This window comes from Larimichthys crocea, chromosome XVI (genome assembly GCF_000972845.2).
Source record: "Larimichthys crocea isolate SSNF chromosome XVI, L_crocea_2.0, whole genome shotgun sequence".
NCBI classification, from domain to species: domain Eukaryota; kingdom Metazoa; phylum Chordata; class Actinopteri; family Sciaenidae; genus Larimichthys; species Larimichthys crocea.
The window spans coordinates 9,344,238-9,416,326 of NC_040026.1; the positions used below are offsets into that span (position 1 = coordinate 9,344,238).

At 39.3% G+C, this 72,089-nt stretch overlaps 3 protein-coding genes across 3 annotated transcripts in view; all 3 read left to right on the forward strand.

Annotated features, from left to right (window-relative positions):
- Positions 1-19,954: 19,954 nt before the first annotated feature.
- On the forward strand, positions 19,955-38,793 carry si:ch211-183d21.1 (uncharacterized). Its single transcript, XM_010731771.3, has 12 exons — positions 19,955-20,200; positions 20,905-21,741; positions 21,899-22,079; positions 23,192-23,331; positions 27,211-27,776; positions 28,580-28,853; positions 28,990-29,185; positions 30,209-30,393; positions 30,733-30,828; positions 31,381-31,545; positions 33,324-33,417; positions 36,584-38,793. The coding sequence occupies exons 2-12, from the start codon at positions 20,919-20,921 to the stop codon at positions 36,645-36,647; spliced, it is 2,784 nt and encodes a 927-aa protein (XP_010730073.2). The 5' UTR covers positions 19,955-20,200; positions 20,905-20,918; the 3' UTR covers positions 36,648-38,793.
- Positions 38,794-40,706: 1,913 nt separating this feature from the next.
- nlrc3 (NLR family, CARD domain containing 3) lies at positions 40,707-56,600 on the forward strand. Its single transcript, XM_010731757.3, has 19 exons — positions 40,707-40,964; positions 44,443-44,610; positions 47,334-47,597; positions 47,828-49,574; positions 49,663-49,749; positions 50,321-50,404; positions 50,967-51,050; positions 51,137-51,220; positions 51,339-51,422; positions 51,728-51,811; positions 52,005-52,088; positions 52,900-52,983; positions 53,430-53,513; positions 54,193-54,276; positions 54,556-54,639; positions 54,804-54,887; positions 55,452-55,535; positions 55,968-56,051; positions 56,144-56,600. Exons 2-19 carry the CDS (start codon positions 44,487-44,489, stop codon positions 56,232-56,234), a joined length of 3,405 nt encoding a protein of 1,134 aa, XP_010730059.1. The 5' UTR covers positions 40,707-40,964; positions 44,443-44,486; the 3' UTR covers positions 56,235-56,600.
- A 13,302-nt stretch (positions 56,601-69,902) lies between these two features.
- LOC104919702 (glucagon receptor-like) overlaps positions 69,903-72,089 on the forward strand; it is a 5,715-nt gene continuing 3,528 nt past the window's right edge. The window contains exons 1-4 of the mRNA XM_010731772.3: positions 69,903-69,975; positions 70,119-70,210; positions 70,377-70,495; positions 71,370-71,491. Coding sequence (XP_010730074.2) covers positions 69,916-69,975; positions 70,119-70,210; positions 70,377-70,495; positions 71,370-71,491 — 393 coding nt within the window. The 5' untranslated portion in view covers positions 69,903-69,915. The remainder of the gene's footprint in view (positions 69,976-70,118; positions 70,211-70,376; positions 70,496-71,369; positions 71,492-72,089) is intronic.

Genomic DNA, 72,089 nt, shown 5'->3' on the forward strand with positions numbered 1-72,089 from the left:
GAAACTAGCTGGTGAGGATAGTGGAGCATTTAGCAGGTGAAGAGTCCCTCACCGTGTCGTTACAGGTGGCTTGTTTGAGCACCCAGGCGTCATTCAGCCTGCCTTAGATCCACATCCATGTCCCCTGTGGATAAGTTATCACAGGTTACAGTAATCGTACGGAATAATAGAGCAGTAATGAGAGCAGGAACAGGTCTAACATACATAGGGTTTGTGAGGTCAGTCATTTCTGCAGACCTGAAAAGTTTGCAATATGCAGGAGATTGCTATTCAACTCATGTAGCCCGGTTGCAGTCAAGTGTAACTGTGCTGATATAGGCTTGTAGCCATTGTTTTGATACACTGCAATGCACAGTGTTTGGGCAATGTGCACACAATCACTCTAAGGCAATGGTTAAATAATTTGTTGAGTTTATTTTGGTCTTTTTCAAACTCCACTCAGGACGGATTTGAAGATGAAAACAAGCTTTGAATCCGAGTGGTTTTCCCCTCCAGCCTCTGTCTAAACATCAGTTCAATTTGAAACAGTGCTTGGTGTAGTAAATTGGCATTTGCCTCACCGCCGCATGCACAAACATTCATTCATCAATCCAACACCCCCTCACATTCCCCCTGTTCATCTGTCTCCCTCAGCCACCTCCCTTTCTACTCCCATTTCCTTTTTCTCCTCTTTTCCTCTTCTCCCTGCCTTCTTTCTCAGTTCCCTGTTTCCATTTTGCCACTTCCCCCCTCTCTGTTTCTCTCCATGGGACTACACCACCTACTCTCATGAATACATCTGCGTCATTCTACCCATGCAACTACGTCAGACCTACTTAAGGGTCCTGGGGGGGAAGTGAGGTTTTTGTAATGCACCCTCATCCATAAAGTCGAGTATGTGAAGTATGGAGGGTAGAAAGGGGAATTGATTGGGGTAAAATAATAGGGGAAATAGAGAGAGGAGGTTATAGAAGGGAAGGATGGATGGCTTTGGGGAAGTAGGCATGAAGGAAATGTAAATGAGAGAAGAAGAAAAAAAGTCAGAGAGGAGAAAAACGGGGTGCAGAGATGAGTGTTATGAGTATGGCTCTGCTTGAATGTGTTGCATAATATGAATGTGCGAACTTCTGAGATATGATGTGTGACATACATTCATCTGTTTCCTCACTGTGACATCTGTGCATCTGGGCAGTAGTACAACATTTAAAAGCAAGGTTGTCCCAATCACAATTTTTTGCTTGCGATCCCAATTCCAGTCTATTAACACAGAATATCTGCCAGCATCAACACAGAGGCCCATCTGATATTTATCATCCAACACCGCGTGGTTCCAAATTTTAAAACTGTTAAAGTCACAATAAAGTTTCTGGACTGGATAAAGGTTTTTGTGTCCTGATGAACTAGTGGTTAAGTCATAACATATAACTGCAACATGACTCCAGATGAGGATCTCAACATGTCACGCTCCTCTCTCCCTCCCCATGTTTCCTGTTTGCCTGTCAACTGTCAAATATATGTATGTGGATCGGTCCCAATCCCAGTTTAGAGGATCGATGTAGGATATGCCTCTAAAAAGAGATTTTTAGTAAGACCAACCATCTTTTTTGGCTCTACTTTAATTCATATTTGCATATTGAAAGTATAAACTTTGGAACTGCTCACAAGATAGATAGCCGACTCAAACTCTAAGATAAGACAAGATAAATGTTTATTGATCCCCAATGGGGGAATTCAGGCGTTAAAGCAACACAGAAATAAGCACAGACAAATAGAGAACCTCTGCTTTTATTAGTATATAAAGTAATAAATAAAAAAATAAACAAGTACAGTTTTCTGAAAACAGGTGAACATTACAGTATATCCATATGTTTTTATTATTGTATAATTGCCTCAAATAAGAATCGTTCAGTTTTTGTTACCTTAAAATGAGCCTTTTATATCTACAGAGGGAGTGGCTCCACCATAGTGCACTACTGCTTTAATTTTATGCTATTTTACAGTATGTTTGTTTTATTTTATGTTATTTGCATGTTCAGATCATAACCATGCTGAATTAAAATGTGTTATGTGTATGATGTTTATGACAAACGTTCATGTGTCAGCTTGTATCAATCCATCCATATCCAAAATATGCTCTGTATTGCACTCTCTATAACTTAATATTGTCTTATTCAAATTGTCCTCATAGCTCTAGATTGTATTTTGATTTAATAGGCTGCCATAACATTACTTCAACTCCTGGACGTTGATGACATTAGAAGAACATCAAATAAGCAACATTTCAGGCAATGGGAGTGGAGAAACTCAACCCTGACGCTGAAGGCTGGTCTCTTCTTACTGCTCTGAGACTTATCTCTCATTAATCGCCTCTCTCTTATCTTCAAAAGAAAAATGGAAGTGGTGGAGAAAGCATCGAGGCCTTTTCCTCTGTGATAAAATGGCTATTAACAAAATCATTTTAATGAGTCTTTTGTGAACACATGTCATATATATATGTCATATATATATATATCATGAACTCAAATGCCGTGTTGTGCTTGCATTCCTGTTTCTGCTGAAATTGAAAGGTCCCTCGCAGTCGTATCCCACTGATGCTCTTACATCATCATCAGCGTCAGAGATGCCCCAGTCTGGATCGCTAAAGATGGATCATATCTAAACTGGCAGTTATTAAAAGAAGACCAAAAATACTCTACCGTGCACACTTGCCAGGAAATCTAAACAGGGAATCGGAAATTCAGTTAACCGTGGTTAAAAAAGGAATCAGTGAGATGAATTTGTTGGTTCAATATGCTCCTCTGAGCTTAAGATCTGTGACTCAAACCTCCACGGAATTTATTTTTTTCCTCCTGTGCTTTACAGTGTTCTGATTTGGTTGGTTGCATGCGCAGAATATATTCTCTTTATTTTGCGTTTTTTTTTTTTTCATTTTTTATTTCTTCCTCAGTCGGTATAGCCTTTATGATATGTTTCTTTTTTTAAAAGCTGTGGCTTACAGGGGAAGTGCCATCTGTTCTTGGCAGACTTGATCTTGGCACTGATTCTGACAGGCTACTATAAATACAATCAGGACATATGTGATGGAAACACATACGTCTGTAGGGACTAAATAGGCTGACGCGATTGTGATACGTATCATTCCAAATGTGGTAATGTCAATATTGACTGCATATTTTAGGGCCCATGTATGAATGCAGATTTTTGAAAAATCGAATGAAAGAATTAAATTGATTTCGCCAGCTTAAGTGACAAAAGATGATAATGTGAGAGATAATCCAGAAGGTGAGCAAGCAACAGACACTGCTTCTCTGCAAAACAGAGCCATGTATCTATTAAACACTAAGCCCCCTCCCAACTCACACACAGAGAGTCCTTGTCACACCGCTCCTCCCTCAGGATTGGCAGATCTTCATCTGCAGCTCAGTGTTATTCTTCTGGAAGATTGATTTCCCTGATGTACTGAGCAGCCTCCTCCCTCAGCGCAGGAGTGTGTGGGTCTGTATCTGAATGCTGGACTAGCAAGCTGAGGCCAGCTGTGTGTCCCTGGATCTAAGTCCCTCTTCACTATCACTGACTGACCCATTTCACTTAGCACACTGGGGCCGTGGGGACAACAGACAGACCACATGGGAAGAGGAAAGTGATGATCCATAGTGAGAATGTAAATGATTCAAGGCAAACAGCTGACCACATACATATCATACACATTTATTTATCAGAGGGATTGAAGGTAACTAGAAATACAACCAAACCAACAACTTTGTCCTTGAAACCTTCACTCCTGTAAAGCCAAAGCATACTGTTAGAAAACACTGAAAAAGCTCAGATCTGCAGTGATATACTCAGAAGACGCTGCACTCCAATAACTTGCTTGGACAAGTGACAAAAAGAGAGGAGGATTTATACTTTAGCAGAAGTGTTTTCAAACTGTAATTTTTAGGATGAGGACTAACTGGCCGGTTTGGCAAACGCTTGTCTGGTAAAGAGCGGTGCACAGCCGCTTCACTAAGCTCCTCAAGGAGAAGCAAATAGGACTTGGCTGAAATATGGTTCTCTGGGCTGAGGAAGAAGAATAAAGGTGAACTTGCACAGGCTGTTCACACAGGCTTGTTTCCCCCTTTTGTGCAGATTTTTTAATATAATTTTGAGCATTTATCTGTTTTGTCTTTTATGTTACAAAGTCCAGATCTGGGGATGGATCAACCAATATGCTCGTTTAATGCTCATATCCATAAAACCTGTTGTATCTGTTAAGTGTGTATATTTATTCCTCTGCAAGCCTTTGCGATCAGGGTAATGTCGGGCACAGTGTGAAGGTCAGAGTAGACTTTATACGTCTTCTTGATTAGTAGCAGTCAAGCTGCTGTGGACAGCTAGCTTTGTTAGACTCCTCACCATTTACAGCACTAGACTCTGACAAATGGGTTCATCTCTCCAGTGTTAGCAGGATAGATATATTAAGGTGCAGCCTAGGTCTGGAGAGTGTCTTGTTCTTGGGGTTGGATCTCTTTTGTTTGCTGATGGCTTTGGGACCATGGCGGTGAAGAGGAAACTGAACCACGAAGCAAAGCTCTTCATTTTCTAATCAGTCTTCATACTGAAGGGGCACACACTGGTCAGGGTGGACCAGAGTGTCTTCCATTGGGATACCTTAGACACGCTGCTTGACTACATGTTCGGGTGTCCTGGGAGCATTTGGGATCTCCCAGAAGGAGCTGAAAATTGTTGCTGGGGAAAAGGACATCTGGGTGGCTCTGATCACATAGTTGCTACGGCAACCCAGTACCAGATAAGAAATGGATGAATGGATTAGTAGAAGTGAAAAGTTTTATTGTCCAGGAATTCCCTGACGGGGCTAAAATTAGTGAGCAAAAATAGTTAAAAAATGTTGCGAGACAATGCCACAAAATTTAGAATTCTGATGAATGCAGTGTAAAAATATCCACGTCAGGCATTACACTTCTTTTCTCAGGACACCACCAGTCATGCACATAAGGACTTATGCAAACAAGCAGAGATACATGCGGCAAGCAGCATGTGTTCCCTGAGGAATTTTTGCCTTTTTAGCAAACCCTTGAATAAATAAACAGCAAAGCCATGCAGCAAGATGTGTTAGGGTAGCCTTGGAGACGACGGATTTGTTTAACAAAACATGAACTGCACAAAAGCAACTCAGCAAACTAATGTCAACCACTCGGCTGAATATATTTCAAGAAATGTACGTTGACAAAAATGAACTTTTACTGCAGGCGATGATATAAACACGTGCAGCGTCATTTCTATGTGTTGGGATAGATGTCTGCATAGAAACAGCAACATAGAAACTGTCGACAGGGCTTTAAAAGGGCTGAATGCAATTAACAACAAATATGGTTAAAAGATCAGTGTGACTAATACACAATTATCCGAAGCTTGTGTGTGCCCATGAGATTAACAACAACACACACACACCACAGAAAGCATGGAGAATACACACAATAATCACTTTTTGAAGTGGGGTTATAGTTTCATGCCTTCATGAATAAGACTCGTAGCTGACGGTGAAGAAATGAGACCCCATCCTTCTCGCACTCTAATGAGGACCTGGTGGCAAACTAAGCAGCCTTCTACATGATTAAATTTGTACAACTCATTAGGCAGCAGTGATTGAATAGACGCAGACGTGTAAACCGGGAGGCTCATGTGCCTGTGACCTTGCAGACTGGGAACACACCTGAGCTCTGTGCATGGAAAAACACCTTTAACATTCTTAAATCTGCCGTGTTCACTCTCAGCACAGCCGGCGGTGGCAGCCAATCGTAGCTTGCAGCTGTGATTCCCAAGGTGGTGACCAATCAGGACTCCTGTCATTGGAGTGGTAGAGTTAGACTTAACAATCGATTCATTTCTGCTGGCAGCCTGAAGCCTGGGGCGAGAGTCGCGCTGAAGGAATAATGGTCTAACCTTCAGGTTTCCATGTAAAGAAAAAAAAAGATACTTTGGTGGTCATGGGTGATTTAAGATGCTGGAATAGAAGTGCACCTTTGCAGTCTGTATTTATTATGTCACACTTTCATCATATGGAGCTTTCCAGAGAATATTGATATAGTGTTGTACTCGTTTCCAACAGTAAATCAATGAATAATTACTTTATAACACTTAGTATTCTCCTCAGCACTGAAGATGCTCAGATTCATGCTTGCTATAACCTACACAGGAAAAAAAAAATACTACATGGATGCCTTATTTTTATTTATGTTCTCACAAATATTTCAAAAGGAGGAACTGCATTGCATGTGTTGTTGCTGTTGCTGAGAAACAAAAGATGTAATTATGGCAGAAGGCGAGAAGAGTCCAGCCGGATTTTTCCATAACAAGTGGTACTAGCCTATACGTCTGCAAGTGTTTCTATTGTGACCATTATTTCTCATAAATAAAAACTATTTATGCATGCAGAATTCACTGCGAGCCATTGATATCTACTGATCACACTGTACTTTCAAGTGCGCTGGCATGTCTCGACTGTCAAAATGTCTCTGAGAGTGAAAACAGTGACAACTGAGGGGAAAGCAATGTGACTAGGCATGGAGGAGAAGCTGCTAAATGAAAGAAGACATTCGATGTGATTAATCCCAATGCCAAGTCAACCAGCTCGCCTTCAGCTTGGGGTAAGAACACAAAGGGCTCTCAACGAGGAAGTTTGTCTTCATTTGTTTTGTTTTGGGTTTTTTCTTTTTCTTTTTTTTTTTAAGGTATTCATCACCAGTGAGGCAGTCAAAAATAGCTTGCTCATGCCGCAAATGGAGAGATGAAAGAGTGAAAAAAAGAGCACTTCGGGGAGAGAGAAAGCTTTCCAGGCGTGTGTAAGCCTCTGATACACAGCGTATCAGGACGGTGCTGCGTCTGTAGACTTTGTGCCAGCATAAACAGTCTCCTGTGGGCAGCTGTGAGGAAATGAACCGTGTCTAAAATGAAAACATGGGAGGATTTAAACCCAGTATTTAGAAACCTTTTGAATGCACTTCTGTATTAAGGTGTTTTTGTGTCTTTTGTGGCTCCAAATTACACTGCATGGAAAGAAAATGCACCTGTTAACAGTATTTAGAAAAAGATCCAAAAGTGGGCTCATTGATAAAGAAACGCCTAATATTGTTTATGACTTCCAAAGTATGATGTATTGTCTTACATAATTTTCTCCATTCCCATTCAGGAAAACCATTAAAAATTAATGAACCCTTAAAAATGGTTGCTCTCCGGACTATAAATTCCATTTTTAATTATTATGACGCAGTCAGGCAGGAAGATTCCCAGGGCCACATGCAGCTGAACTGCAAAAGATATGAAACTAGTTCTTGGAAGAAAGGATAACCAAGGTGAAGATGTGCAATTATAGCCAAAAGTCACAGCGATACTCATTAATTTCATGCAAATCTGTTGTCTATGTTTTGGTTTATAGCAGTTGCCAAAGCACTATATTCTCAATAGAAATTTGATTTAGGGACTAAACTGACAAGATAAATTAAAGGGCGCCAGTAATTTAGTCTGTAGGGATTTGGCTTGAGGGTGGCCGGCTCAAGTCCATTATGGACCAAAAGTATGGGAGGTGGACTCGTAGCTGGAGAGGTGCCAGTTCATCTCCTGGGCACTGCCTTGAGCAAGGTACCAAGCCCCCTAACTGCTCTGCTCTGTGTCACTCCACTATCTGTCCACATTTTCATGTCTGTGAGTCCTTTGTGTGTGTCTGTGTGTGTGGTTGTATTTCGGGTAAAAATACGTGTAAAAACCCTCGAGGGATCAATAAAATATCTATCCTATTTTAAATGGCACACAAAGGAGAGAGCTATATTATTATGTTTTTTTTGTTTTTTCAGTATGCATGTCTCGTCTTGTCGTGTCTTATCCTTGATTAAGTTGCGTTAGCCCTCTGTAAACAGAAGGCAGCTGCTGTTCTCTCCAAGTGGTGGAAAGTAACTAATTTCTGCAGATGCTTAAGAACAATTTTAAGGTACTTGGCTTGAGTATTTTAATTTCATGCTGTTTCCTATTGTCTCTAATATGGGGGCCAGCTGTGGCTCAGGAGGTAGAGCGGTTCTTCTACTAATCAAAATGATCGGTGTCTCCTCCAGGCTGCGTGTCGAAGTGCCCTTGGCCAAGATACTGAACCCCAAATTGCTCCTGAAGTCTGTGCCATCGGTGTGTATATGTAGGTTAAGTAGATGAGCTCCTTTCTGATGAGCAGTTGGCACATTGCATGGCAGCCAATGCAATCTGTGTATAAATGAGTGAATGTGATATATAGTGGTTGGAAGCCAAACTAAACGACTAGACTACTCCAGTAAATTTCATAGGAAATATTGTACTCTATGTCATTTATTTCACAGCTTTAGTTACTATCCACTTTAGTTACTATTTTGCAGTTTCAGTATTATTTATATAAAATAATAATGATGATATTTAGATCCAATTGCCCAGCAGTACTTAAAGTTGTAACATTAACCTTTACCAGCTACAACATTAAAGTTACATAAACACATATCAATTTTATTTATATAGCCCATAGTGACAATTAACCACTTTACAATCTGTACAGCATACAACACTTTCTGCCCCCCCTAGCCCCCCAAAAAGCCTTTAATGGTAAAAAAAGGAAGAAACCTCAGGTAAAGTAACAGAAAAGTGATCCCTCTTCCAGGGCGGACACATACGATCACCAAAAGATGACATATTGTCAGGATTAGCTTCATTCATTCTGCCTTGCACTGAGTCTATGTTCAAACTCTCCTGTCATTGCAGACCCGGTCACTCCCTCCAGCCAGCCTTGATTGATCTCACCTGCTCACCCTCATCACTCACCTCTGTGCCATTCCCTTCATTACTCCCCAGTATATATACCAGTCCTCAGCCACTAGATCTCTGCTAGATTGTCTATGTGCCACGAGGCTTAGTGTTCCAGTGCCCATTTATATCCAGGCCTGTTTTTTGTCCTGTCCTTAAGTATTCTGCCTCAGTCTAGACCTTTAACTTTGTTTGATTGCCTGTAAAGACTCTGAATTTTGCCTCCTGATTTGTGCATTTGGGTTCTGTGTTTTTTTTTTTTTTAACTGTGACACATATGTATACAAAAAAGAATAATACATGGCTATTGATAGTTATAAATAGGACCAGATAACCACAGCCTTATGTTTGCCTTGGAATAAAGAGGATGAGTAAGAGGAGTAAGTAATTATAATCCAGTAATATAATAAATATGATTCTGAATTACATTTTTGTGCCAGTACTATTGTTCTTGTACTTAAGTCAGATTTTGAATACAGAACTTTTAACAGAGTATTTTTACACAGTAAAGCGATCTCAGTGTTTCTTCCAGCACTGTGCTTTGCAGATAATTGTGAACTTGCTGTGGAAACAGATTGTATGTCTCTCCTGTTTTGGAGACAGTGCCTCACTTTTACATAACTGAATCTGACAAGGCCATCTCACTTTACTGTCCCAAAGTGCACTTTCATCTCCACTCTAACTTTTCAATCAGTGCAACACAGTTTGTACAGACCCAGAGAGCCTTTTTCTATAAGTGATCATGTAAGTGCTGCACAAATAGTCTTGTTTTCTCACAAATCTATGACAGGACACGACCATTTTCTTTTCTTTATCCCCATTCCTAATTAACAGCTGCTAACAGATGTTGATCTCAGTCCTGTATTATCATGTACTTTGTCCCAGGAGATGTGCACAGGGCTTGCTCTTTCTCTCTTCTTAATAATGAACAGAAATGAAAGGGTAAAGAGGTCTAAGAAAACGCAGAAGATCATTATGAAAGCCAGACCAGTGAAGTGTATTTTAAAGGAAGTGAGTCATGCATTGCATATTCTGGTCCTGATATGGCCTTTAGCCTTATGACCAGGCTTTCTTATTAACACCAGGCATTATTCAAGGGAGTTATACAGTACAGTACCTTATGAGATATTAATCATTTAGGCTAGAAACTTAATGTATACATGTTGCATAAAGATATAAAAAGAACAATAAAACAACCACCACCATATATTAATATATATCTTAATATAACAGCAGCATGTATGAAAGTCATAGATTAAGCTGAGGCAGGTTGCTCAAGCGTAGTTGCTCAAACAAGTCCTCTGTCTATCAAAGCGGTCATGCTGTTACTTATGGATAACTTTAAGCCTTCATATAATTTGAATAGGTGAAATTCACACTCAACAGAGTTGTCATGGACAGGGCAGTTATCTATAGAGACCAAAACTGTTTTTGTACCAGGCTGTAAACATGTTTATTCCTGCTGTAAAGTTATGCATTTCAACATGGGGGCTTATGGAGACTGACTTGTTCTGTAGCCAGCCTCAAGTGGTCGTTCAAGGAACTGAGATTTTGGCACTGCACAGCTACAGAGGTTGCCACTTAGGTGAAACATAGCTGCCAACCTAAACACAAAAAGTTTTGAATGAAAACAATACATCAATACACCTTTTTTTTCCTTTATATTTTTACATGTTAAATATCATCCAGTTTAAATTAAACAAACACATCTGGAACATAACAGGTGGCGATGATAATGGAGAAACTTCATCTAACAGGGGGATGTCTGAGCAGGTTGGAAACCAGTGTTCTACACTATCTGTGGCGCTTATTTTACATTACAGTTTGACTTTAAAAGTTTGTAGGATTTAGTGCATCTGGTGATGCAGATTTCACTGAACACTACTCACCTCAACTTTCTACCAATACATCATCCTAAATGTTGGACGTTTGACTAATTCATTCATGCGCAGCAATAAAGACTTTTAAAGAATTAAGAAACAAGTCTGTGCTCTTACATTGAGAAGCAATATATTAAACGTTGCTATAATTAGGATAAAAGAATGAACTGGCTTTTAGCAATTATACTTATTCATGCACACCTCTATGCTCCTTTTTTTGGCCCACTTTCCTCCATTTTGTGGATATATTTGTCCGGGTGAAAAGTGGGCCAGAACCTTCCCATGAGCCTCCACATGTAGACAGGAATAAGATTTATTACCCAGAATGCCCCACAGGGGAACACTGTCCCCTGCCCTGTCTAGGCAGAATCGATGAAACATGGAGGGGAGAGGAGAGGAGTGGAAAAGAGCAAGGCGAAGAGGAGAAGTAACAGCTATTTTGGATTACAGAGCACCCAGGAGATAGAGAGAACATTTTGAAAAAGCAAAGAAAATGCAGCAAAAAAGAGAAAGGGGACAAGCAAGAGGGCAGAAGGTCCTCAAATACTTACCAACATATGGCTGCATGGTGTACAGCTCTCCATTTATACAGGAGGTGCCATACCAATTGTTTTAAGCCCTTTTGACCTTTTAGCCCTGAACGGGAAGTCTACTCATCTCCCAACTCACAAGTCGCACATATGTAACAGTCAGTGTCTACATGTGGATTTATGTGTCCTCTTGTAGCACACAGTATCATGCAACTGTAAACATTCAGATCAGTGTCTAACAAAGAGTAGTACAATTACTGCATAATACTTAATATTACATAATAATTACTAGAAGTTTAAAGTATTAAACATTGAAATATTGCAACATTACTCATGTGCACCCACCTCTAGCTTATAAGTATGTTGGGTTACAGTGCGCTATTGACCCAATGGATGGCTCTAAAACTCTTCATATATAAGAGGAGCACATCAGTCATGTATAAATTCATATTGAGGTTATTAGGTTATTTCTAACTCTGTACATGCAGAGTGATTCAGCCAAAGAAATGTTTGTTTTAATCAGCTTTAATAATTATTTTACAACACCATCACCATGTGTACGAGTGGTGTTGCTTGCTGTGATCAATCCAGAAAATTATAGCCTGACTCTGCAGTTCCCCTCAGCTCTATGGAGCTTTGGCTTCTTTATGCTCATTGTTTTGGTTTTCTGGCCTTTAACTGATATTGTTTTGGTTCACTCTCACAGTGTTGGTATTAATCTTCCCTTTTTAAAGTCATATGTTAACCTGTGGATCCTCAATCATTCTCAGTCTTCATGCCAGCTATATCACACATTGCTATTTAGCCATGAAGCCTGACACAGTTTTTTTTGTTTGTTTTTTCTCAGATGTCCATTCTCTCATCCATCAGTTATTGATAATCCATCAGCAGACTTCACTGTGTGATTTACTGAACTAGGCTTGGTGTAAGTGGTGCATGGTGTCTCAAAAGCAATTTACAGACTGCTGTGAGACATACTCTATATGCATCTAAAAACACATCAAAATAGATATAAGTGGAAGGTGTTTTAACATCAAGGACTTTTTGGGTAGTAGTAGTAGTATAGTAATGTAAAGTTGCACTGACAAAAAATAGAATATATGAAAGGTTAAATGTTTTATTTTCTAACTAGTATATTCTTCTGCTTCTATTACAGTTAAGTATAGCAGTGTGTAAGTAGTCAGTCAGTAGTCAGATCATTTAAATAGTAGCAATGAGTGTGGAAATAGTTTGTTACAAGTAAACGTCATGCAATTAAATTCAGGTTTCTGGCCCTGATGGCATCTCTTGACACGTGCTCAGGGCTGACTGAAGTCCTGATTGACATCTTCAACCTGTCTCTGAGCCAAGCAGTTGTCCTCAAGTGCTTCAAAACCACATCCATCATGCTGGTGTCTAAACACTCAACTGCAGCTAGCCTAGTTGCCCTGACCCCCACCATCATGAAGTGCTTTGAGGGGCTGGCATCTCAAACCCTGCCTACCACACTAGACCCCATCCAATTCAACTCTCCCACATGGACAATGCTGTTCATCAACTTAAGTTCAGCATTTAATTCCATCATCCTCTCCAATCTGATCACCGAACTCAGCGACCTGGACATTAACACCTCCCTTTGCACCTGGATACTGGACTCTTTAACCAACAGACCTCTATCTGTTAGGTTAGACAACCACACCTCTACCAAACACGAACCCTCACCCTGAAAACTGGCATCCCACAGGGTTGTGTGTTGAGCCCTCTACTCTACACCGTTTTCACCTACGACTGTTCGTGGTTCCGGTACTATCAAATTTGCAGATGACACAATGGTGATTGTATATATATATATATATATATATATATATATATATATATATATATAAACTTGAGTAAAGTATTGTGTAAGTGTATACTTAGTTTCTCACCACCACTGCAATAGAGCAGTCTAGCCGTATTAGCTATCAACTCTTTGCAGCACTTAAGAAATGTGAGTACTGACATATTTTCACAAATGATATGTCAACATGCTTCTAATGATACCCTCACTGATTTACAGTGTCTATTGTAAACAGAGAAAAGCATCTTGTCTCAACGCGACTTCCAGCCATTGTTGACAAAACTCATTGACAGCTTCTCAGAAATGCTGAAAGCAGCTCCTGGCTCCTCTGTTTGTTCTTGTCATGTTTGATAGACTTATTCAGCAGCCACTCAAAGTCCTCAAAAGCTGCTGTACAAAAAGACAGTAACAGATGGTTTGCGCGTGTTTGTGTACATACAAGCACATATGTAGGTCAGGTACACCACGGTCGCTGGTTGCCATGGGAACTGGGTATCAAACATGACTGCAATCTCTCGGAGAAATCGATTTGTGGCCAATCTCCCCACTCTCGCACCTCTTATCCCCTCTCGGCAGTTAACCATTTCGGATTATCCCGCAGATTATGTAGGGATATTCACCGGTGAGTAAGTTAATGTCGTCAGAGCATGCCTCTGTCTCAGCCTGTGAGAGGTTTTCTCTTCTAGAGATAAGAAGGGGAGATGAAGCATCACTTTAGATCAATAATCTAACAGACATCTGGTCAGCCAGATGCACATTGGTGTCGACTTTACTCCCATTAACCTTAAAGTACAAAATCCTAATTCCACACCAGGACCTGGAATATCATCCACGTTTCACGTCAAACTTGGCGCCTGTATCAGATCTGTTTACCAGTGCCAGTACATGACCTTGGGGATTCACAGTGAACACAAAGGGATTTTCCCTGCCTGTCTCTGCCTGTCTCCCTCCATCACACACACACACACACACTGTCCACACACACGCACTCTGTATGGTAAGCACACGTGATTGGATGCAGTGAGCTGGTGATGCATGTTGAATGCTGATGAGGTTCTTTGGGTGCTTTCTTGAAAAAAAAAAAAAAAAAAAGGAGAAGCGGTAGAAAGCTTCCTCTGTGCCTGCAAGACTGAGAGGAAGGAAAGGAGAGAGAGGACAGGGGGAGTGTGGGGGTATGAGAGGGGGATAGAGCTTACCACATTATTCATCAAAGTCAAACCCTGCCATCACCTCCTGGTTAGTCTGTGCACGTGCGCACAATCACATAATCAACACACAAACCCCATAGCACAGTCACATGTACCTCTCTGTGATGCATTGCTGCCCTTTCTTATGACATGATTCATTGTCATTACACCTCTGAGTACTGTAGTGTACAAACACTGCAGCTAACATGGCCTCTCTCTCTCTCCACTGCATTGTCCCATGCCTTCCTGCAGTGTATATACACAAACCTGCTTTGTCCTCACAGCGTCCCAGTTTTTATGTCTGTCCAGGCTAATGAGGTGAAAAATTAGCTTGAGGCACACCAGGGAAGCTTTTAGGGTCAGCAGCATGCAAAGCAATTTTTGGTGTGACATAGCTGCAGATAGGGCATTGCATATTTATACACAGGATGAACAAAAGATCACACAAAAGGCCATTGATGACGTCAGGTATTTCAGGCCAAGTTGCCAGAGGTCCCAGCTTGTCAGAAGCAGCATAAATATTCTATATATTTCTTAAATCCCATTTAAAAAAACAAAACATTATAATCCTACAAGTATTTTCTGTATTTCCAAAGCCTGATATAAAGCGTTTTCATCTGTGCCATAGACCTCCATTGTACACAACATTAAATATCAGTGAGCCACATTGCACTGGGTGACCACTTCCTTCATTACATTGAACATGAGCACTGCAGTTTGTTTTGAGTCAGTCCCACAAGTCTGGACTGTAAGCACTACTGTTGCTGTAAATACTCACTGGTGTGTATTAATCTGCTGCTGAAACTGGTCCCCAGAAAATGTTTCCTCCTGTTTGAGCTGTGTTTCCTAAAACCCGCAGTTGTTTCAAGAAGCTGTATGAAACTGTGTTTGTTAAGTCTTGGATGTTAAAGCAACATTATGTAGAAATAGGTATTTTTGCCTTTTGCCCTTTTATTTCACAAAGTTCAACTAAAATCAGTCCCTGATTTACTCTTGTCTGGTGACCTCTGGTTCAGACACTAATCCCCTTTTCTCTTCTCAGCTTCATCTGACAATGTGCCCTTTGGTTTCTTCACCTCTTGCCCAGCTCCGGTTCTGGCACAACACTGGCTCCACTCCTAGCACCCTGAAAACCTCCTCTTTCCAAAACTTGTCCCAAGACCCCTGTGCTACAAACACTAACACTTACCCGGTGCTCTGAGGAGTCAGGGGAGCTTGGCTGCATGAAGTTCCACAGAGCAAGAACATGGGATGCAGAGAGGGACACAACATTTTGTTGGTTTTGTTCTTTTCATGGGATTTATTGACAATAGAAAAAAAGTATAATAAACGCTAGCATTGTTTATTAATTCTTACCATTTGCAAGCTGAAATGTGTGGAACTGTGATAAATCTAGGCTTTTTGAGATTTTTGCTGTCAGTTAGGAAAATGTCCTCTCCTAAATGTTAAATATTTACTAACTGGCTCGACATCTTAAAGGACAAAGGTTTAGGAAAAAAAGTCAAAATTTCCCTGAGGTTGCATGCATGCAGAACTTCCTGCTAAAGTAATACTGCAATACTGCTGTGTAATATGCCTAGATTCTAGACTGTAGGTGGTCTTCCATCTGGAGTCTGGTGCAGGATATTCTGTGGTTTTATTTGACCGTGCTTGTTCAAGTATTTGATCTGAGAAGTCTGTCCCATATTCCCCATGGGTGAAAATATCCTCCCAAGCCTGCTACTGCCACTCGTATAATTCTTTTGATGACTGAGTCAGGGATGATGCTGTCTGTCTTCACATCCAACAAAATGACTCAACACTCACATCCAATCACTGTCACACTCTATACTGCAATCAAACAAGTGACATAACAGCACATTTGTCTGATATAAAATGTCCACCCTACTGTATTTTGCAACACTGGCCTACATATTTTGGATGACTTGGAGTAGTTTTGTATTTTTCTGATAAATTATAGGCTATACCTAAAAAAAACAACAGTGGGTTTCTGCAGGTAGTCAGAAACAGCTTTTCAAATGTCATGAACTGCATTAACTGCTAACTTTATTTGATGTATTACACTGAATTGGCATATTAAAGCCATGCTGCTGCTGATTAATAGTCTGTCAGCTGAGATTCAATTCACCTTGTCCTCAGTTAGCTATAAGTATCAAATGACTTAATGATGATTCTGGTGGACAGACAAGCGTATACTAAGGTCTTCAAATTAATTAAGTTGATCTCCTATGTCATACTTAGCATACCATCTTTCCACATTATCTGCGTGGAAGTGTATTTTCCACCACAGCAGAGACCAGTGATGAATCAGATGCACCAACATCTGAGTAGTGAGTCATCAATACAAAGCAGCCAAAAGAATTAGATGTACCTTGTCAATGGGTTGTTGAGCAGCAATTTGACAGAAATTCAATTGAAATGTTCAAATCCCTGCCTGCACTGCAGTGCCAGCCTCGTGCACCTACCACACACAAAATATGTACATCATTAACATTTCAACCTGACCTTTTTTCTGTGTCAAAATGTAACCACTCATGTCAAATAGCAACACACAAACACAAGTGAACACCTTGTATTCACCAGAATATCAGAGAAAGACCTTCCCATGCAGGCAAACAGCTTCACCTCAGGGTTTTTCACTCATTAGAGACATTTTTCCCCTGCTGACAGTTTAATTTTGTCCATAACCCTCAGATAAAAACATACCCTCATGCTTATGGGGCCATCTTGTGGTGCTAAAAGGGATCAAGTGATTCGTGCAAAGGTTTCAATTGAGGTTTTGTTGCTTTAAAAAGAAAAAGAAAAAAAGAAAAGTAGCTTATATCAGAGTTTGGCTGTTAATGATTATGATAAAATAACACATATGTGTTTAAAATGCACTAATTCCATGATGAATGGCGAGCATACAGAATTTGACACATTTCTAATGTGTGATACACAACTACTTACATCATCTACACTTCCTTTTAGTAGTTCCATATTTTACGTTCATGTTGTGCCTTTTTCTGACAAGAACACCAAGTTCTCTCTCACCTATCGTCTTACTTCCTAAATGTCCTAAATTATAGAGTGGCTAATCACATGTGAAGATCAATGTTGGGGCCATAGTGTGAAAACATGTGCTATATTTTATGCTTCTAAGACAGGAACATTAAAAGCATGATAAAAACACTTAAAGATTATTCATTAAGATACGTCTATATTTTCACTTCCTTTTATGTGGCCACTAACATCACGTCTTCTGTGACTGAGGAACTTCATCTGGTATACTGTTTGAGTATTGATTCTAATTCAGATATCTGAATGAACAATGGATGATAACCTCACCTCGGCCACTTAATGCGTCAGCACAGACTTACCTTTTACCCTGAGCTCACGCTAAACATAATCTCTAACATGAGACCACAATCTAGTGCTGATGTTGACAAAATCAACTACTTTTTGATCAAATACCAAGCTATCAATAATTCGAAGATATTTGGGAGATATCGCTTTCAGAAGACAACAAAAATTGACAAACAAAACAGCCACTTGTGCTTTAAACCAAACAGAAAATTGCAGAACATAATTGTAACAAGGAAAAAAAGAACCTTCAAGATATAACAAAATTTTACATAACCCAAATCTAAGAATAATGAGTTATGTAAAAGCTGGGTAACACTTTATATGGATAGCCTACATATAGTTTATTGAGTATTTGTAAATTTCAACAGATTATTAGTTGCGCTTGAACAAGCATATATTACACAACTATGGTTTGGTTAGGTTTAGGCACAGATCATATTTGTTGGGGTACATTAATTGTCACATATACTCTATAGATTATCTGCTAAACTTTAACAAACAAACAAAACAGTTTAAATGTTACAAATACTCCAAACTCAGTCTATTTGTGGGCAGAATAAATACGTAAATAAATTAAATTATGAGGAAGGAATGATGCAAGGAAATCTGATTTTTCACTCTTTCAACATATTGTTAACTCCCTGCCTATATATAGACTACTCGTGCACTTCCATAGCAAGCAGAAAGGAAACTTTGCTCCCAGGCAACACATTACAGCAGTGTCTCTGAAACCACATTTGTTGTGTTCAGCTTTTCTGACCAATTTCACATGAAGTAATTCCAGCAGAAGCTCAAGGGCAAATACGTCAAATGAATCTGACCAGCAGTACACAAGAGGAATGAGGCAGAAAAGGTTTTACAGCAGCCTTGTTTTATTCAAGTGTGGCAACATATTGAAACACTTACACATTCTTCTAATTCTCAGAAGAGACATAAATCAACATGCTCAAGATTTTAACTCTCTGCCAGGAAATTTGTTAGTAGCCCTGAAAAGTCAGTGAACTCTGATTAGCCAGTTGATATTTACAATATATTTAGATAGCTGCTAAGCTGAACTATTAAGCTGTTTCACTGTCCTTATCTGTCATCATGACTGACTTCCTGCTACTGTGTTTTTGTCTGCTTGTTTTAACCTTACTCCAGTATCCCGTTTTTGCTTTAGCTTTTTTTAACTCTGTTTTTATTGGTGCTACATGAAGTAAAGTTATAAAGTTATTAATAATTGTGAAATGCACTAATGAAATATCACTAGAATATCTTCAAGCGGCACTCCTGCACCATCTACAGTGAGTTTATGCTGACATTAATGAACTTGATTTTTATTTTGGTATCGTTATATATACTGCAATATCCTTACAGAAACTTACAGTGCTGTGCAATGTTAATACACACACACAGACTCTAGATTCTGATGCATTTACAGACACAAATAGAGTTATTGTTACAAGACGCTAAATCCTGATGATCCTGATGATTGTAAATTGTTGATCTCAGTACAGCTGAAAGCTTACTTAATATAAATAATTAAATTAAAAAATCCCCTGGAGTCACACTGCTAGGATGGTTAGAGACTATTAAAATGAGTTTCTTCCTAAAGACTGTTTCATTGGAGAGTGTGATGGTGTAATTCTGTTTGCCCACTACAAAAAATACACGTATCACATCAACACATTAACCATTTGTAATATTATAACCTTTCAAAATAAAGGTTAATTCTTTAAGATGTTAACTATTTCATTATTTTGTCAGTTTGAGGCGCTGTGGTGTGGCCACCTGGGCCAGAGATCCTGGTGTCTTCTGGGAGGCCCGGCAAACTCCAGGACAGCCCAACCAGTGGCCCCTGGCCAAAGATCTACCCTCACAGTATTGGTGAGTGTTTTAATAAATGTGCTTCATGACTCTGTATTGAACTTGTATGTATGTAACTCAACTCAAAAGGTTACAATACAATTTAACAAAATAGTTACTAATACATTTTTTACAGCAAAGGATAAGATAAGATGTACTTTATTCATGAAATGATGAAATTACAAAAAAATAAAATAAATTACAATAAACTTAAATAAATTGTGTGGTCCCAGCTAACCTGATGGTGGGCGGAGCTTCTGCTGTCATTGAACCCGCTCTCCTCTTTTCTACAAAGTGGGGTCAGGGGCCCCCTTCAGGTCTTTTATAAGGCTTCTTGAGATGAACTCAGGGCAGGCCTTGGTATTGTTTAAGTCTAAAAAAAAAAAAAATACCACAGTTTTACAACATAAAAATGAATGTTGCATGGTGGCAACATGCACACTTTTTTACCAGCCTTTCTTATTCTGCAAGCATTACGTTGATTGTACTGGTGTTTTATCTTCAGCTGTGGGTGTCTGAATGGTGTACTGAGAAAAAAAAAAAGAGAGAGAGAGAGAGAGAGAGAGAGAGAGAGAGAGAGAGAGCCTCCCTGGCAGGCATCATCCCCCTCAGTCAGTCTGACCGCCCACAGTCCGGGGGGAGAAAGTGCTGCTTTGTGAATGAAGGGAGCGGCGGAGGGCAGAAAACAAACTTTACCAAAATCAGATCCGACTGGTGGACGATTTTGCATCCGACAGAAAGAGGTTTGCACGGGCGAAACAAGCAACACCTGATCCGACAAGGAGCAAAGAAAACACAGTAAGTCACGAAGGGATTTTTAGGACCTTGTGTGGCACTGATAGAAAGCAGATTGACAGCGTTTTTTTTTTTTTTTTTTCTTTCTCGACGGAAAGATGCATGCAAGCAGCCTAACCGTGACCGGAATAGCTGTCGTGAGATGGGAGATAATTTCAGGGCAGAATTTAACTCTTTCTTCATCTTAAAAAAAAAAAAAACACAAAACGTCTTTTTCTGTGTTTAACAAGAGAATGACTGTCGTGCAAACTAATGTACCCACTTTAAGACTTTTTTTTTTAAACATCTAGTGATTTTAGTTGTGAAGTGGTAAATCATATGTTTAACTTGTGTAAAAAAAACGCACGGCTGCAATTTGTTGTGGATTATTTGTGCATTCACTTAATCCGATTTATTCACAGCTAAAGCATTTCACCGTTTCATGCAAAGTTTCCATCTGCTTGCCAGTGTGTGTTTCGCAACATTTAAATGACTCATGCAGAAGACGTGCATTCCCAGTGTCACCATGAACAAAAAATAGACTCATAGAAGACTCATTCATGATATTATGGGGTTTCTCCTCTAGGGAGTCTGGTCTGCAAAGTAGTAAACATAAGATTTGATCACAGTTACTGTGAGTCACATCTTTTCTGTGGCTTAGATTCTGTGTCCAGTGTTGACATTCACTTAATTCTTCTGAATGCAACTGGTGCTCTTCTTTCTTGCAGAGAAGCTGTAAATCATGGTCACTTTGGCCTGTCTCTGCCTGGTGGTGGTGGTGGTTGTGGTGGTCAGCGGTGACCCCTGCCTCATCATTAGTGAAGTCAACGCTGACAACCCGAGGCTGGACACCACTGAGTTTGTGGAGCTGTATCACACCAGTGGACAACGCGCTTCCCTCGATGGCTATACCCTTGTGTTCTATAATGGGAATGGAAATATAGCCTACAAGGTCTTGGACCTTAAAGGCCAGAACACAGATGACAGAGGGTTCTTTCTCGTGGGCTCTGTGGACATGCTGCCCAAACCGGCCATTCTCCTGCCTCCCAACACTGTCCAGAACGGCCCAGACGCTATCGTCCTCTACCACACATCTGCTGCACGCTACAGCGAGAAGATGAACGTCACAGCCCATGGGCTGGTGGATGCCGTAGTGTACATGACTCGCCGTACTGGGGGCGCAGAGTTCCTCGCTGAAACTCTGACACCAGGAGAACCAGCCTTCGTCGAGGATGAAACGGCCCTCGAGGGGGATGAGTCAATCGAGAGGTGCCTGCTTTCTGAAGATCGCTGGGGCTTTCAGGTGGCCTCGCCCTCCCCGGGTCAGAGGAATAACTGCACCCCACCTGCCGGACCAACAATCATCCCTGTCATCACTGAGCTGAAGCTAGGGGGAGGCCAGGTGGACGGATTTGTGGAGCTAACAGAGGCTCCAGCTGCAGGTCCTCTGGTGCTGGTCGTGTTGGATGGGAAAACAGACAGGGTCAGTGTGAGTGTGGACGTGGGTGTTACCACCACCAGGAATGGTTTGATCTCCACGATCATAGACAAGAACTACATGAAAGGTCAGTGTGTGCAGCCATGATCTTGCTCTGAATAATGCAGTTCACCCAAACGTTCACACGTGGAAGCTTTGAAAAGCTTCAGTACATCGCATTTTTTTTCATTCCCTTACTTTCGTTTACTTATAAATTCGTTGTTCCTGTTATGTTTTCTTCACAGGAGATGAGTCAGGGGCAGTGGCTATTTACAGTGGCAGAGCCACAGACTTCCCTGTGGGCAGTCCACTGAGCCAGATACAGCCTCTAGATGCATTTGTGTTTGCTGGACCCGGAAACAAGCCCAGTGCCAACCTCACAGAGACTCTCATCCCAGGCAGACAGTCTTACCAACTCAGCAACAGGCAAGACACTCACTCATTTAACTTAAAAAGTAAAAAAAAACAACCCAGGACAGATTTAGAAAGAATCAAAACCAGTTTGTTTAACCTCATGATGTGTTTTAGATGTGTCCCTTAAATGTGTTAGTAATGTTCAAGAGCCACTGTTAAAGTGTTGTGAAACCCACTCTGTTAAATGTGTTTCACTCAGTGAGGGAAAGGGTCAACTTGTGACCACTGTTCCTCTTTGCTGATACTGTTGTCGTGCGTCATCGCTGTGTAGGCTCTCACTCACACTGACTCAAAGTCACTTGAATAGATATTTGCAGAACAACGTTTACTTTTGACCAGCAACTTTAATTAACACCTCTCTGCTTAAAAAAAAAAGAGAGCCTTATGGAACAAGACTAACAGTTTTCAGCCGCTCCAGCTGCTCTGTGCTTGTTGGTGCTTTGAGAAAACTACTAATGTTAACATGCTACATGCTCATGATGGCTGGGTGATAATATGCTGAAGATTAGCAGCTTTAATGCTTGTTCACCACCTTTTAGTTTAAGATTTTAGTGTGCTAAGATTTGCAAGTTAGCAGTACACACAAAGTACAAGACAAATTCTAACCTGATGATGGTGCTGGAGAAAAAGAAAGGGCGTCACCAGAACTCATTAAAAATTCTTCTTTTTGCCACCATGGATATGTGTACTGAATTCCATGGCAATCCATGTTATAGTTGTGACTTATAGACATTTCCTCAAAGCCAAAAATGTCAACCTGTTGGTGATGGTAGAAAAGTCAGGAGTCATTAAAGTCAGTACAGTTCATCTTCAAGGAACCGGAACTGTCTGTACTAAATGTCATTATGGCATTTCATCCAGTAGTTGTTGAGTTATCTCAGTGTGCACCAACTGACCCTGGATCCCTGAAGTCACACTGCTAGGATGGTTAGAGACTATTAAAATAAGTTTCTTCTTAAAGGCTATTTCATTGTACAGCATGATGGTGTAATGCTTTGTTTGCCCACTGCAAAATATGCATGCATCACCCAACATTAACATTTAATGTGATGTAATGTAATGTTATAACCTTTCAAAATAAGAGTAACTTCTGTAAGATGTCAACTGTTTCATTATATTGTCAGTTTGAGAGAGGGGGGCTTCTATCTGAGTCGCTGTGGTGTGGCCACCTGGGCCAGAGATCCTGGTGTCTTCTGGGAGGCCCCACAAACTCCAGGACAGCCCAACCAGTGCCCCTGGCCAAAGAGCTGCCCTCACAGTATTGGTGAGTGCTTGAATGAATGTGCTTCATGACTTTGTATTGAACTTATGTGTGTATGTATGTAACTTAACTCAAGGGATTGACAGCAACAGATAAGACAAGATAGACTTTATTGATACCACACCACAGAAAGTCACTTACTACAGCAGGTAAACAAAAAATACTCCCAAAGTAGAAAAAAATCCAGAATAAAATATACTAGAAAATAGAAAAATAAAATAAGATCTGTGCTGGAAGTAGCAATCCATTGCTGGAGGAGTTATTTAAGGCCCTCACAGTCTCATGCAGGGGGTGAGAGGTGTTGTTCATGATTGACGTCAGCTTGGCTAACATCCTCTTCTCCCCCACTTCCTCTATGGAGTCCAGAGGACAGAGCTGGCCCTCTTGACCAGTTTATAAAGTCATTTTCTGCCCCTCCCGATGCTTCAACCTCCCCCCGTGTGTAGAGTATTGCAGATGCCACCACAGTGTTATGACATTTTTTTTAGTCCTGCACACTCCAATGATCCTCAGCAAGTCTCCAAGCAACTAAAAACAACTTTGGGTCTTTTTGTACAGGGTGTCTGTGTTGTCCGATCAGTCCAGTTTATTATTGAGGGGAGCAACTCACCGATGTTCACCGGTGTGGTCTTCGGTCTATCATCATCTCTTTTGTCTTGCTGCCATTTATGTGGATGTGGTTGAGCTCACGCCAGTCGACAAAGTCTGTGATGAACACCAATTATTCCTGTTCTTTACCTTCGGTTTATAAAAAGAGAGAACTTCTGGAGGTGACAGTTGCTTGTGTTATGTCTGAAGTCTGTACAGGGTCAAAAGAAAAGGAGAGAGAGCTGTACCCTGTGCTGCAAACTACCACACCAGACACACAGTCAGCTGACGAAGCCTGACATACTGTGGTCTGTTGGTGAGGGAGTTGATGGTCCATGCAGCTGGATGGCAGTCTGCTCCAGCTACTTATAGCTTCCTCACAGTGCTTCCAATGTTCTCAAGGCATGATAGGGATCTATGCTGTAGGTAGATGACTCGTTCTTAATGCCTGGTTGGTAGATGAATTTCAGGGGGTCCAATTTTGAGCTCACCAACTCTCCATACTTATGGTGGGAAGTTACAGCAACTGGTCTGAAGTGGTTGGGCTCCCTGGGGTGCACAGTTTTTGCTACTGGAACCACAAATTAGGTTTTCCACCAGACTGAACTCTCGCCAGACTTGAAATTGAAAATGTACAGAACAACCTCAGACAGCTGATCTGCACAGTCCTTGGGCAGTCTGGAAGTGAGGCTAAACAGGCCTGTGGCCTTTCCTTGCTCTGCTGCTGCTTTCTCACTGCCATTTAGAGGTAGTAAGGAAAGGAATAGGTCACACATATTTGATTGACAGGCATTTGTAAGTCCCTCCTGATCCAGACATTATGCGATTGATTGGATGCTTAAGACCCTCATATTTTATCAGCAAATATTAATATCAGTGACACTTTTATATGTGTAAAATTCTGACATGTTATGCCACTCACTTATAATCCAGCCAAATATTAAAACATATAAGTTTGTCAAAAGAAGTTATGATCCTGCTATTAGTTTCACAGATTGTGTTTTGAAATCTGTATTATATTAGAAATAAATAAGTCTGTTTTATTTTTATGCATGTTGCTATGCATCATATTATTTTAAAGACAGACAATGTGAAAAACGTAAAAAGATGTGACAGCATGCATGGAAAACTGATGCTGGATGAGATTTAGACAGTCAAGAGACTGACTGTCTGTCTGTAATCACATTTGTAAAGCAGAATATTATGTGTGCCCATGACTTAATGATGTGTGGGAACAAGATCATTAAGTCATGGCAGTGAGTTAACAACGTGTGAGAGCAAGACAATGTTTGGCTGTGAGAAAGTTAGGATGAGTGAGAGAGAGATTCATAATTCAGCTGCTGGAAATGAACTTGCTGAATGCTGAGTTTTATCATTAACCAGCGGAGGAACTTGAGTATAAAGCAACATCACTTTAACAGTTATTATAGATTAAAGAATACAAGGTTGGTGGGGGATGTCGTTTCAAGAAGGAAACACTATTAAAAGAAATAAAAGATATCGTCAGTGTGCGTTAAAGATTTGTGCTTTGACAAAAATTGAAGTTGAGGGAAGTCTGCGGTTTACCATGCAGATTATTTTCCTGTTCCTGGAACAGATGATAAGCAAAATGTTAAATAATGTAGCCTGCAGCCAGATATGTCAAAAAGTGACAGTGAAAAATAAGCAACATGAATAAGGTTACAAACTGTAGTTTTTCTTAGCAGCAAAATATGATTATTAAGATAAAGTAACATCATCCTGAAAATTAACCTGCAGATTAGCTGAACCAAGACTCTTAAGTGAGCGACACGTCAGAAAGGCAGATTTCGTAGGAATCAACAACACCAACCCTTCTGTCACATAAGTAGGAGGTTGGCGAGGTGGAGGGAGCTGCAGCAGGAAGCAGTGCTGGAATGAGAGAACTGACTAAATAAAGCCCCCCTATTACACTGGCATGAATGTGATTGGATGCTATTGGTCAGATGCATCAATAAGCCAATAATACTGAGCTCCACCTGACACCTGAACTAACACAAAGATCCATTTAACCCAAATGTTCACGAACACAGTTTTCCCACGCAGTGAGAGACTATTGACAACTCTTTGGACATGCTCACTTTAGATTTTACCTCCAAATAAATTGGTTTAGATAATCTAGCTACACTGTTTATATGTCATGTGACTGCTCATTTCTTGCTCCTTTGGACTAAGGAATGTTGTAGTAATGCCGCCACGTTTGCAGTCTTGTCATATCATTATAGAATATACACGAATAAGACCCAGCTTAAATTATCCTTTGAGTTTCAGCATCTCTGTTAGGGGGCAGCAACAAAAAGGGTCTCCACATATATAGCAGTAAAAAAGCCCATGCTATTTCTCTTGTATTTATATTTTATTGTTTTCATTTTTTTTTCGTGCGTTGTGGAGCCCCCGTAGTTTCTCCTTTACACATGCAACAGGAGGATGAGTGGAAGAGGTTGCAATGAGCAACGACACCTCTAGGTGCCACTAAATCTTACACACCGGTTCTTTTAAACATCCATTCAGGTTTAAATGTCACCATCCAGTTTATCTGTTCAGAAGTTGTCGACTTCAGAATTTACAAGGTAACCTTTGCTCTTACAAACATTACAAAGAATATGACAAAAGAATAAAAAGTCAGGTCTTGTCTAATGTGTCTCTTTTCCATTTTATTATTTTGTGTAATTCATTTCTCTCATTTGAGGAAAAACTTGAGGTGATCAAGGCCGTCTGCAACACTCGCCTCACCCAGGCAGCAAGTAGTTACAGTGTGCTCAGTGTACTGCTGATGTGATGTATAGTGTGTCATACTGTACCTATGGGCTTCTGAGGACTTCATTGTTCTGCACAATGACCTTGATGCCTTGAAAATGGCACACCAGTTTCTTACAGCCGTCTTAGTTGCACTAGACTCAGTAAATATAAAGTTTAGAGAAAAAAAACATTGCAAAATATTTTTTAAAAGTACCATGTGGAGGTAAAAACCTTAAAGCATACTCCACATATATTATGTGTGCTTAAATTAGCTATAATCACTGTTTATATGTTAAGAATGGGTTCCTTTTGGGAAGAATGTTAAATGCCCACTTGCTTATATCAAATATTAAGCTGCAGCTAGTTATCTTAGCTCAGCACAGACTGTAAGATGGCAAAATCTGCCTACCAGCATCTGTAAAGCTCTTTATTTAACATGTTATATGTTGTTTGCTAATTTCAGACAAGAACCGAAGTGAAGTCAAGTAAAACTATTCCTCTAACAGCAGCTTATTAATATGTTCTTTTATGCTTTAGTGATCCCAGGAGGTACAGATTCCCCGCCTCACCTCCCACCCTGGGGAAACAGCGACTTCCTGATCAATGAGCTGAACACCGATACACCTGGGGCAGCTGAGGATGGCGAGTACATCGAGCTTTGGCACCCGTCGGGACGTCGTGTTTCCCTGCAGGGCATCTGGATCCTGCTGTTCAGCGCACGCAACAGCAAACCCTACAGGGAGATCAGTCTAAGTGGACACTTCACCACCTCTAAGGGCTACTTTCTGCTGGGCAGTGACAGATTGGTGCCAGCTCCATCACTCCGCCTGCCCCCCAATACCATCCAGAATGGACCAGATGCTGTGGCACTCTATCGCAGTCCTTTTGGCCCGCCATCAGCCACGCAAAGGGGGATCCCCACCAAAGGCCTGCTGGATGCAGTTGTGTACCGGCAGAGAGGATCAGATAAAGAAGCGCAAGAGCTGAGTAAAGCTCTGACCCCGGGACAACTGCCTCTGCTGGAGGATCCTGAGGTTCTGCCTGGTGATGAGGCCCTCAGCCGCTGTGGAGGGCTTTACCCCTTTGACCTGTCTGCTTTTTCAGTGAGTACAATCAGCAAAGAATTTACAGGCCAGACTGAAACATCTTGGCTAGTTTCAAATGTTTGAACTCATTTGAAATAATTCATTCAAATAAATTAGAATTATTTTTCTCAGTTATTTTGCCATCAACCCAAAATACTTCCACACACTGCCTCTCAAATGCCTTAGTGTTGTGACTGTCTGCTCAGGACACCTTTGTTTGCCAGTGCCCTCCATTTTCGTAGCAAACAACATAACATTACTAACTCAGTTTGCTGATCGACAGGGCATGAAATAGGTCTGATGCATGATGAAGCTGATAGTGGAGCACCCTCTGGTGGATTTCAAGGCAGACTACTTCAGTCTGTTGCGCTTGTAGACTGTTAATATTGAATGAAAACAAATCATTTCAATTGGAATATTAAATATCAATGTTCAAATTAAATTAAATTAAAAATGAGTCACCTCAGAGGCTAATACACACTCTGCTTTACAAACAGAGACAAAAAATGCTCATTAAAACTGTCATTTATCTAAATATGAAGCTACATAAAGCAACTGATTAGCTTAGCATAAAGATTGGATGATCAGAGATGACCATGTGCAAAGATCTCATATTCCACCTACTAGCACCTCTAAAACACTTTGTACACAAACTAACTGTTGTCACCACAAGACTGCAAGGCAACCAGTGGAGATACCATGTTGAATTATTCATAAATATTTGGCTAGCTTTTGTATTTTTTTTTTTCATCTAAACAAAATGTGACATTTCTAAAGCTGTTGAAATCATGATTGTATGAAATCTGCTTCAATCCCTACAGGTGGCTACACCCACCCCTCTGAGGGAAAACATCTGTCCTCGCCCACATCCACCCCCTGAGGGTGTGGTCATCAGTGAGGTAGCCAGTGGCCATTGGACCAATCACAGCCAGCAGAGGGCATTTGTGGAGCTGCACGGCCCCCCCATGACAAACCTGCGGGGCCTGGTGCTTACTGTGTTTGACCAGGAGCGCAGCAGGACCGTAATTGCGGTCCCTCTAACCGGATCTATTGACCATGATGGCTTTTACATTGTTGGAAATGTATCTGGGGCAGGTGAGGGCAGCAGGGGACCTTGTTGTTTAGGGAGGAAACACTGTTGGAAATGAAACAAACTGAAAGTTGTTCCTGTTTAGTACTTATTCCCACCACCTCTCACTATACTCCTTCACCTCCTGTCTGTCCTGCATAGATCAGACTTTCCCTGAAGGCTCCACAGTGCCAGTGCGAGGAGCGGTAGTCCTGTGCTATGACCTGTTCAGCTTCTGTAGAGCTGGCACCGCTCTGACCAACTCCAGTCTAAGAGATGTGCTTGTATTCAGTGAAAACCAGCAGCTGCTCTCCTCTCTGTCCACCACCAGAGGGAGACAAGTGATCCCAGCTCTCAGGTAAACACAGAAAAAGTCCAACAGCATAAATATCAAGAAAAAGTCTTAAAAATCTAAAGTCATTTAAGGTCTTGTGGACTTAATTTAACTGGGTTACCAACAAAGGCGTTGTCTCCTGCTCCGTTTTTTATCGCCAAGGATGGTTATCTTTTAACATGGAAAGATTACCATGGTGATGTTACCATGGCTGCACTGCTAACTAGAGCCGGTGAGGCTTAAGAAGAACGGATCACAGCAAGTCAAAGCAGTCCGCCTACTGTCGAGTTAATGAGGAAAATGTCTGACAGGATTCTGACATTAATGAAATTCAATAAAACTCTTGACAATCCATCATTATTAGCCATTTAAGAAAGTGTTTAGCAAGGATTAGTGACCTGGTTCCTTTTTATAGAAGCCGATATGACCTCAGTGTGCGTCCATTAATATCATAAGAAGTGAACAGACTTAACTATAATGAAAACATACAGTAGAAAGCAGTACGAAGCTGAGTCAGTGAGTGTTTGTTTTTTTTTTTCTTCTCCAGGTGGAAATTGTTGGATGTTAACAGTTCAATCAGTCATAATCGACTCTGCCAGGCAATTTCCTGGGGGGAAACCCTGAATTTCTGACAGATTGGCTCAGTGTAGCCCATTAACAGCAACACTGATATTCCATCACTGCAGCTCAGGAGAACACAAGGCAGTTTTGTCATTATGGTCTTTTTACAGAGATGATGATGATTGCAAAAATATAAAAAAAAGAAAGTCTAAGTAAAATCAAACATTAATCAAGCCCTTAATTCTAGTAGTTTGCTCATTGTTGATTCTGCACGGCGTTTATCTCTTTCTTTTTCGAACTGAGGCACTTTAAAACCAGACACATGACACTCATCATCCAGGGTCATCAAAATTAGCTTTAATGAGTCAGACTTTGTGATACAGACTCCGATGTATTCATACAAGGTGGTAGTTGAGTGGGAAGCATTTTTGTTGTTCTAGGAAGACTTACTGTGTGTGTGACTGTTAATGTTGCGTGTATGTGCAGGTCAGTGGAAGATGGTCCTGTTTCGCTGAGCCGGTGTTCATGCTGTGAGGTAAGGAGCCCCTCCTCCTGGACGAGTTCCTCTCCGACGCCTCACAGCACCAACCTCTGTCCGAGCTCTGCCTTCTCAAGTCACATTGACCTTTGCCTCGGACCCCTGTCCAGAGACTGGCAGGAGCAGTCAGGAAGTAAGTCATCATAACTTAATGCAACTAAAATGTATAAAATCTGAATGAAATCTGGTCTAATGGTGGAGGGCGTTGCAGGTATTGTAAAGGTCACAACTTTTGATTTGTGAATTTGGGCAATACGAGTAAAATTGACCTGATTTGACTTAAATACATTCATGTACAAAAACCCATGTGTCCTGTCTGTATCTTATGTGTCAACTGCCCAGTTAAGGTGAACAATTTTTTCTTAATGTGGGAATTCATGAAACTGGACCTTGGAACTTTTATGTCTGAATTTTTTTTGAAAGGTCACCACAGAGTAAATACGCCTTACATCGTTTTCTCTGTTTGTCTCAGACTGCAGTGGTCTAATCCAGGGGAAGAGGGTCGCAGAGGTGGCCGACTATCTGGAGCAGAGATGTCACTGTGGCATTTCTGCTTTGTATCTGCAAGGTGAGGCACTTTCACTCTGTATAAATTGAAAACGTTACAGCTGGCTGATTTTTTTCCAATGCAAGTTTTATCTCTGAACTTTGAAGAATTGTGTCTTCGTTCAAAGGATTTGCATGAAACAGAAAGAAAAGATTATAGACCACTAACTTTATCAGCTCTGGGGGTAAAACTTAATTCTTAACAATCAACACGATGGTGGCTACAAAGTGCAGCAGGGGACACACCATTTTCATCTGAGTGCAGGTTTATTTTTACTGAGAGTGAAGTGGTGTGAAGAAGGTGCAATTCACTTGAACACAGCTCACACTACAGCACAGATTTCTGAAAATGCATTGCCTTACCAGAGTCATGAAAAGAAAAGCAACTCTCTGGAGATGTGCAGCACTGATGATTTAGATATAGACAGGCTCAGGTGTGCCTTTGTCATTATCACATCCTGAGGGATGCAGTACACTAAATAATATAATCTAAAATCATAATTTATGCTCTAAGCATCCTGAACACTTTAATCTTTAGTATAATTAAACGTACGTCTGCCTGCACATGTTCAAGGAGCCAACTTTTCCTGTGGGTCTGGGTGGCTGCGAGTGTGGGGTAACATCCATGCGCTGTCGGACCATCAGAAGGCCCTCATCATCCAGACATCACACATGAATCCTTCATCTGCTCAGGGAGACGTCTGCTCCACTCCAACCACGGACCGTTATACAAGCGCAGGTAAGCACCTTCTTCGCTACTTTTAACACCAGCTTCTCAAGAAACGCCTATTTTATAAAATGCTATAGGCGTCACAGCCATCATCGCTTCAAGAAGATACTCAAATATGTGAAAATCCAAAGCACAATTAAGAAAATTAAGCATGGCAAGCTTATATTCTAGATTTCATATAGACATGTTGTCTTGGTAACAAAATAAGGGGTGAGTAAAATAACAATATCTATCCAGCCAGTCTGTCAGGAAACATTTCCGTGTTACAGTTTTCTTACTTATTGGCTGCTTGTAGATATTTGTCTTGCACCAGAGCGATCCATCACCAAAGATGTTCTGTATCTCTCGTATTAGCTCCTGCTAGTATGACTGGATGACCGGAAAGCTCCAGAATATGTGGAAATGCCCGCTGTTCTCTACATTTCCTTCAACATAGACCATAGATATGTAGGTAAACAGCCAAAATAACAAAAGTGTCTGAGTGTCCAATATGCTTCAAAAGACCGTCATACACAAACAAAGCATTTGGAGGACATTAAAGCCATCTAAAGGTGAACTATGTGACTAATACCAGAAAGCGAACATGTAATGGGGCAAAACTTTTTCAGGCACCCATAATTCAAGCCTTAGCTGTAGAAGAGAAAATCAGAATTTCTACCATACTTATCGCCCTGTGAGTCTGCTACATGAAGTAATAATAGTGTGTGCTTACAGCCGAAAGGATCCTGAAGCATTGACTTCATCCCATAAGGTATATTTTGCAGAGACCTCCTGACATGAGAAAGAAGAAAGGAAACTACACTCCCTGACAAAAGTCTTGTCGCTTGGGTACAAGTTGACCTTAAGTGCCCCTCAAATATATTTCTAATCTTTTTTTTTTTTTCTTTTTTTTTACAAGAAATGGCTAATTTCAATCCCAACAGCTTTTGAAATAATGTTTTGGTGGCTGACAGAACAGTTTGTAGAATTCTGTCTCGAAATGGCCTTCATGGTCGATTCAGTGCCCAGAAACCAGCACTAAACAAAAAGCAATTAAAAAAACATGTGGCATTTGCCAAGGCCCACAGCCTGCTAAAAGGATGGATGCTGGAAAAGTGGAAGAAGGTGGATTTCTCAGATGAATCTTTAGTTGAATTACATCACAGCCGCCGCAAATATTGCAGGAGACCTACTGGAGCCCGCATGGATCCGAGATTCACCCAGAAAACAGTTAGGTTTGGTGGCGGAATAATCATAATCCAGTATGTGGATGTGCGAGAGATTCGCAGGGTGGAAGGCAATATCAATAGCCTAAAATATCAAGACGTATTAGCTACCTCTTACATTCCCAACCATAAAAGGGGTAAAATTTTGCAGCAGGATGGTGCTCCATTGCATACGTCCATCTCTACATCAAACGTCCTCAAGGCGAAGAAGATCAAGGTGCTTCAGGACTGGCAGACATGAACATCATTGAGCATGTCTGGGGTAGAATGAAACAGGAAGCATGGAAGACAAAACCAAAGCATTAAGCCTTAGCTGTAGATGAGAAAATCTGAATTTCTACCATACTTATCGCCCTGTGAGTCTGCTACATGAAGTAATAATAGTGTGTGCTTACTGTTCAGCTGAAAGGATTCTGAAGCATTGACTTCATAAGGTATATTTTGCAGAGACCTCCTGACATGAGAAAGAAGGAAGGAAACTACTGTAAATCAGTTGCATCAGGATGTTTGAAACGCCATGTTTTGTTTAAACCTTCATTTATTCTGGAAGTGTAACTGAGATTTTGTTTGTGTCTTTCCTAGCGTCTGCTCTGGGGTTACAGATAGGACTAATTGTAGTGGTGCTCCTGCTGCTCGGACTTGGAGCTGCTTTGTTCACATATTTCTACAGGAAGAGGTGAGGAGTCTTAATTGGATTATTCTTTTTTTTACTTCTCCTTTTTGCTGGATGTGTGCAAAGAGGCACGAAATCTTCACAAGGCCAGATCATTAACATTTGTTTAACCCTTTGACTTGTGGTACTTATTTTCGAGTGTTGCGAATAGAATATTTAAAAGCAAAACGTGTGCAATCAAGAGTCAGAAAAGCTCATTTAGCTTCATTGTTTGGAGTCTGACACTGAAGATGTGCTTCTTTTGTTTCATAGACCACTGCCTTTATTTCTCCGTGGTCCCTTTTTATATTAAAATACTTTGGTTATATAAAGAGAAGTCACGTACCACTCAATTTCTATGATGTTTTTCTCTGGACTTGGAACAGGCTGAATTCTTAGAGGAGCAAATGAAAAAGTAGCACCCTGTGGTGGTATTGATGATAGATTTTAAACTTGGACACATGTTATTATTATTATTATTATTTTTTTTTTATTTTGTTATTTTATTTTATAATTATTTTTTTTTTTTTTACCCTAGGTGGGCAAGTGATCATATCTGGTACTTCTTTGAATTTGATTTGCAGCCTAAAACACACTGACACAAAAAAAGTCAAAAAAGAAAAATATTATCCACCAATAATACTCCAGGGTTAAAAAATTTAAAAGTTTGTTTTTCAATGAGTGCCCTATAGAGGGCTAAGCATAAAAGTGTACAGTATACAGTATAATGTAATTAACACTTTGGTTGCTGGGAGTTGGTTGAGAACCCTAATGTTTTATGTAATAAAATTACTCAGCATAAAGAATGAAAGCAGGGGCTAGCCCGACTCTGTCTAACAACATTTATAGCATCTTATAACCTGGAAATGCTGGTAGATTTTTTTACCCCTCTCAGAGCCAGACTACCTGTTTCTAGGCTTTATGCTAACCGTCTCCATGCTGATTCATATTGTTAAGGAAAAGTCTGACATTTTAGGTAATGCTCTTGTTGTCTGCATGGTAAATGTGAAGTTAAAGCCAGCAGATAACTAACCTAACTCAGCACAAAGTCTGTAGCTGTATCTGGCTAAAGGTCACTTATTAAGATGTTATGTAATGTGCATTTTATTGTTGTTGTATTGTTTTTTGTTGTCTGACTAGTTGCCCAGCAACCAGTTGTGACTCCAGGACATTGCCAGTCCTGACCATAAAATACGACCTTGATTTGGCATTTTTACACTTTGTTTTTTGTCCAGATTAAAAAAAGCAAGATACATCATGTCAAATAGAGACACAGATTAGGATTATTAGGAGTATTAGAGATGCTGGTAGATTTGTTCCCTATCGTCAGAGCCAGGCTAGCTGTTTCCAGTCTTGATGCGAACCTAGGCTTACCTGCTGCTGGTTGGAGCTTTATATTTACCATACAGATATGAGAGTGGTTTTGATCTTCTTATAGGTTTTGTGCAAATAAAAGCAAAATAAGCATGTAAAACAATGTAATGCAATTATCAGGTAGGAAGAGAGTTGCATCATTAGAAATATAGCATCAGTGTCTTTAAAGCTTGACAAATATCAGACACTAAAGGTCAGAATATCACAGCCTCTGCTGCTTCATTTTTGATTTATTGTTTCTTATTGATTTTTGTTTCTTATTGTTAAAGCTCAACAAGAGAGGGCATTGAGATTAGGGAGATATGTGGCAGTGACCTTCAGGCCGTCACCCTGGAATTAAGCTTCAATTCTTTATATTTCTTTAAACATTGATTTTTTTTTTTTATCCTTTCTGACCCAGTTTCAGTCTTGATGAATCGCACGATATTTTCCTGAAGTGTGAAATGTCAGCAGTAAATGTCAGGTTTTTAGAGCGAGACCTTTTTTCTTGTCTTAACATTTTACACAAACGTAGAAAAGGCATGAAGGGAGGAAGTCCACTGACCATAGTATCTTACTCTCACTTCTTCTTTGTTGGAAAAACTCCTTCATGTTAATTCCTATCACTCTCTTCACCTGTGCGTGAAACTCATAAATAAATACAGAAAGTTCATGACTGAAAGGCATTCTGGGTGATGCAGCTAATCACAGCCTGAAGTAGTGGTAGCAGTTAAGGCAGAGTGGGGGGCAATCAAAAAGGCAAATAATAGAACTTTATCAACGACTTACTCCTACACTTTGAATGTGAGTGACTGGAAACTCAAGTAAAACTATTGCATACAAACCTTTTATACAACAGTTTGCTACAACCAAGTATTTTGATTGGACAAGAGTTAATGAGTGCTGATATAGAGCACAACAGCAGTGGGACTTTTTAACAACATGTACTCCGCCTGACAGATAACTGTTGACAATAATGACATTAAGGTTACATTAACATCGTCATCATTTATCTTAGATTGTAACAAACTTTGCACCGCAAAGATGAACATATTGCTGCTTTTTGTAAGGTGTGGAAGAGATTAAAGGTCCAGTGTGTCCAGGGCTCAGTTAATAGAAAATGGCAAAAATAAAATGAAAAAATGAGCAGTTCCATTGCTAGATGCCACTAAACCCTACACACTGGACCTTTAAACGTGTTTGATTAAAGGCAAGAAGAGAAAAATACTGATATTTCCATCAAAGGGACCAACTCATACACGACAGAAAGCAGCTGGCCTGTGGTAACATGTAGACCAACACAAAGTCACTTGCAAGCTGATGCTCAGGAAGTGTTTATATGTGGCTTGACAACCGTGCAGTCCCAGGGAAGATTTGTGTTGGCAGAGACAAATATATATATATAACAAACCAAATCTGTTGCCGCATATTACTGTTAATGGACTGTTGTATGAAAGCACTGCTTTTCAACCGTTTTTTGTGTCTTTGACAGTATCGTAGCAGATATTCCCTCTCTTGCTTTTATAAGTAATGACAACTCCAATTCTTTCTGTTTCTTTTATTTAACTTTTAAAAAGTTAATTCTGAAAATATTCACAATAAATCACTTACAGGAGAGTTGATTTACAGCCTCAATCTTGCGAAAAATAAGTGCAATTTTAACAATGGGCCTCAGTCCACTTAAGTATGAGTAGTAATGGCAATTTATTGCACTTCACAGTCAAGTCATACAGTGGGCGGCTGACATGCCTGCATTAGCGTAATTGCAATGTTTAAAAGTATTAAAGCTTGTGTATTTGCACATTTCTTCATGTTGTTGTCTCTGTTCTCTGTTCAGGCGTCCTCTGGACTATTACACCATGGAGCTGAGTGAACACGCAGAGGGACTGTCAGATCTATAATCCAGGCTTTGAAATTGCTGCGCCTGCATCTGTGTGTGTGTGTGTGTGTGTGTGTGTGTGTGTGTGTGTGTGTGTGTGTGTTTGTGTGTGTGTGTGTGTGTGTGTGTGTGTGTGTGTGTGTGTGTGTGTGTGTGTGTGTGTTGTGTGTGTGTGTGTCGGAGGACTTCAGAGAGAGCAAGAGAGAGAGATGGGGGGTAATCAGACCTTAATTTGACCTGTACATAACTGATGTGTGGTTGTTTCAAACAAATACCACCACAAGTGTCCTTCTCTATGTGAGATTACTGATGAAGTGACTCATAATTGTCTGTTAGGAGTGTGGTTGCATCCAGTGTGTGACATCAAATCAGGCAACCCATGAGTTAAATTTAAAGATAACATATTTTTGTAAAGGTCAGTGTGCAACCTTTGTCTGTGAACAGTGCTGGTTACTACTTTTAAATGGAAAAGATGATAAAAGGGAGCATTTTGTGTTTTAAATACTTGAGTCCTAAATGGTCATTTTTGTTGACTTGTTTATGTTACTGTGGAAAAAGCCTTTAAATTTAAACAACCATGCTTTTGATTTATGCAGGAAGCTCTTTCGATTTAATGACCTTCATCCCATCCTCAGCCGGTACTTAACAACAGACTTTATAACCAAGATAATATTTGTTAAGCTCACATTTCCTCTTGAAAGTGCTCGACTTCCTGCTTTGTTTTCCTGCTACATGCTGTAATAGTCCATTTTTTAGACTCTTGTCACTCAAGGGCTTGATTGTCTTTTTAAATGTGAATGTCTTTGGCTAACTTGTGATGAGTGTTTTGTAACCACTTTTGTCGTATGCTTACTTAAAGCAAACTGTTTACATTTTCTTGGTTTAGAAATTAGAAAAAGGGATGTGAAAGACTGATGTCAAAGTAATTTCTTGAATGAGTGTTAGTTTTTAGAAATGAGCGACTGCTTGGTGTTAACAAAATCAGAGCTATTTTATGTTTCACTTGTGTTTTTTTTGTTTTGTTGTTGTTGTTTTGTTCTTAGTGGCTCAGAAACCTCCGCTGTGCCTTTTTTTTAAAGTGTGTTATGTGATCAGCTTATTCCTCATTTATTAGAGGGAAAGTACAGCTATCTCTGCTGCAGCCATAAGTGTACTATGGATATGATGTTAGTATCCTGCAGGGGGGAGTTATCACCATTCTGAAATGATAAGTTGTTATTATAGAAATACAGAAACTAGCTGGGATCAGAGCAAAAATCTAAATATTTTTGATTGTTCCCAGCTTAATTTGAAAAGAATCCTAAAATTGCCAATACAAAGTGCCATGAAATACATTCTAATACGTTTAAACGTATAAAAAATATAAACAATGTGCCACTTGCCTTGTAACCTTGCCTTCTCTCGTCTGCTGTTGTGCACAGCATCTCCGCCTGTTTGCTTTAAGCGACATGGTGAGGAGATTTTCTTTCTCAGTGTCATTTTCTTCTGTTCTAATTTCTCAATATTGTCATTTATTAATATTCATCATCTGTCAAGCAAAATTAACTATATACAATCGGATTTGTTTTACAGCATGTTCAAATACTTTTTTTAAAAATTCAAAACTAGATGGAAAACCAGCATTTTTTTTGTAGCTTTTAAAGTAAATAAAAAGCCCCCCCCTAGAAAGATGTTGTGTAATGTTAAATATGTATTTTATTGTAAACTTCTGTATTTTGTGTAAAATGGTACAGTTCATGTAGAAAGTTTTCAACAAAAAGCAGAAGGAGAAAAGTGTCTTAAGATTACACCCCCAAAAATAGTGACTCTTAAATAAAATGAAACTGAAAATAAATTGATGTAACACTCCTCAAAACACTTGAAAATCAATTTCATTTCTATGTTGTATATACCGTATATCCACAATTTATAAGAAGGGGAAGATAATTTATGACTTGTATTGTCACAGATCAGCAGCAGCATTCAAAACTAACACGACTGTCTGTGTACATGCAGCAGATATTCTTGGTCTACAGCAGAAGATATCACAGAAAACAATGGGGGGTAAACAGTGTATCATCTGCATCCCCAGGTCATGATTTTAAAAGCCTTCTCTCCAATGTTTGCCTTCCGGTTTGTTTTCCTTCCAGTGCACACGTAGCAGGTTTGAAATAAATTACTTCCACAAATGTGCAATTTTCATAATTTGTTTTTCCACCTATCTTGTTTTTTTCTCTTTGATATGCTCCATTTTCACCCACAAGTTTCTTCTCAAATATATAATTATTAGAATTTCCATCCAGTCACCCACCACTCGCCCTCTCTGAGTGAGCAGACGTTGCCTCATTTGCATTTAATTGGATGTACTGTAGTTGTGTATGAGTCAGGCAGGAACATTCACTTATACACTGCTCAAAAAAATTAAAGAAACACTTTTTAATCAGAGTATAGCATCAAATCTGTTCAACTTCTGGGATATTGATCTGGTTAGGTAAGTAGCTGGGGGCATTGTTTATCATTTTCATCTGTTTTGGTGTTAATGAAATTAACAACAAGTACTGTACACAGGAGATGGTCAGTTAATCTAGGAGACCTGGACAGGGCCGTAGAAGGTCCTTAACCCATCAGCAGGACCAGTATCTGCTCCTTTGTGCAAGGAGGAACAGGATGAGCACTGCCAGAGCCCTACAAAATCACCTCCAGGAGGCCACTGGTGTAAATGTCTCTCACCAAACAATCAGAAACAGACTTTATGAGGGTGGCCTAAGGGCCCGACGTCCTGTACTGGACCATGCACTCACTGCCCGGCACCATGGAGTTCGAGTGGCATTTGCCACAGAACACCACAATTGGCAGGTCTGCCACTGGTGTCCTGTGATTTCACAGATGAGAGCTGGTTCAACCTGAGCACATGTGATAGACGTGAATGGCTCTGGAGACGCCGTGGAGAATGTTTTGCTGCCTGCAACATCATTCAGCATGACCGGTTTGCTGGTGGGTCAGTGATGGTCTGGGGAGGCATTTCCCTGGAAGGACACACAGACCTCTGCAGGTTAGACAACGGCACCCTGACTGCTATTAGGTATCAGAATGAAATCCTTGGACCCATTGTCAGACCCTACACTGGTGCAGTGGGTCCTGGATTTCTCCTGGTGCAATACCCAGCCTCATATGGCGAGAATATGCAGGCAGTTCCTAGAGAATGAAGGAATTGATACCATTGACTGACCCCTATGCTCGACTGACCTAAATCCAATAGAACACCTCTTGGACATTATGTTTTGGTCCATCCGATGCCGCCAGGTTGCACCTCAGAATGCCCAGGAGCTCAGTGATGCCCTGATCCAGACCTGGGATGAGATCCCCCAGGACACCATCCGTCGTCTCATGAGGAGCATGCCCCGACATTATCAGGCATGCATACAAGCACGTGGAGACCATAGAACCATTATGTACCATAGTACCATTATGAGTTGCTACAAAGACATTTTGGCAAAATGGACTAGCCTGCCACATCATTTTTTCGCTTTGATTTTGGGGATGTCTTTGAATTCAGCCCTCTGTATGTTGATAGTTTTCATTTCCATTAATGATGTGGCATCCTTTCGTTCTTAACACATTACCCAGTCCATATCAGGACAGATATCCAGCGTGATTTCTTTGCCTGTTGAGATCTGATGTGTTTTCAAAGTGTTCCTTTAAATTTTTTTTTGAGCAGTGTATATGTGATTTGCACTGTGCAGTACCTATACATTATATATAATATTTGTGAGATATGTTCTTATGGCTTCCTGACAACCATTAGTCATTCGTCCTTTACTATACATCCTTTTCAGTTTTCTTGTAACAACATGACACTCTTGTGCGTAACTTTAACGACACAAGTAACCATGTCATTTCTCTCTTTGCAGCTCTCATTTGTGGTTCTGCACTGCACAGTTGCATAGCAAACAGAAGAGTTTGAGGCATAGTTAAACTTTCAGGCCTTTGGATAATGTCACTTTGCAAGTGCACAGCAGATTTCTCTCTCTCTCTCTCTCTCTCTCTCTCTCTCTCTTTTCACTGTTCAACCTGCTAACCACAGAACAGGAAGGCAGATTAGAGAGACAGGAAGGCGCCGCAGCATGAAGCAGCATCTCCAGCAGCAACTCACGGTGAAGCTGCTGCGTGTTTGTGACTTGTTTAATTTGCTCGCTGGTCATCGACTAGAGAGTTCACTCCTCAGAGATTTCTCCAACTCACACCTGGAAATTACCTTACACCTGCTCTTGTGAGAATAGTGGTGTTACCTCATAAAACATCTGTGTGGGCAGCATTTTACATCCTTTGACACCTACAGACAGCCTCCAGCAAGCCCATGGTGAGTTACCTGAGCTTTATATACTACACACTATCATGTTTAACCTTCACAGCTACAGAGGGTTTCTAAAACTGGCTTCATCCATAGACTTTAACCATCCATCATGGCACTGAGTATGTATCTGCTCCAGACCAATGGAAATTAAATCTAGGTTTCTAACATATACTGGCACCTAATTATTAATGTTTGATTTAACGTGCAACTGTTGCAATCTTTTTGTCTCTTTCCTTTGCGCTTTGAGTATTGCATCATGCAAATCATACTGCAACCTGTGTTTTTGCCTGTTGCTAATGATAATGGTCAGACTAAACTGACTTCTGTTTCTATAGTTACTCAGCATTTGTCAGTTGCAACCGTTTCACACTCTCGCCAACGTGTTTCTTCAATATCATTAGTATGTTATTAAGTGGTTGTGGCTATCAAGATTGTCATGAAAACATAACAGCGGAAGCTGACAAGCTGTATCAGCCTGAAGTCTGGGTTTTTGAATCCGCTTCCTTTGAGAGAAGTTGACGTGATGAGCAGCAAACCACACAGGAAGGCATTTGCCATTTCCCGTTCTTCAGTCAAACTTCAAACATAATTCAAACAAGTGCTTGCTGTACGTTAACTGCATTCACAATATGTAAAAGCTTAAGTTATATACCACATTTCATACAAAGAGATGCAATATATTGTGCTTTGCAAAAGACAAAAAGTTGCAGTAGTAGAATCAAGTCAACAAACAAACGCACATGCTGTTTGTTTGTTAAAAGCTAAAAAGAAGAAGAGTCACAGTGACCTATAACAGACTTTCTCACATAGAAAGTGTGAATTGTGTTGGAGATCAATAATGTTTCAATTAAAGCGCTGTAATAATTTGACAACAAAATAACAAAAAGCACCTTCAAGGCCTTGCACACCCCTGCATGTTTGCAGTTCTTTGACCTAATTAGAGCTTTTCTCAGAACTGAGCGTGAGAAGGTTCTGCTGTTTTACAACATCTTTCGTCTCCCATTACAGCTGTGACAACCTACAGTTTGGCACATCGTGTAATTTCCAGTATAACTCCCCCACAAACATCAACCTGGACAAAAGCATAATAAGCCAAAGTCACAGACAACACATTTGCTGGTGTGCAGGACTTATACGTATGTAATGTGACAAAAAAAAATGAATATGTGAGCGAGTTACATAATGGATGAGCGAGGGATGTCTCCTACAACGATGTTTCTCTGATAACCACCCACTAGATATTTAGTTCACTTTTTTCAATTCAATTCAGTTTAATTGTCACATAATCATACAATCAAAGTATTTCTGTCAGCTTCTACAATTTATTTAATTAAAAATAATAGCAACAAGACAGTAATAGGAAGTGAAAACGTATTAAATAATGACAAGTATGGGAGTAAAGTGAGTGAAATTGGTAAAAATCGTATGCAATCTTAATAGAACTAAATATGTTATAGTAATAATAATATTAAAAATAATAAGTTAATAAGTAAGTAAGCAAAGTATTTTGAAGGGTGTAGTCTTCTGCAGTTTCTTCATTTAGGGAAGTGAAGTAGGCACAATAGCCTCAGTGTTATTTTGTTTTGTTTTGTTTTCAAAAGAAATCTTTTCAATATGAAACAAAATTGAAACACATTTTCAATTTTAGATTTTAAACTTTTGTCGTGAGCAGTCCAAGGTACACCTGTGTCACTGCTGTTTAATCAGCGTCTTTGTCGCACATGACAAGTGGATCACCTTGGCAAAGGAGAAGTGCTCACTTATGTTGATTTCAACAAATTTGTGCGCACAATTTGTAAGAAATGAACCTTTTGTGTGCACAGATGAAAATCTTTTACTTCCTCTCATTAAAAATGTAACAAAAACAAACAAAAAGTGTTAGTATTCCCTCTCTCCCATTTAAAAAAAATCCTGAAGACCCAGCTCTTCAGAGTACCTCCTCTGCTAGCACTACCAAAACTGGACATGCCAAATCTATTCATCTAGTACTGTCACGGTACTTATTTCTGCACTAACTAACTGATGTCCTAGTTGCACTTTACCATGATTATTTCACTTTTTTGTTTTTTGTTTGTTTGCTAAATGACAGATGAAAAAGAGGGCTTTTGTTGTTTTGTTTTTTTAATAAATGTCATTTTCATTTTACTGTGTCCTTAAAATAAAGTTTAAATCTCACTGGGCAACCACTGAAAAGCTTTTAGGGCATTTCGGTCACACATCAATTCTATGAAGCCTCTGGTGCCTTACAGTAAGCATGATGAAAGGCCAGACTGCGGTGACATCTGTGAGATGATACAAAACCACTTGTGTGCCAAATGACAGTGTCACAATGTGACGGGGTTGCCCATAGTGATGAACCCAAATCGAATCGGTAGAGACCAAAAACCACGTTTCACCAAAGGTGCTGAAGGTGTAAAAAAAAAAAAAAGAAAGAGTAGCTGCTTGCTGACTAGTTTAACACATCAACTATAAAACCGATGATGTGTGAATGTTCACAAGTTGTTACCGCTACCAAAAAATAGTAGAATGAATGTCTCTTTTTGCTTTATGAACCTGATTAATATTTAAAACAAAAGAAAAGAAAACTAAAATGAGCCAAAACCAGGTTTTAATTCTCTCCTCAAAAACTGGTTGGCCTGAGGTAATTCATGTTAATTCCTACTGCTGGCATCAATAGTGCAGTTTTCAGGCTGAACTGAGGTACACTTCTCTAATCTCCTTTTCTGTTGTCTCAGTTTCTTGTGTAAAACACTTTTTTTTAGATGAGATTAGATTGATTTTGTCATGGCACATGACTGAGACAACAAAATGTGATTTGGCATCACAGCAGAAGTGCAAAAAACATTGAAGAATAACAGAGATGTATAAAAACAGTGGATATACAGGATATACTGTATATATGATTTAATTACATTAAGATATATAGAATATGAAGTGTACAGTATAAATCGGGTGAAATGAATACAGTAAGAAATATACAGCATTTGCAGCAGTGACGGAAGTGTAATTATACAGTGAGTTAATACATGTGGGTGGGATATGTAATAAATATGAATTTAGTCGATTACTAATTTGAATTGATTAATATTATGTTTTGTAAAAATGTCTCACTTGCTTGATGCTACGTATCTGGAAGACTTAAAATGTCTTCCTGTCACTTTGGCACAGAATCTGTCACGCATAGTAAATGAATGTAGGTTTTTAGTGCCTTTGCTGAGAGCCATCTGTTTATCAAACCTGACTCACAGAAATTTAAAATACATGTGAACAGCATTAGTGCAAGCTTTCAAGCTGATTGTAGAGTCTGTGCAGAATATTTCATATGCTTTTCAAAATGTATTCTAAATCAATGGTGCATGATGTAATGTACAATATAGTACATTCACATTTAGAGCATTAATTAAATACTGGAAGAAGATATTTCATCAGAGCCTCTCATGCCTAGTTGCACATTGTGTAAATAATGCTGTTTTGTTTTGTGTAGACACAAACAGGAACGTCTGAGGGCAGAAAGTTTTGATCCTTCTCATGGAGAAGAAGGCACACTATGATTCTATCCTGGACCGAAGCAAACGCATTATGTGGCAGGACGACTGCTACGTGGATCTTCAGTCTACGTCCTGCTCCGTCTCTTCACAAGCAGAATCAGAGGGTAAGACTTTCTTTGACAGACTCATCGTCTTTTATGCATTGTTGGTTTCGGAGTGGTTAATGTCAGAAGCTGTAAAAGTAAAGAGAGACAGAGAACTATAGCAGCAACCAGTTCTAACTCTAGAGGGTGAATGGAAGACCGTGATGTTTGGTCCTGACAGTAAGATGAGGATCAGTAGACGTCAGAAATATATCAGTTAAGGAAGGTAATAAAGGGAATTTACATCAAGTAAGAAAAAAAAAGTCTTTAACACTTTAATTCAATTTACAGCAGAGCCAAAACATGATCTCTGGTTCTGTTATACTGAAGATGAATCTTCATCCTGCTGTTCTTATCAGAAATATTAAGCCACAGTGTGAGATTAGATCCACATCAATAAAGCAACAGGAGCTGTGATGAGTGAAATTAGATGAAAGGAAAACCGATTCTTCATGGTTGATTATCGAGGACTTCTGAATGTTGTGTTGGGCGGAGGCAAGAGTTATCACAACCAGACAAAGGTTTAAAAAAGAGATCAGTGGTTTTATTTTCAGCTGAAGACATTTACTTTTCTTCTATCATCAGACGGTGAACTTTTTGTTCTGTGGTGATATTTCGTGACAGTATGTCTGGTGGGGATTTGTAGGCAATTTGAAGAGAGTGAAAACTGTCTGAAGCCACTACTGCAGAGGACTTGTGGGAAAATAAGATCAGTTCACTCAGTCAGGTGACAAAAGACAAAAACAGCAGGGGTTGTTAAAATTATAAAAATAAAACTTTTTCTAAGACGGTTAATATATGGTTAGGATATATTTTCAGATGAAGACAATGTCTGCTTGCAGACAAGTTGAATTTAGATTCTGTATTTATTTTATTAATAGTATTTTTATTTTTATTTATATTTCAAAATGAATCATCGTCCTCTGTGGTAATGAGTTGTATACACTTAAAAATAAGTTTTATGGTAAAAATGGCTGCTCAGATATTACTCACAGCATGCATTTATTCTGATTGAAGTGAAACATTTATTGAATGAAGTTATTGTTTGTGAGTGTCGCTCAGTTGTTAATTGTGAACTCTGACATACCACTAACCACGTCCGCTCAACTGGGGGAAACCCTGATAGTTCTCAGGAAGTTTACAGATGTTGGAAATTATTTACGTCTTTCTCAAGAATGAATTATGGCTTACGGTACTTTTGGAAACACCTACCTGGACATTTGCCAGTTTACTCCTCTGCGAGGATGCTTTTATTCAGAGGATGGAGAGTCTTCCTTTGCTGAATATCCCAAGGAGATTTTAGTGCTAGTGATGTCACCTTAGATACAACCAGTGTTCCTAACCGATCATTTTTCAGGTCTGTATAGCTTTAAATTCAATAATCTCTATTTATTTTAAATGTATTATAAGGTAGGTAGCGTGGAGAATTGTTTTATATTCTCTCCTCACTTTTCTGAAAAACCTTGTGTGATCATTTTTGAATGTCAGGTGGACATTTCTGCATGGGTTATTGACACGGCATATTAAAATCAGCATGTTCTGAAATTGTGATGACCAAAATTGTGCTGTTAAGTGAAGAAGAGGTGTGTGCTTTCTTTTTTGGGTGATGCTGTCACCGTATGTTTTTTTAACACTGTTGATAATTGGTGATTATAATAATTGCTGCAGAAGGCTTAAAGCAAGCTGGCATTGACGATCCTTCTATCCTGAACTCTCCTGGTTAGGTTAATATAAATAATTATATATTATATATTTACTGTTCTACAGTATGTAATTTTTTTTGCTTTTAATGCACCCCAATGTGGATTTTTGCAATTGCAATTCATTATATGCAACAAAAGTCATTATTCACAAAACACAGAAGATTAAGGGTGATATTTGATATATACTGCATAGATTCTAGATTATGTGAGTGTGTGTATTAATGAATGTTTGCATAGATTAGTGTCTGTGTGCTCTTTTGAGGAGAGTATGAGCATTGGAAGCATCCTGTGACCTGGGAAAGTCACCTGATTGATGCTCTTCCTGAGGTTTCTTACATTTCTTTCTCCTCGTAAAGGGTTGTTTTGATCATTTTCTTCCTTATACAAATCGAGGGTCTAAGGATGGATGGTGTCATATGCTGTAGAGATTGTAAAACCTGAGGCAAATCTGTAATTATTATTTCCATGCTCCAATCATATGTGAAAGCAATGTGATTAGTGGGCCTCAGAGTTGGACTAAAGGTTCCCCACATATAATGTTAAGAATGCAGAAATGTGCGTTTTGACTCTGGATTAAAGAAAAACGATAGAGTTTATTTTACAAACACACTGAAAGCATAGACAGTCATTCATAAAAATAAAAAAGTACCAAATGCTAAAAGTAAAACTGCAACAAAAAAACACCACAGATTCTGTAGGATGTTGTGTGTGTTATAAGAGAGGTGATCAACATATAGACTGATTTTACAGAAGCCAGCTAACAAAGAAGATGAACCTGACCATACAGTAGATACAGTATAAAATTCACGGTAAATTTCAGAGAAGGAAAAGAGAAACGAAAGAGAAGAACAGCTTGTTATTGAGAATTACAGGTTGTGCAATATGATTACTCAACCGAAGACAGAAACCGCAAAGAAAAGGTTACATATATAAACTGGATAATTGCATTTGTGCACATAATGAGTATGGCAGGCATCTGTTCCTTAATAACTGAACTCCAACTGTTCCTTTTTTCTTTTCTTTTTTTCATTTTGGTTTTAGATATTGGTTGGATCCAAAAGCATCAAGACCAGCTGCAACGTTTCATTACGACCTCCTTCCTGGAGGAGATGTTAACCCACCTGAGAAAAATGGATGTGCTGAGTTCAACTGAGGAAAAAAAGATTAAGGAAGCAGGCCAGCTGCAGGACCAGGTTAACATGCTCACAACTACCCTCACCAGCAAGGACTCTCAAGGGTCTGATGTTGTCCAGGCCTTTATAGAGAGTTCAGATTCTCAGGTGGCCCAGCTCATCATAAACCACGGTAAGGGCCTTGAAAAAATGTGATCGGTTCTTAGTGTTGGTAGAGCAGATTATCCAGTAACAGCTAGAATCAGTGTTTGAGTCCTGAAACCTCTTAGCAGTATGTCAGAGGCCTATTCAGTTCTGTGCTCAGTGTATGAATGTAACACATTGGAAAACACTCGGAAGTGCTATCTATAATAATAAAAGAAATCTACTGACAATAATCTGACCCAGTTTCTTTTTCTGCAGAGTCCATGGTAAAAGAGCACCAAGAGGTGCTGTTACGGAGATATGAACAGTACAGAGATAGAGATTCAGTCAGCTGCCCCAAACTGAACATCTCTTCAAGGACCTTACTTCTGGTTGATGGACTTTCAGACCTCCAGCAAAAGGAACATGACTTAATGCAGGTTGGAGTGACTCGAGGAAGGAAAAGAAATCATCTCAGACAGTTGGGGCTGGCCAAACTCTTTGAGCCCTTGACCCGGGTCAGTTTACCTCCCAGGGTTTCCCTCACAGTTGGGGTGGCTGGCATTGGCAAAACAACCTGGGTCCGGCACTTCATCAGACAGTGGAGCCAAGGGGCCATCTGTACAGACGTGAGCTTTGTCTTGCCTTTCACTTTTTGCGAGCTGAACTCACTGGAGAAAATTTCTGCTGAGAGGCTGGTCAAAATGGCCTTTCCTCATTTAAAAGACCCCGATCTCGTCCTGAACAGTTCCTGCCGCACGCTGCTCATACTTGATGGTTTGGACGAATTCCGCTGCACGTTAAATTTCTCAGATGCAGCTCCTTGCAACGACCCAAAAAAAGAAGTGTCCATCGATGACCTAATTACTAACATCATCCGGGGGAATCTGCTCCCTGACGTAGCGGTGTGGGTGACCTCCAGACCAAGAGTGGCCTCACTCATCCCTGGAGGACTGGTTGACAGGGTGACTGAGATCCCAGGATTCAGTCCAAAGGACATCCAGCTCTTCCTCAACCATCACTTCTCTGAGAGGGATTTTGCCAGCAAAATATGGGCTCACTTGGAGTCCAATAATATCTTCATGGTGATGTGCTACATACCATGCATTTGCTGGATAGTAGCAGATACCCTGATGTACATCATGCAGAGTGAAACACCAGAGAGCCTTCCAAGGACTTGTACTGAGCTGTACGCTCACTTTTGCTCCATGAAAGCAGAAGTAGGTGAACCAAGAGGCAGGGAGCCTGTAAAAATGGAGCAGCTCCATGGGAACAACCGCAAACTGCTGGGGAATCTTGGACGACTGGCGTTTTATGGGCTCCTCAAACACAAGTACACCTTCAGTGAGCAGGACCTCAGGGCCTATGGGATAGATCTGCTGTTAACTCAGTGCAGCCTTGGTTCTGGAGTTCTTGTTCGGGAGGAGTCGAGCATATACACAACATACCGGTTCACTCATTTGACTCTCCAGGAGTTCCTTGCAGCTACTTTCTACCATGTATCCTCCAAGCGGGCCATCTTTGACCTATTCTCAGAGAGCACCATGTCTTGGCCCAAGATCGGTTTCCAGAACCACTTTAGAAGTGCCTTTCAGCATTCTCAACAGGCTGAAGATGGTCACTTGGATGTGTTTGTGCGCTTCCTGACAGGCCTGCTGTCCTCAGTGGTACTGAAACCTCTCGCTGGGCTTCTTGCTCTCGGGAAAGAAGATGGCAATCAGAAGGCTTGGGCAGCAGGGTTTTTACAAAGCCTCTTGGTCAGCGGGGGTGCTGTTGTGTCCCTGCGTGCGGTCAACCTGGCTTACTGTTTGCAGGAGCTGCAACACACAGAGCTACTGAGGAGCGTGGAAGAAGATTTACAGCTTGGTAACCTAGCAGGGAAGTTAACACGGGCTCATTGTGTTGTGCTGGGCTACCTGCTGCATGTGTCTCCAGATTGCAGTGAACGGACAAACCTAACAGGCTCTCTGACCTACACAACTGTGAAATGTTTGCTTCCACAGTTGCTGTACTGCAGCCATCTCAGGTCAGCTACCCAAAGCACTGTCTCCTAATAAACTGAAACTCAGGAGAAAGATTGAAAGTGTGACAAGTATATCTTATCTATTCCACAGGTTAGAGAATAATCACTTCAAAGATGATGTCATGGAATTGCTGGGAAGCCTTCTGAGCGCCAAAGACTGCCATATCCAAAAGATGAGGTGAGATTACACTTAAAGGTGTAGTGAGTAAGATTTAAATGGCTTTATATACAGAATATGACAGAAATGGATTGTTTTCGTTATTGTATAATCACCTGAAAATATAAAACATTATGTTTTTGTTAAGTTAGAATTAGCATTTTATATCTACAGACACTGTCAGTCGTCTTGTTTTTACAGTAACCCTGAACAGGAAAACCAAGATAGGGCGTTTCAAGTTTATCCCATGCAGCCACTGTAGTGTGGAAAGGTGTGATCCAAAGCTACATTGCTAGATGCCACTAAATCCTACACACTAGTTAACTTTTCAAATCCTTATCGAAGTGAAGCATCAACTAAAGAACATTTTACAGTCTACTAGTCCTGAACCATTGTATTAAATGAAGTTGCCTGATTGCTCACATAAATGGCGAAACTTTTTAATTATGAGCTATTGTCGGTCTTGTTGATTACAAGGGTGAGCGACACTGAGTGATTATTACATGGTTGTATGATTGGTGGTGTGATGGTGAACTTGAATATCATTAATATTTTGCAGGATTGTAACCTGTTTTATTTCCCCCCCTCTCAGTTTGGCAGACAATGCCATCAGCAACAAAGGTGCCAAAGCCCTGAGTCGAGCCCTCTTAGTGAACCGGACGCTAACATCTCTCAAGTGAGAATTTGGTGGCTCTCAACCCATAACCCGTTGAGCTTATAAGAGGAAACTAATGTGCTTCTTCAGCATGAAACTTAAGTGGGGTGCTCTGGCTAAATAAACTTTCAGACTCGTACTTTCAAATGCTTTTATTTGGAATTAAATGACAAATGAGAGATGAAGTAAAATGTGTAATATATTGATTATTGATTATTAACCTCTATTGTAAACAACCAGTTACACGCTACACAAGCCATATCTGCAGCTTATAGCTTATAGTTTGTGTACCTTTTACAGGAGTACAAGTTCCAAAATTGCACTTACTTGCAGCTCTTATAGAAACTTATTATTATTGGAGTGGAGTGGTGTTATGTAAAAGCCCTGAGTCGAGCCCTCTTAGTGAACTGGATGCTAACATCTCTCAAGTGAGAACTTTGTGCCTTTGACTGATTATAAGTGAATTAAGTGAATGCCCCCATAACCTGTTGAGCTAATAAGAGGAAACTATTGTGCTTCTTCAGCATTTCTTTTGATAACAGTTTTCTCTCATATAAGATCTAATAACCTATTTCTAATTTAGTCTTCGGAACAACAAAATCGGCTCTAAAGGTGCAAAGTTCCTGGCAGAGGCCCTGAAAATGAACCAAGTCCTGGTGTCAGTAAAGTAAGTATAATCGATCTTGGTTAAAGCACACAGTGATCCTACAAAATGCCAGTGTCACACTTGAGTTGCTCAATTTCCCACACCAGCTTCCAGAACAATGCTATTGAGGAGGAAGGTGCTCAGGCCATCGCAGAAATTCTGCAGTGCAACCGCAAACTGGTGTCCCTGAAGTGAGTTTTGTCTGCATTTTATTTTTACTGTTTATTGCATGTCCAGTGCATGGTATATGTGTGTGCTCCTTCTTATGATGCGATGAGTGATCTGTACATTTTTCTTTAATGCATTCAGTGTACAGAAGAACACAATTGGAGCAGGAGGAGCCAAAAGGATTGCAGATGCGCTCAAGACAAACCGGACTCTCACAAAACTGATGTAATCTTAAAATGAATTTAATATACTGACCTTGACGACATAACACTGCACATTTTACATTTAGCCCAGTGGATCACACTATTTTTCTTTTTCCATGTTCTTTACATTTTGCTAAGATTTATCTAAACTCACTAATAGACTAACTTATTTGTTCCTACAATAGGTTCCTACAATATGTAGCATAAATAATTTCCAATAATCATGCTATTATGCAATTTCCTTCATTTTGGTCATATACTGATCATCAGGATGAATCATTTTGCTTCTAACTAATGTGTCCAGTCTATTTTTGTTCTTGCCTGCAGTCTTTGTAGTAACCAGCTCGGGGACAAAGGAACAATCGCTCTGGCGGAGGCTTTGACAGTTAACCACACTCTGCTCTCGCTACAGTCAGTACTTACCGTCTTCACAGGAGTGCATTGCAGCCTCCTCGATATATGGCACCTTCTATTTAAAACTCCTACTGCTAATAAATTGTATTATTTTAGTCATTATGCTTTGGTTCACAGACTGTTAAGCAATGATGCAGTTTGACTTGCAAGTATTTCACTACAGTTGTGTTTCTTACCTTTCTTTTGGCAGACTTCAGAGTAACTCAATTAGCAACAAAGGGATGACAGCCTTAACCAAAGCACTAAGGTTGAACCGTGGCCTTGTGTCCTTGAAGTGAGTATCAGACTTTCTATGTTTCTGGTAGCTTTCCCATAACAACCCACAACTTATGTCATTCTGCACATATCTATCTATCTGATAAGACTACTGGCATCTTTCTTGACCTGAGTCGACCTAAGCAGACTTATTTAGATTATGATTACAGCCAATTAAGTAAGTAAATAATAGTTTGACAGTTAGTTGAGTTTAAATATAGAGAGCTTTGAATTCAGATCCATGCCAGCCTTTGTTCCACTAGCTTCTTTAACTCACTGCCACCTCCCATTCAGTATTTCTGTCATTGTTTTTTATAGAAAAAAAATCTAACGTCTTCCTGGGGTTTACTTTCAATGTTCTTTAAGACAAACTGGAGTGTTATTAAAGTTTAACATAAAACACTGAATAAACAACATGACCATCTTTATGTTATAGTTTCTTGCCTCTGGAACAAACGCCCAAATTTCTGGTTTATCTTGCACTCCCTATACAGCTAAAACTAGCAGCATGAAGCTGGGGGTACAACCTGGGTGTTGTTAGCAGCAGGCAAGCTGCTTCCTCCTGCTTCTAGTATTTATGCTAAACTAAGCAAAGCAGCTGCTGGCTGTAGTTTTATTTTGACTATACAGACATGAAATTATCTCTTCACCTTACTCATAATCATACTGTTTCTTTAGGAAAAGTGCCATTAGATTTTTGGGTATATTGGGGCTTTACTCTGGATTCTGCATGTAAATAAATACTAGTTAAATATGACATGCTATAAAGACACATAACTTCCTTGGCATGGAGGTCATTAAGTCATTTTTGTATTTTTCCATCTGGTTAGTTTAAGGGAGAACTCCATCGGTGTGGAAGGAGCGAAGAACATGGCCCACGCCCTCCATGAAAACAACTCTCTACAAGAGCTGGAGTGAGTCACCTCATTACTAGCAATACATAGTGTAATACCCCACAGAGGCATGGAAATATCCGACTGTTCAGAAAATGTCACTCCCCCAGACTATTATACTGCATGTCACTCAGGACTATTGAAAACTGCAAATCCTTTGAGATTACTGCCTGAACACAGTTGAAATTCACAACTTAACATTCATGGCATTAATTGACTCCTGTTTTTATTATAATTTCTCCTTTAATCAACTTTAACCAATTAAACCAAATTAAACCATCAAACTTCAAAAGTTTCATCGATTTGAAAGCTGACTTATTAAAAAAGCAGTAATAGACATTATGTAGATAAGGATGTCTTGCACTTTCTCTTTTTACTCTGTTGGGTTGTTTGTAATATACCTATTGTGTAAATATGTGTATGTATTTGTATGTATGTGTGTGTGTGTGTCTGTGTGTATCTCACAGTCTCACAGCTAACCTGCTGCATGATGAAGGGGTTCAAGCTATTGCTGGCGCAATCAAGTTGAACCGAGGCCTCACCTCTTTGCAGTAAGTGAGGCTTGTAATGCAAATACAAGTTCACACACAACGACGCACACGATCCTGTGAATAAATAAGGCATCAGCGGCTTTGTACGCTTTGAAAATGTTCCTGAGCGCTACAGATATAGTACAAAAATAAAAGAGCTTCTCCACCAACTCTTTTCAGTGTCAACAATTTATGCATTTGCACTATATTCGGAGGTTTAACCCCAAAATTGCCACTAAAAATGTATTCGTTATACTACTCTTAACACTGATAAACACTGCTCATCGGCATTGGTTTAGCTCCGTCAGGCAGCTGTTTTCAGTGAAACATCTCTAAAACTCCACTGACAAAGTTAATATTTAGGTAGTGGAAATAGTGGAGCATTTGGAAGTTAAAGAACCAAATGCTTTTTCAGGAATTAGTGGAAACCAAAACCAGACCTATGTTGGACTTCTTTTTGTCAGGTGAACACAAATAAGACTAAAAAAATAAAAATAAAATAGAATTAATGCTAATTGCTGCAACTCATGCAACTCTTTGCTAACACATAATCTAAACCAGACAATCACAGAACAATCATAGGACATAACATTTAGCACTAATGTTTATTTTTCATGCTTGTGACATAAAAAGTCACATATGTACAGTAGTATTTGCTGCATAGTTGACCATATGTGCCTCTTGCTCTTTCTTTTTGCAGTCTCCAGTGGAATTTCATCAAGTCCTCTGCCACCAAAGCCCTGGCCCAAGCACTCCTTTCCAATTCCACAATGCAGCTCTTGGAGTAAGCCCAGTATTTCAGGCGTCTGCCATTTCACTTACCACTTTTTCCACACACTTTTCTCTGTAATTAAATTGATGCCTCCAACATTTTGATACTGTATTCTGTCAAGGAAGTCTGGGCTGACATTTCTCAGAGGAAATGACAGGCTACCGGATTTTATTGACTGATCATGGTCTTGTCAGCCGCTAAACAATTATGAGAAATTTCAGTCCCAGGCTTGTATTGTTATTTCTAATCGTCACCGTGTCTCCGTGTTTGTGTCTCCAACTTCTGCTGCAGTCTACAAGAGAATGCTATTGGAAATGAAGGTGTGATTTTTCTTGCTGAAGCCCTGAAGACCAACTCGTCTCTGCGCACATTATGGTTGGCGTCAAAATTGTTGATAAATACTATTTTGAGAGAAGTCATTTTTTATACATACTGTACATGCTTTCACATAAAGGTTATGATTGGCACAACATTTCTACACATGTGTCAATATGTTATTTGAGTTATTCTAGTCTCATTCTGTGTTTTGTGTGCTTTAGTCTCCAGGGCGTCTCAGCGGGCACAAGTGGCGCCATTGCAATGGCAAATGCTCTATTGACCAACCAAACCCTGCAGACATTAGAGTGAGTTCAAGCTCTACTGTAACAGTTCCTTTGTTCAGCCATAAATACTGAAGCTATTTAAATGGTAAACTCAGTATTGTTCCATAGTAGCTGGTAGCTGCTGCTTTCAGCTTTGTCAGGTACAGCTGATTGTATTCCAGGTATATAACTGGCCATCATTTGGTTTGAATGAGACCAAGCAGGACTGTTAGGTTGATGTGAAGCACTGTTTCCCTTTGAATTTCATTCTCTTCTATTACTCTGTCTACTTGAGACAGACATAATTTTGTCAGAGATTTGGTTTATACCATAGTAACTAACATCTCCAGGCAATATTAGTAGACAATTGTGGTGTTGCAAATCAATTTGCAAAAATAAAACAACGCAATAAAACACATTGTGAAGTGGCAAGTAGAACAGAGCCTAATCCAGAAGAGGAGTTTTTTTTCCCCCACTAGGCAACAAGCACAATCCAACTCACTGTGAAGCTGTCAATTTCCCAGTCCTTTGCAAAGATTGCATGCTATCTTGAAATACCACTAAAAAGAAGTGGTATAGAGTGTCTCTCATTTTCTATTGTTTCAGTCTACGTGGGAATACTGTTGGCATGGAGGGAGCCAAGGCTCTGGCTAACGCACTGAAAAACAACAGAAGTCTCAAGTCACTGAAGTAAGTCCTGACTGGAGCTCCATAATCCATGTGAATCAAAATTTCAGGATTTGTGCAGTTTGGATCTGTCATGCTATGGGAAAAATAGAATTTTCTATATCTAGTCTATATAAATGTCTTGGATTCGTAGCAGACAACTGTTACTATTTTATATAAATTAAGATTAAAGGCTCACGATTCAAATGTATTCTAAGAAACTGTGTATAGAAAAACTTAACACAACACAGCAGCCTTCTGCAAGGCTGATAGCACTGAGCACTTTTCTTCATTCACAGTGACAATTGGTAAACATAAAAGTAAATGTTAAAAGTAAAAGAAAAACACTACAAAAATGTACTGGACTTCAGAACAAATGTTCAGGGAAATCGAGTATTTTGCATTTGAAAATAAAAGCTTCATACTGAAATAACTGGATGTTGTTTGCGCCATAAGTCTGCAGGAGAACTCTCTGGGTATGGATGGAGCCATATTCATTGCAACAGCCTTGAAGGGAAACCATCAGCTGACATACATCAAGTGAGTTCTCTTTTCTCTCTTTATTGTCTGTGACTCTGTGCATTTTACACTGCAACTACTACATTCACACACCCTTTTTTCTGTTTCTGTAGTTTGCAGGGGAATGGCATTGGCGAATCTGGAGCAAAAGTCATCTCTGATGCTATACGAACCAATGCTCCGGGCTGCGTGGTCGACATCTGACCGAGAAAAGAGGAGGGTCGTACATGTAGCACAGAAATAACAGCAGGCAGGCAGCAGGTGTTACAAGAATAAGGTGTAAACTATGTAAGCTATGTAATTTAAAGTAAATATTACTTGTAACTAGTTGTTATTCAAACTGCTTGTTTTGTGTATTTTTAGATTGATATTTGCATATTTATTATGATATTGCCATCCAAGTAACAGTTGCCATGTAGTGTGTAAAAAAAAAAGACTTGACTAGAATGTGGCACCATATTATTATGTAAATTACACTCAGTATCCATAATTACAGAGTGGGGCTAACTAAGATGTCATTGTGTACATTTGCTGTATTTGCACAAATAAATCTGGTAAATAGAAATAAAACAGACTCTGTCTCAGAATTGTCTGCATACATGCCTGCCCATCTCAACGTGCACCCAGGCGTCACCAAGCATCTCTCCCTCCACCAAGCCTTCACCTGGATTTATTTATTCTGCTGGACCTTGCTTTAGAGCCGGACAGCAGCCAAAATGCCAACCAGCCTTCAGTCTGCTGGAGTGAACTATGTAGACATCCTGTCTGTTCTTGTATCGGGGAAATGTGGTATGTTTCCAGTTGCACTTCCTCTCGCTGTAACCCTGTGATACCCTGACCTGGCCAACAAGACTCCAGGTTGCCCTTTGTTCTGTTGCATACAGACACAACATCTTTGTATGCAAACTTTCTTTGTCTGTAACACATGCAAACACTTTCACACATCACTGTGTATTTATGCTTTATAACCTGTTACACCTGTTAATTAATGTTTGTATGTACACATATTGGCCTGCCTAATATTACAGAGGAATGAATGACAAATTAACCACTTCTATGCCAAACTCTGAACTTTTTATGACTATCTTTGATAGACAAAACTAACTGATTGCACTTATGTAGTTCTGTGCCGAGTAATCCCAGACAACAATGGATATAATGGCTTCCAGTCGGAAAGAGCTGTCTGAAGGCGAGGTTAAGTGGTAACATTAATTCTATACATAGGGCAGACAGTTTTCTGTTTTTTTTAAGTGGCTAAAATAGATTTGCTGCCTTTGTCCGTAGCAGTACATCATTTAGCATCTGTGCAGGTACATCTGAGAGAGATCTCAGTCACAATGTGATCTGCAGCCCACACAATCCTGAGAAATGGTCTAAACAGAAAAATGGGCTGTTTTTTCCCCCAAAGTTTTCAAAGCCTTACGTATGCTTCTTTTTCTGAATGCTTAATGAGACACCTAACTTTTGATTTGCAGAGGCTTTATTACAAACGCAGCAGACTGTAGGCGATGGATGATAACTTAAAAAGCAACATTTGAATTTTCACAAACCACAGTGAGTGGTCCACCTAAAGACAATTGGACTATTTTATCTCCTCTATGCACTGAGACTGTTTTAAATTTATTCTGAATACAAACAGTTACAGATTTCCACTTGAAAGGAGATGGGGTACACTTGTGTTGTTGTATACAGATACATTTTTCGTATGTTATCCAAAATAAACAGCATGAGCTGCGAAATCCTTTTTGGCATTGTTTTTTGTCACAAAAATAACAGTGATGCCTGTGCTGCCAATAATTGCACGAAGCCTTTTCTTTGGCATTCGTGCTATCTGACAACCTTTCACCATCAATATGTGGGAAGACTGCTTCCAGCTACAAACACAAAGCAGAAATGAGTTAAGGCCAAGCTGCCAGAGTTCAATCAAGAGTCTGTTTTCCCAAATAATTTGAAACCAGTGACATAACATGTAGTGTACTATAAAGAATAGTAAACATTAAGAAATCTAGTAAAAAGCAACAATAATAGTTCCTTTCACTGGAAATTTGATGGTTAGGAAAGAAAGTCGCTTTGACAATAAAGGAAAAGGTCAGTGAACACTACCTGGTAAGTGTTCTTTAAATTTACAGAAATGACGCACACACTAAAAATCTTTGTACCACAAAGCAAGAGTAGGAGGTGAAAAGTTTGGCAGTTTAAGTCTTTGTGTGAAACATTTTTGACTCATAAGACACATTTCGTCTTCTGCTGCTGCTGTTTCCAAAAGAGTAAGTGTGACAATGAAATCTGTACTGAAATGTAACTTTATGCCTTTAGCTTTAAGAAGTCAATTATTCTGTTGAACATAAACAGTCAGAATCTCTGCTCCTCGCTCACAAAGTTTTTCTTTCACTGATTGTCAGAGATTAATATTGCTCTGTGCTCAACTTCACCCTGATCCACTCAAAGAAAGAAAAAAGCTGCAACATCTGTCGATCTAAAGTGTTCATTCAAAGGTAATAAAAAGACAACTCTTATTTTCAAGTGATTCACAGGAATAAAAATATAGCTATGCGTACCATACTGCCTCCAAATACACTGGAGACTAAACTATGAGATAAAGACATTTATAGTTAGTACTTTTCCCTGCAGATTTCAGCCATATGTCATGGCCTTCAACAGAAAAATTACTTAGTTGCCATGGAAATGGTTTAGTTGTTACTGTCCACTTAACTACGAGGAAGGCTATATTGGTGAATGAGGAACCTGGACATGAAAGCAAATGAAGACTAAAACACCGGAACCAAACTCTGGTCAACGGTCATCAACTTCAAGATACGTCTTTGTGAGACCCATTTGTGAAACAAGTACTTCAGCCTCAGAGCTTCAGAGCATGTGTCTATTTTGTTGCTTGGTTTTCTTTGATAGTCTGTAAAACTGTGGAGGTCATGGTTTCATGCTTTTATGAAAAACGAATGAAAAAAGGCTTTTTTGTAGTAGTAGTAGTTTTGCACAGCACTTTGCTCTTTGTAACATGGAAACATTAGTTTTGTTTATTGGTCAGCACATTTCATGAAATCATACAGACGTGGATGGTGGACTTTTGATCAACCATGCAAATAAAACGGCACAAACAAAGACACACACACCCAATTTGTTCAAGAATGGCTTCTGGAGTCTAAAGTGTTGACACATTGATTTTTTTTGACTGGTGGAGCAGATACAGATTTTCACATTCACACATTTGATCACAGGCACATGTAGATCCATTCTTGGAGTGAAAATGAGCCTTATGCATGTGCACACAATTTCACATTGATTGAGATTTATAAACCATTCATACACGCTGCTTGCTAAATCTCACGCAAGCTGTTCCTCTGCATATTTTGTCCTTTGTTCATCAACCCCAAGAGTACCGTTTTGCTCCCAGCAGTGATCAGCTGGAAGATTTTCCCATCTTGTCAGGATTCAAAACAAAGTGCTAGTTTGCTTTTGTGGTTTTGCACCCTCACCCTCTTATCACAGTATTTACTTTCTGTATCCATCGATGCAAGCAGTGCCTTTAGATTTCTTTCAAGCTCATTGACTTTTCTATAATTAGAGCAGCCGCCTGAATTCTCAATAAGATTTTTTGTTAATTCACTGCACAAAATACCAACTAGACACAAAGTGCATTTTTTAGGCACTAAGCTACCTAATGTTATGATATAGTACTGTTAGTTCATCATCCTATTCATCATAATAAATACAGTACATATACTACTTATTACAATGCATAATTAAAAATCTTTATAAGCTGATCTTTATATTTAAGTTGCAATAAGTCATATTATATTTTCTTTGGCAATTTATTCACCTACTCTCAACAAAGTTAATTTCATCTTATTAGTTTTTAAAAAGAGATTTTATGAGGAGAGATCTGGAAGCAGATTGATGACCACCAAAGGTCTGTTCATGAGTAAGATGAATAATTGTGTTACACAAAGGAGCTGCTATATAAAAGGAAAGGGAAGAAAAAAGAAAAATTAGCTGCTCAACTGTATAATTCAAGCCACAGGGAATCCCACACATCTAACATGTTCTAAAAAAGAAATAAAGAGAGATGACAGGTATGACGACACAGAAGGTTGAGAGGTTTTAAAATATCAACAGCTGTAGGAACATATATGAAGACCTTGATTGCAAGAAGTCTAACTTCATTATATTTGTCCTGAAATTCAATATGAGCTTGCTTGGGCACACCAAGACCATTTCATAAATAAAATTCAGCAATCAGTCACAAGCAGTGTATCCAGTCTGCACATGGCTTCAATCTTATGATATACTGAAGGTACAAGACCACATCACTATACTGAATATATACTATAGTATATACTAAATATCACCTCAGAGTGTTAAAATTTCTTTTTGAATTGTTTCCAAGGTTACCAAGTTTCAAAGGATTTCTCAAGCTTTTAAAGATTTTCAAAGTTCCTTATTTATATTCAGAAGTATTTTTAGGGATTTCAGTTCCCAGACTTTAATACTCAGACCGTCTTTATGTACTCAGTTTTTTCACTTTTTTTTCCAGTTTCACTTTTCTAACTCATTGGATTGACAATGTTGCACCTACAGTACAAGGCTCAAAGTCCTGTTCAAATGTTCAGACAAGATGATTACAAACAACTTATGTATTACATGTTTGTTTACTTTTCTCTTAGCTTCTCAGCTCTCCCCTGTTGATAGCAGAATACGAATTCTTGTTTCACATCGCTTCGGTAGTGACAGTGGCATATACAAATAGAAGTCAGCCTATTTCTCAGTGACTGCACAGTGTTTCTAATGACACGGTTTGACAGCAAACAGGAATAGAAACGTCTCTCCACTCTAATACATAATCCATTTCTTCTCTGTGTATATATGTGTGGTACCTACTCAAGTTTTTTTTTTTTTTTTTTAAATGTAGCTAAATCTGTTTGAGTTCTCATGTGTGATCCTCTCAAACTGGCAAGCGAGCACACTCATTGGTTTGTGCCAAAAGATTGTCAGCTTTCTGTTTTTCCATTGGTCAGAGCAGCTCAATCAGTGGCCGCCACTTGGCTAGTGTGATGAATCAATGTGGCACAGTTTGTTTATAGAAATGGCATGTGGAGTTTCAGCAAAACGTCACATTAAATCAAATTATGCAAAACAAAAACTTTTCATATGATAATAACATACAGGTTTGCATACAGTATCTGTAATATTAAATGTCTGTTTTATGTTAAACCTGCGTTGTTGTTTGTGATCACAACACCGACATATTCTCACCATTGGACCTAATATGGCTTGTTAGCAAATCTTTGTCCAGTATTCACCTGGAATGGTGTTTTTGGCAATACTCACTCATTTTTCTCTCCACCAACTCTTGAGAAAAGTAAAACCAGTTAAAGGGGCTGGAGTTTGATTACAGCAGGCTCCATTTTTGGGATGATTTTAATATTAAAACTGCAGCACCATTAATGTTTTTTTTAACTTACAGTATTTGTTGAATAAAAATATTTTATTTGTTAGACTCTTCATGTTTGGTGAGAGACTAGAGCAAGCCAAGCAACAGGTACGTTCAAGTACCACTGAGATAATAAATCTGTCATTTGAATGGGCTATTTTCTGCTTTATTTTCTTTTGAATTTTCTTCTGTATCTTTACAGTGTATGTAGCTTAGCTTGCTGTGCGTAGGTAAATTAAGTGCTGTAGAACAGTTTTGATCTGATTCAAATTGGTGTGTGTGTGTGTGTGTGTGTGTGTGTGTGTGTGTAGTCGTGGTTTAGTCATAATGTGCCTAAATCAGTTTTGTGACCATATCCTGTTTTTATATACTCCACACTATCCTGTCTGACTGTGCAGTCCAGTCCCATGTTGTTTATTTTATTTGTGTTCATTTCATTATTGATTTATGTATTGAGTATATCATTTACTCCCCACAATGGAATGAAGACCACACAAGCATGAGCATAAACCTTGTTCAAAGGCACAGGGCTGGAAACTAAAACCTAAAAAAACAAGCCAGAAATCTTAGAGTCATGGATGCAGACCCAGAACAGTCAAACTGAAAATAAAGATTAGAGAAGTTTTAGAGAAGAGAGAAGAAGAGAGGATTAGAGAAGTATAGTGGTCCATACCTTTATCTGTAATGTTCTCAGGTCAGGTCAGGTCTCCACTACTATACTAGTAATTTTAATTTGTTCACTTTTACCCCCTTTATGCTTTAGACTCTAAAACATAAATGACATGAACAAGTTGCATTGAAGATTCAAGCTCTTTGACTCTGAGGTGCACTGCACTGAGGTGGAATTGGGACACCGATTTCAAATCAGAATGTATTTTCCTTTCATTCAGTCTAGCCCATGACATTCAGGACATGAACTAAAACGTTTTACCACATGTCAGTGTCTCACTGACAGTAAATGTAATTCATCTTTGGACCTGTTTATGTGTGCTAGCAGGAGTCATATAAAAACAGACAAATAGTTCTGGAGGGAAAGGGAAAACAGCTTTTTTGACTACAGTTTGAATTTAAATTACACTGTATTTCTGTCACGATCCACATGGATTTTGAGAGGTAACGGAGAAATGGCTGAATACTTCTCAAAAATCTCCATTCTGCTGCTGTCAAGCATCAATCCTGGCTGGAATTAGACCTAGTATTTTGTTCTCGTTCATCCAGGCCACATACACTTGTGATCAAAAAAAGTCATTATTAGTATTATAAAATACAGCTCGGTCTCTTTTCAACTTTCCAATTCACATAGACAATAAAAAAAGTTCAACTGAGGTCCAGTTTTTAAGAAATAACATCACAAAAATGGACCGCACAATGAAAGAATCAAATCTAAACTAGAATGAAGATATAAATACAAAAACATCCGCAGACTGGTTGTGCTCAGGTCTTCCAGCCTCGTTAATCTCCAGAGATCCTGCAATGGAACAATGTCTCAATGAGGACAGTAAACAAAGCTTGAGGGTGTAACATAACCTTAATAACATTAACCATTATTACTGCAAACTCTATTCATTTGTGGAGTACCAATGGTTTCATCTGAGAGGCAATTCTTCCATTTGTACTGAACAAAATGCAAACATCTAAAACTATCAAGGACATAAAACGCCAAGCCTTTAAGACCGCTCAAAATATTCTGGACTGAAAACTGGTGAAAAACTATTTAACCTCTAACTCCACATTTCGGTAATATATCGTCTAAAGTCTTTTCACACATTTTCAGCAACATATTTAATGTATTTTGAAATAAATCTCAGAATTGCCTTTACACGGATAAAGCAGGATAAAAAATTTTAAACGTTACAGGAACAGCAGACTGTGTTACTTTTGGACAAAGCTAGACTATTTGTCTCGCTGTTCCCAGTATTTAAAGAGATAGGTCAAGTTGTTTGAAGTGGGGTTGTATGAGGTACTTATGCATAATCCGTCCGTGCTCCCTGTTTGAAGAATCAGACAGAAGCCACTTAAAAAAGGCCCGGATTTCTTCCTGGTTTGTAGCTTTATATTTGGTGTAAAAGAGTGGCATTAATCTACTAACTCCTGGCATGAAAGCAAAAAAACAAATTTCCCAAAATGTATTATTCTGTTGAATTTGAATAACCAGGGCAGTGTTCAGCTCAGCTGATAGAGCAGCCGCCCAAGGACTGAGCGAAGGCTCAAGGTTGCTGCAGAAGCCCAGGGTTCGGATCCGACCTGTGGCTCTTTCCGGCATGTCATTCCCCGTCTCTCTCTCTCCCTCCCTGCATTTCTGTCACTTTTCAGCTGTCTCTATCAAATAAAGCTTGAAAAGGGCAAAAAAAATAATCTTAAAAAAATAATTTTGAATAGCCACAGACAAAGACAATATGAAGAGGTGGTGAATACCAAAAAGGCTGATATTTCAAGATATTAGTCAGAAATATCAACATCTGCCAGCATTCAGTTCAAATCAAATCAATTCTATTTGTACAGCCCAAAGTCACAAAGTACATTTGCCTCAGAGGGCTTTACAATCTGTACAGGGAGTGAAAAGTGAAAAGTTCCTCTTTACTGTTCTGTGGGCTGTATAATTTCCTATGCCATTGTATTCATTTCTTCTTAAAATATCTTATGCTGGGCAATGCTTCATTTAGAGCTCTGAAATGAAAGAGGTTTGGTATGCTGAGCCCATTAAGATCATGAATTAAAGATGAAGTGCCCTTCTGGTCTGTTTTGCTAACCTATAAAACCATTGTATGAACTATAATTAAAATGTTTTTACAACACAATAAACATTAAAACATCCAACCACTCTATTCTAAATTGAATTGTTTTTTTGTTTTTTGTTTTTTGTTTCTTTTAATGCATGGATGACTAAACTATAACTTGGTTACAGTTATAAAACATTTCAGAACAGATCAATAAAATACGTCATGCAAAATATGATTCAACTTTTTGTTAAAGCATTTTCTAGCTTGTTCAACGGTGTTTATTACACAAACATGATTAGTTGTAACTATTAGGAGAATATGTAGGCAGAAATGTGATCTAATACTGTATGTATGTTTTCATTAGTGTATAAGCACCTGAAAATAAAAATCGATGTGACCTTAGCTTTAACACTGTCACGGGGGTAATGGGGAGGTGCAGGAACGGACCCAAATGCAGGGAATTAAACAAGTGCTAACTGTAATGATGAACAAAACGGTTAGAGATAAAACACAAAGAAACCAGGAGCAGGATACAAACCAACCAAAGGGCACAACAACAACAACAACAACAACAAAAAAAACAGACTAAAGAAAAAGCAGCTGCGAAAACCACAAAACACAAAAGGGCTAAAAACACTAACAAAAGGCAAATAATCCACAGGCAGAGAGAGAACACAGAGAATCAGGGCCAGATACACTAAAACTATTACAAACACTGGCTCTAGGCTTTTTTTTTGCATCACAGCTAGGAAGAGGAGGGTGAGGTGAGTTTGTTTCAATCAAAAACTTTGTCCCTATGCCACTAACTTCTACACTCAGGCATAAGTGGGCTATGCATTTCCTCAGGGCCACAACTGATCGGAGGGGCCACACATTCACTTGTGTTGCTCGCTCCTCACTTTGTACAGTGTTAACATTACTGACCCACCCAGAGGCTGTCAACTCTCATTATTTCTCATTAATTAACCCTTTTCACACGCTCAATTAACCAGCAGATTAATATCTGTCCCTTTCCACCTGATGGTCTGAAGTGCTGCACAGTGGTGTTTGTCCGTCTCTGCAGCATAATGCTGCGACATTATCAGTTAACAATTAAGTTTCTGACTGCATCACAGACTTGTGTTTTCTGTTATAAAAATGAGGATTATACTGGGGTTCAGATGTTTTAACTCATATAGTGTGTGTTTCCTGTTTTTTTGCATGTCTTGTGCACTTCCCTTATTTTGGACTGTTTTACTGAGGATGGCAGGGAGAGATGATTATAAATCAGTACTGTAGTTCAAGGACAGGAGAGACAAGGATGTGAGAGACAGGCCTGAGAAATGTCATTTTTGATAAGAAACATTATGCTGTTCATTGCAGTACTAAGCGGAAAACCAAAAAAAGTATTATTAGTGGGAAGATGTCCGAGACAGCCCATTTTGAGAAAATTGTATAAGAACCAGTTGACAGAGCTCTTCAGGGAGCCTTTCCTCTGTAACCCATTTTCTGTGTTGCACTGTTAAACGCTCCTTCTTGTACAAGAATAATAAATTCAACTTAAACTTTGATATTTTGAATCCAGTCCTCCTTATTTAAGGGTTCTTCCTAAAAAATCTCCTAACATTTTCATTTTGAAATTCGGTTTGTAGTTTAGGTTTTGTCAACATGTGAGAACACATCTGACTCCAGTCTGGACTTTGTCTGGAGTATATTTGTGTAAATGGCTTCATTAAGCTCTTCTGGAAGCAGCACAGCATCTCTAGCTCCCCTCTGGCAACGCAAGTTACTATGGTTACGGGGACGCCCTGATGAAATGTGTAACTATTTTCAGTGAAATGTAGCCTGATTGTTCCTCAATGCTTAAATCTTGTATTATAACATAATTAAATGTGACAAATCTCATTTATCCTGTGTGCAAATCATCATCATGCTTTGGTATTTATCCTCTGTGGTCGTGATGTTCATGTTTACCTTGTAAGGTCAATTTATTTCACATTGGTGACAATTAAAGTTTTATTTTTTGACAATCCAGACTTAGTTCAGTTTTAATTCTGAAGGGGGGTCGCTGTCAGGTTCATTTAGTTACTGTTTGGACAGAGCAATGCAGAGCAATGCAAATGCAAATGAATCATATAGTCCCAAAATTAAACTAATATGTGTGAATGAGTGTTTGATGCAGCTAGATCACACCATGAGTCATCTCGCTTTGCCTCCTGCAGCAGGTTCATGCATTTGCCACAAATGTGCTTGATTGCGCTAAGTGGTTTGTATTGTGATAATAAGTGGAAAATTATTAATAAGTGAGAATAAGGGTGATAATAATTCACACCTGGATAAATGAGGGGTTGCTGTTTTGTTTGTCATTTTGTTTCTTTCAAGGTAATTATAGAATCTATTTCTGTTCAGTCATTTGACTTTACAGTAAAAGCCTGTGAATCTACTCATAAACTGTATATAAATGTGATAGAAGAAGTACATATTTTTTCACCTGTGTTTGAATGCAAAAAAAGAAAACTACAAAAATGACATATGTGTTTCGACTCCCTTCAATCAATCGCTCATTCCATGTGCGTCCAATCGATAAATGTATTGACAGACAGGCGAAACGCATTAGTTATTGGCAGTTTAAAGGGCTGCAATAAGCTACAATTACTCTCAACATCGAACAGTAATGATGAACAGCAGCGGAGAAATGAGTGAATTCTGAGGCACTTGGTGTTGGGCACAGCATCGCGGCCAGACAAACTGCTGTGTGCAGGTTCAGGTACAGTCGCTCAGGACGGAGCATCTCCACGCCGCATCTGTGAGAGCAGCTTTCTCCTTTTCTAAAGGACCATTTATCTGTAAGTCACACGCTCAAGTTTTGTATTATATATAAGTATCTCTCCAAAACGCATTAAAGGGGGAGCGTATAGGGGCAACAATTTCTAAGAAAAAAAATAAACTTATAAGAGGATTTTCGCTGATTTCTGTGCATGCACATGAGTGTCGCTTTTCCTTATAATAACCATTTCATCCTGATGTTTTTATTTTATTTTTATTTTATTCGGCAGCTAATTGTTACAATTTCACTCAAGCTATAACAATAATCATAAAAACATTGTAGCCTACTTTTGTGTAGAATTTACAAGATGTATTGTGTACCGTATTTTACGTTATGCAACTCTTTTAAAGTAGTAAAAAAAAAAATTTAATTTAATTTTTTAAATTTATTTATGAAGGTTAACATGCGCATGTTGCTTCAAAGGGCTTTCATCCGCGCTCCAGCTGCTTATGGCTGATATAGATGCTATAGATGCTCTGCCAGGACACTGTTTTGATGATTATCAGTGTTGTCTGGTGTTTTTGAACAAGACGTGTCTGCTATCGAAACAGACGCATTAGAAGAATAGAGTGGAAACGTATAGGTAGGTTATGTAGGTTTGTTTAGAACAGAACATCCTGCTATGGTCAATTTGAGCAGCCAATATAAAAATGCACCAGTTCATTTAGCTTGGCATAGATGCCCTAATAAGCCCAAAAATACCTATGTGGTCTACAGTGCACTGACTCACAACAGGTTGAATAAATAGACATAGAACAGCTGTGAAACACACTTGAAAATCATAGTCTAGGTTTTGCAACTTGTCCTTGAGTCCTGATTGGACAACAAAGTGTTGAAAAATGATTGTATTCTCACACTGATTCACACTTAATAAGCTTGATTGTTTCTTTATTTATTTGGGCATAACTGACTGCTTGATGATAATTCCCATGGAGTTTCCCATTAAAATCTTTGATATTCCATGAGAAATAGTGTTGTGTAAAGCTCTTAAATTGTTCTTGTTTTTGGTGTTAATAGCTAATAGCTTTTTTTTTTTTTTTTTTTTTTTTTTTTTTACTAGAATAAAACATTATGCTTCATGACATCATGTCACCCAAAGCAGGACAGAGCTCAACATGTGGCAGCTCCTGGACCTATAAGAAACTAAACCCAATGTGGTCTTATTCCTAAAGCTGCCATGGGCAATGACTGTCAAATGCCACCTACCAAGAGAGAGAAATCAAATCTTTGTTTTGGCAGCCTGTTGATACAAAGATGCAGGCTGTCAGGAGCCTGCGGTGAGACCCCCTCAGATGTCAGGGACAAGGGGCCCTCTGAGCTCGCTTTGCTAATAAATGTGGTTTCACTATACAGTAGCAAGGCATTGTCTAGGGACTATAGACCACACTGGCAACGTGAAGTATTTGTCGACACAATCTCGCGGCTTTTGACAACTGGGACAATTTTGGGGGGAAAATAATTTCATCCAAGTCCTGTGGGTAATTTACACTGCCTTGTGGGATTGACAAAAAAAATGAGAGACATATCCTTTTAGTGAGACTGTCATTCGCCTCCAGAATTTCAAAAATAACTATCACTTCAGTGTTCTTAATGTTGACTTGTCCAGGGTGTACCCCGCCTCTATCCCAAAGACAGCTGGGATAGGCCCCCCGGTCCCAATGTGACTCTGATGAGGATGAGCAGTTACAGATAATGGATAGATGGATAGATGGATTGATGTTCTAAGTGTAGTGTGTCTAGTTGTGAACAGTTTTTACCTCAGCTGGTCCCACATGCTGTACCATTATCTGCCCCTGTCAGGCAGCAGCTGCAACCCAGGATTAGGTCACGCTGTATCAAAATAAGGACCCAGTGAAGGAGCAATTATTGTTATAACACATACTACCACACACACACACACACAAATCTCGACGATAGTGCAATTTCAATTAGGGAGGGTTTTCCTAATTACAGACCTCAGAATCACAACTTACTCATAGTTTAAGATGAATAAAAGGAAGACCCCTAGCAGAGCTCATCCACTGTCAAACCACAGACATTAAAGGCATTCAATTAAACTACATGTCAGTACTGATGGTGACAAATACTGTATACACCAAAGCCTGTAAAACAAGGGAGGGTCTTTAAATCTCTTTGTTTTTGCTTATTTGTATCACCATTGTTGGAACCTCACAGAACATTTTAATCTTGAAGTGAGAGATCATGTTATCAGATATATGCATGGTCAAACAAATATGTGTTTTTTGAGTTTGCTGTTGATGTACACATCAGGTAATTTACACTACTTACAGCTGCAAAACATTAAATCAAATCAATGGTTGTGATTGAATCTTTGAGAAAAACAGGTGTAATTGGCAGCATCATTTTAAAGTGCAGCACACATACTGTTTTCCACCACCTGGAGAAACCACAGTCAGAAGTTTTCAAATCGTCTGCCTTGGTGATTCAAATAAAAAAACTATAAAGTAAAAGGAGAAAGTGAGCAAATGAGGAAAATGGGACATCAGGTCAGACTCGATGAAAAAGCAAAAGCTTTTTCAAGTTGCATGCTATTAAAAGATGCCAGCAATGTGCTTTTAATGAATCAACTCAACAAATTCTTATACATGTTCAAAGTGGACGGTAATTCATATTTTCTGAACATGACTGACAGCTGGGCAATAGGCACTGATTTATCTTAAAAAGTCTTTTTTCATGGTTGATGGAAGTATCACAATCTACAACAATGGAAAAGCCTCAGCCCATTATGGAATCAACCCTCAACTCTGCCTTTGAACAATACGACAATACAAATATGAAACAAACAAGGCCAACCACTTTCTGAATTCAAGATTTATTACCAACTCTTTCAGATGTGGAAATTGTTTTTCTTTCTCCTTTGTCTTTCAAATCAGGAAGAACGGGTTTGCAGTAATGAACAGAATTCAAGACATAATGGCTTTGATCTGCCTGCTGTTTCTCAAACTGCCAAAGGTGAGTTTTGGTACAGTGCAGTACACAAGTAAAGCGTTGTACAATATTCATCACTTTGACAGACAAGACTGACTTTTAAAGTTGATGTTTAATCTTTGGAAATTTCTTTCATGAAGCCTTGAAGATTTTTTATTTTTTTTTAGTTTGAGATGGCCAGTGGAAAAGTCTTAGAGGAGACTTACCGAAAGTGGGTCCAGTACAAAGACGACTGTGTCAAAATGATAGAGAACGAGCCGCTGCTTCAAGGTAAGGGAATATGGCAAAATGTGGGAAAGGAGGAGAAGGAGACCGTAAAAATTTTAATTTTCACCCAAAATTATTATGACCTATCTGTGACTTATTTTGTTGAAGAAAAGAGTGTCTTTTAAGCTTTTTATTTCTTTCCTATATTATCCTCTTGTCTTTCCAGTGGGCTTGTTCTGTAACAGGACATTTGACAGATACGCCTGTTGGCCAGATTCTCCTGCTGGCTCGCTGGTCAACATCTCATGTCCTTTCTACCTGCCCTGGTATGACAAAGGTAAATCACATTTTTAATGAATCTAACTTTGACAGAACAAAATAAAATATAAATAAGTTCCTGTCAGTTTGCATTTGAGTATGTCTTAGATGTGTGGTGCAGTTGTTAGGGGAATAGCTGCATCCATCTGTACAGAAAAAAGTAAGGAAGTGAAGTAAATATTCAAGTTCTCCAAAACTTCATTTGTATCAGGACTACTGGCACTAAGAACGAGAATAAAGCATAAAGTTGTGTTATGTTTAGGTAGATCTCAAAAGAACATTGCCCAAAGCATCACACTGCCTCCGCTGGCTTGCCTTCATACCATAGTGCATCATGTTGGTGACATTGTGTTGTGCAGGTAAGTGACGCACTTGCACCTGGTCATCCACTTGTTGTAAAAGAAAACATGATTCATCAGACAGCAATGGAGATGCACTGAGCAAGTTGCCTTGTCATCACAATCTAGCCCTTGTTAGAGTTGCTCAAAGTTGCCTTACACTTCCAAATTTTTCTGGCTTCTCACCAGTTAATTTGGAGGGCAAAATTATCCCTCGCTGCTTAATATATCCCCTCCACTGACAAGGTAACAAGATATTTAATGTTATTCACTTAATTTGTCAGTAGTCATAATGTTATGGCTGATCGGTGTGTATCTCGCTTTATATTTACCATATGAAGTATGTATCGATTTTCAAACCATTCATTTAAAGCACTTTAGAATAGTCTGAGTATGTGTGTATCTATGTGTTTCTCTTCCTGTAATGCTGGAATGACTTGCCCACGCTTTTTACCTGTCTTCTGCCCAGTATATGCTGTGATTTTCTTCAACCCTCTGTGACCATAATTAGGAATAAGTAGGTAACAACTGAGGGACTGACTGTTTTTACTCCAGTGTCTCAGGGTGTCGTGCGTCGGCGATGTAGTGTTGATGGCCACTGGGAGATAGAAGACAGCGGGCAGGTGTGGAGAGACAAGACCCAGTGTGAGGAGGAGAAAGAGGTCACATCTCAGGAGGTACAGTGAACTGCCAGAAACCAGAGCAAAATATTAAAATGTTGTAATATTTTATGTTATCTGTTCTGTAATTCTTTTATATCCTATCAAAGTCACTCATAAATCGCTTATTTGGGCATATGATTACTGTAAGCCCCACAGCTAAGCAAGGAGGTGTACTGTAAAAAGGTGAAATGTGCATGACTAAAATAGGCGATGCATGTGTAGGTGTAGTGCTGTCTATAGTACTGTAACGAAATAGATGATATTTTTTGATTGATGGGTAAACAGGACACGTCATGTAGTTGTGTTTCTTTGCCTGCTTGCTTTTTGTGTCGCTGAATCCACCCAGGTTTACACACCTGAATCTGTGTTTTACATTATTTACATCATCTCTTAGACTCTATCTTAAAACAATGCAAATATTCTTTTTTTTTTATATGCGACCTTTGCATATTCTGTGGACAATACCTTGCACATAATGTTTTTTTGAATAATCAGCTTCTGATTCCGACAGAACACCACAAATGGATTTCATCATGCAAGCATAATTTTCAGTCTGACGTTGTTAAAACAGAGCAGCTAATGTTGCTGAGCAACACATCACAGTATTTAATGT

Excerpts from the sequence above, each read along its gene's own strand:
- si:ch211-183d21.1 (XM_010731771.3), top strand. The coding sequence starts at position 20,919 with ATGGTCACTTTGGCCTGTCTCTGCCTGGTGGTGGTGGTGGTTGTGGTG. Across the intron at positions 23,332-27,210 it reads GAGCTGCCCTCACAGTATTG|TGATCCCAGGAGGTACAGAT; the intron begins GTGAGTGCTTGA and ends TTTATGCTTTAG. Across the intron at positions 33,418-36,583 it reads ACATATTTCTACAGGAAGAG|GCGTCCTCTGGACTATTACA; the intron begins GTGAGGAGTCTT and ends TTCTCTGTTCAG.
- nlrc3 (XM_010731757.3), top strand. The coding sequence starts at position 44,487 with ATGGAGAAGAAGGCACACTATGATTCTATCCTGGACCGAAGCAAACGC. Across the intron at positions 51,423-51,727 it reads CGGACTCTCACAAAACTGAT|TCTTTGTAGTAACCAGCTCG; the intron begins GTAATCTTAAAA and ends TCTTGCCTGCAG. Across the intron at positions 54,640-54,803 it reads TCGTCTCTGCGCACATTATG|TCTCCAGGGCGTCTCAGCGG; the intron begins GTTGGCGTCAAA and ends TGTGTGCTTTAG.